The 72089-nt window shown below is 36.1% G+C and overlaps 2 protein-coding genes and 1 non-coding gene across 3 annotated transcripts; 2 read left to right on the forward strand and 1 right to left on the reverse strand.

Moving 5' to 3' along the window:
• Positions 1-19664: 19664 nt before the first annotated feature.
• Positions 19665-19771, reverse strand: LOC124896365. The gene has a single exon (XR_007052726.1). It is a non-coding gene; the product is annotated as a small nucleolar RNA R71 (small nucleolar RNA).
• A 592-nt stretch (positions 19772-20363) lies between these two features.
• Positions 20364-21393, forward strand: LOC124896140. Its single transcript, XM_047407680.1, has 3 exons — positions 20364-20652; positions 20715-20914; positions 21013-21393. The coding sequence occupies exons 1-3, from the start codon at positions 20364-20366 to the stop codon at positions 21391-21393; spliced, it is 870 nt and encodes a 289-aa protein (XP_047263636.1).
• Positions 21394-26325: 4932 nt separating this feature from the next.
• Positions 26326-28850, forward strand: LOC124896141. The gene is made up of 4 exons (XM_047407681.1): positions 26326-26425; positions 26525-26855; positions 27332-27381; positions 28684-28850. Exons 1-4 carry the CDS (start codon positions 26326-26328, stop codon positions 28848-28850), a joined length of 648 nt encoding a protein of 215 aa, XP_047263637.1.
• Positions 28851-72089: the final 43239 nt, after the last annotated feature.

Genomic DNA, 72089 nt, shown 5'->3' on the forward strand with positions numbered 1-72089 from the left:
TGTACCACCCGTACCCTAGGTCGTGATTTCCAAGTGAACCATGTAAGGGAGTCGTACCTCTGCATAAGTGTACTTTCCAAATTTTTATTAAGATCTTTTTGGTCATTTTCCTTGCCTAAAACCCTAAGTCCTTGCACTATATAAGTCATGGCAGCCTCCTAAGTCTTCATTTATAATACTTAAACATTCCAAATACTATAAAAATCTTCTTGGAGCAAGATTGGAGGCTAGGGCTTGGAGGGTGATCATCTAGTGGCAAGAAGGAGTCATGATTATTGGTATGTCATCTTGATTAAGGCATCTATCTCTTCTCCTTTTAAATAACTCTAAACCCATGTATTTCACACTTGAATTAGTAAGTTTACATGGTGGTTTTGAATCAAACAAAAAGGGTTTTACTACCTAACAATGAATAATGATGATTCTTGTTTATACTTGTGTTGATATATGTTATTGATGGTAGATTGCATATATGGAAGCTTGTTGTATGTTTTTTAACATGAGGATCTTGATTAATCCTAGTCTTGATGATATATACCATGAAAATGACCTAAATATAAGTATGCACAAAAGGTGTTTCTAAAAATATCTAAGTGAAACACCTAGTTATATGTGGGTGATGTATTGAATAAGGACAATGGTCTAATGAGAATGAATGATTGGTAAATGGTAAGTTTAAGTTATTGTGAACCATGTATTGTGTATTTTGTGGTATTGTTGGATCGATGACTAATAAGTGATTGAAACCCTAGACCTAAAAATAAACTTATTATGTGTGTTGAGCCTAAATGCGGTAAGAAGGTAGTGAAAACTTGTTATGAATTGTGAATGGTTATATGGGTCTTGGTGACCATAAATGTAATTAATGATGTGTTAAATCAAGGAAAATGGCCTCTTAAAATGATCAATGGTTAAATAGTTGTGTGAAGGTCAAATGTGCATCTAGTGAATTAGCCTAGTGGACATGAATGAGTCATGATAATGCCTAGATGAATGTGAATACTTGTGGATGGTTGGTAAAGTCCTTGTTGTCCATGTATTGAGCTATCTTTATAGTGATTGCTTTGAAAATAGTTGCCATAATCCTTGTTAATCATGTAATGAATTAGCCTACGACTTTAAAAGGTGTGATGGCCCTATAAGTATGAATGGTTGATGATTGAGGTTGTGTTAATGTTAATGGCCATGTAATTTGTTTAACTATGACCATGTTGGTTTGATGACTAAAAAGAGGGTTCAATTCCCTAAGTTTGAACTTGAATTAGTTATGGAACCAAGTGTGGCAAAATTTGATATAATGTTATTAATGATATATGAATGTCTTGTATGGGTCTTGAGTACCACAAATCAAATTGTATGATAAATTGAATGAACGCATCGGCCTATTGAAATAGTTGAGAAATGAAGGCTCACATGGGGACCATGAGGTCATGTATAATGTTGAATTGGCTAAGTGAGCCAAATCCTTTAAATTCGATATAAATTATATGAAGGAACATCTATGAACTAATAGGTCAACAGTTCAAATGTCGACTAATGATGGCTTATGGCTAGAGTCCTTTACCTTATAAAATGACTTGTGGGTAATATCCTCTCATCCAAGGACTTTTGGGTAATGTCCTCTCGTCCAATGGCTTATAGGTAATGTCTCCTTGTCCAATGACTTATGGGTAACGCCCTCTTGTCTAATGACATGTACTCAAATTCCCTCATCTAATAGCTTATGGTTGGATTTCCTTGCTTAAAGAAATCTCTTGAGGTTAAAATAGCTCAATGAATGTGTAAGCTTGCGATTAGAGTTCCATTCCCATTTGAATATGTAGGCATGCGATTAGAGTTCCATGACCACTTAAATGTGTAAACACGTGATTAGAGTTCCATGCATACTTGAATGTGTATGCATGCAATTAGAGTTCCATGCCTGATTAAATATGCGATTATGCGATTAAAGTTCCATGTCCGATTAAATATGTGATTAGATTTCCATGCTCAGTTAATTAAGTGATTATGTGATTAGAGTTCTATACCTATGTAAATGTGTGAGCATGTGATTAGAGTCCCATGCCTAGCTGAATATGTGATTATGTGATTATAGTTCCATACCTAAGTGATTGTGGTATATTGGTAGAGACCTTGTTCAATAGATAACTTTGTGTTTGTAGTCCCATGCTTGATGAAGTGTAACCATTGATGAAGTACCTTGTCTAATGATATGGGAATATGGTTAAAGTCTTATGCCTAATAAGGATTGTATGAATATAAATATGGAATGTTGTAGTCCCCCACTTTGTGTCATATGATAAAGTATTTGAGAATGTTATTAAGTCTTGATAATTTGATTGGCATGTGATATATCAATGTGTAAGGATAAATGTGTGAATATGATCGAACGTGATATATTGACTTATTGAATGATGATATCATTTTATCAGTATCCTTAAGTTACATGTTAGCGCTCCAACTGCTAACCATTGCCAGATGTTACGTCTCCATGCGACATAGGTGCCAGAGAATCTCCTTCTTTTTCTACACGGTGATTAGGTATTCGAGGGGATTTGTGCATTGACCTTAAAATGGTGAGCTTCTATCCTCTGGAAGACCTATTTCATAGTTATTTTACTTTATGTCATATACTTGTATAGGTTTGGTACTTGGCTATTGTAGGGGGCATGTCTCGACATATCTTTAACTCAGTTGTTTAGAGGTTTTGTGGGTGACTGTGGACTTGGGCATATTGGCTAGACTGTTGTTATTAATAAAATGGTATATATTGTCTAGCATTGGCTATTAGACTTATATTTATGCTATTCTTATTATGTGGTTGGTATCCACCTGACCCTTGTGAATGATTATTGATGATTAGGTTGGGTTATTAGGGTGACCTCTGGTTCATGTGAGATTAAGGTGCCCATACGACATTTCTCGAAGTTCAGGGTAATTCAATTTGGTATCAGAGCCTAGGTTCATGGTCAGTTGGGAGTCCATAAAACCATGTCAAGTAGAGTCTCTTTTATGGGAGTAAAATGTGCCACACTTATACGGGAGAGGCTATGAGGCATTTAGGATTGTTTCCCTTTCTTCTATTTCAATCTCAAGCTATATAGAGTTTAAGGTCTTAGATTCCACTGATTTATGTTTTCTCATCTTTTAGATTATGTATCCAAGAAGATCTACCTTATAAGTAAGCTCTTCTATCCCAACTGTGGGCAATATAGCTGAAGCTCGTCCTACTTCTGGGATTCAAACTCGATCAAGGGTTATGATATTAGAATTACCTTGTGGGGTTCCACCTGATCCCACTAACCCCACTGTGCAAGGTGGCAATTTTTCTCTGTCTCCTTAAAATGCTGGGTTCCGTCGCTTCTTTGTGCAGCTGGCTTAGGTTTGGGGAAAGTAATGTAGAAGGAAGTATTGGGCGGGTCCTAGTTTTTACTCCACTACTAGTGCTCCCTATGTGAATTTATTGGAAGGCAGGCATCTTCGAACTGGTGATGCTTATAGGGTACAAGGTGCCCAATACCAGGCTGGTGGAGACAAATTCGTATTCACCTACCCTTCTTGTCAGTTTTGCAGTCAATCACATCATGGTTGTTGTGAGGAAGGAAAGGATCAGTGTTTCAAATATAGTCAATTGGACAGCATGCAATAGGAGTGTCCTATAGTGGCTACCGCTTGGGCAAGACAAAGGATGTCGGTTACCACTTCTCTAGCTTTTGCGCCCAGGGGTGCCGCTTCTTGCTCTGACATTGGTTAGGACTGTCTCAATGCTCTTGCTATCGCTTATGAGTCTGTGGCATCTTCTAATGCTGATACGAGTATGTTGAGACTTTTCTCTAATGATGCGTATTATTTGCTAGGTCTAGGGTCTTCTTTTCTTACGTGACCACGTATATGGTTGTGCATCTTGATGGTGGTCTTGAGAGTCTATCGGTTCCTTTTTTCTGTTTCAACCCTAGTGGGAGGCTCCTTAGTTGTTAAGAGCCATTAGGGTGTGTATGGTGTCGATTTGTGGTAGAGACACTCTTGTAGACTTGGTAGAGCAGGACATTGTCGATTTAGATGTAACCCTAGAGTTGGATCGATTGCACTCTTGCTATACGTTCTTAGATTGTCAGACCGTAGGGAAGGTCGTGTTTAAACTCCCTAATGAGCCAATCATTGTATAGAAAGGTGGTTTCTTAACGCTTAAGGGAAGATTCTTTTCTTGTCTCAAGGCCCAAAAGGTGATTTTAAGAGGGGTGTTTGTATCTTTTGGTTCAAGTTGAAGATTCTAACTCTGAAAAGACTCTTCTAGAAACCATTCTTGGGGCTAATGAGTTTCTTTCCATGTCCTTTAGGTTGACTCATGGCTCGGCAGCATTCATGGGCTTGATAGATAAGGTCTTCCATCCATTCGTGGATATGTTTGTCGCTGTCTTCATTGATGATATCTTAGTATATTCTAAGAGTGAGGTAGATCTCCTCCATGCCATGTTGCAAACCTTGAAAGATCATCATGTATGATAAGTCTTTCTAGTGCGGGTTTTGATTGGAAGTCATAGCTTTAATTATCCATATTGTCTATCTTTAGTGAAGAGATCATGGTGGGTTCCCAGAAGGTATGTAGTGGTGAGTATTTTGGGTGTCCGGACCTTTGATATGTTGTGTTAAGGTGAATCTCATTGGTGACCTAGTGGATACTATAAAGAACTCTGTATCTATGATGTCGTGTCTCCTATGAAAAGAATGATGCGAGTTGGTGAAAAAGGGAAAGCTTAATCCCTAATGTGTTAGTCCCTACTATTTGGTCTTGAAAGGGGGTCGGCAATATTGCCTATGAGTTGGAGTTGCCTCCTAGATTGAACTCTATTTACCCCGATTGTCCATGCCTTTATGTGGGAGGATATATAGTTGATTCCTTAATGGTCGTTTCCTTAGAGAATGTTGGTGTTTTAGGTACTTTGACTTGGGAAGAGATCTCGGTGAGGGTCTTAGATTGGCAAGTTTGTCGGCTGCAAATAATAGAAGTGGCTTTGATAAAGGTTCTATGAGGGAACCAATGGTCCAAGGAAGCTACTTGGGAGGTAGAAAAAGACTTGAGGTCCAAGTATCTACGACTATGTTCCTTCCAAAAACTCATGCTTGAGGTTTGTATTATTGTCCCTAATTTGGTTCATGTCCTTGATAGACGATACGTGAAATCCCCAATATGATTGGTTGATGTCTTTAATGAACAAAGGATTAGAGTTCCCAAACATTTTAGTTGCATTATATCTTTGATAGACGAAGGGATCAAGCCCTTAAACTTTAAATTGATCAGGTGTTTTTGATAAATGATGGGATGGAATCCCAAGGATATTGAAACAAAATGGTTGATTGATAATAACCATGATATGTGTTGAATTGTACCCTTGTTGTGTACCTTTTCCTCAACTATGTAAAGATTGTTCTGATGAGTGCCAATGTGTTAACTTGTGTCGGTGTTTTCCTTACCCATCATTCGCGAATGAATGATCCTAAATCGGGGAGAATGAAATACCCAAAAATGTGTCCATGCAAAATTTTTTTGTTGATTGGTAAGGATCATGATACGTGTTGTGTTGTATCCTTGTTGTGTGTAGTTTATAACTTGTGTGAAGAATTCCTTGGTGCATGTTGAGGTGTTAACTTGTATCTATACTTACCTATGAAAGTGGGAGAAGATTAAAACACCTTGACCTTACACCATTAAGAAAATAACAACTTTGGATGTCTTTGGAGAGGTCACAATTGAAGGGCTTGAGTATTACCCTTGGTCATGACTCGTAGCCTTCCTCCCCCCCCTTTCGTGCCCTAGGAAGTATATAAGGGTAGTATACTTTCTACCATTTAACAAGTGCATCCCTTGGTCGTATTCTAAGCATACGAGTCATATACTACTCAACTATATAGAGTAAAGTCTCAAACCTAGTGGACTATTTTGTTATGAGTGGTCTATATGAGTTAGGTCACGAGTCGTACCCTTTGGATATAAATCAAGGGTGTCTAGTCATACCCTAACCAGTGTGGTTGACCTAGGGAAATTCAATGGTACGAGTTAGGGTACCACTCATACTCTAGGTCACGATTGCCAAGTAAACCATATAGGGGAGTCGTACCCCTGCACAAGTGTACTTTCCAGCTTTTTATTAAGGAACTTTTGGTCATTTCCCTTGCCTAAAAACCTAAGTCTTTACCCTATATAAGGAATGGTAGCCTTCTAAGTCTTCATTTATAAGACTTAAACATTCTAAGACTTACATATTCCAAACACTCTAAAAAACTTCTTAGAGAAAGATTAGAGGCTAGGCTTTGGAGAGTGATCCTCTAGTGGCAAGAAGGAGTCAATATTATTGGTGTGTCATCTTGTTTAAGCCATTTATCTCTTCCCCACTTAAAATAACTCTAAATCCATATATTTTACACTTGAAATAGTAAATATACATGGTGGTTTTGAATCAAATGAAAAGGGTTTTACTACCTAACAATGAACAATGATAATTCTTGTTTATACTTGTGTTGATACATGTTATTGATGGTAGATTGAATATGTGGATGTGTTGTAAGTTGTTTAACATGTGGATCTTAAGTAATCCTAGTCTTGACGATATCTACCATGAAAATGACCGTGATATAACTATGCACAAAAAGTGTTTGTGAAAAGTCTAAGTGAAATGCCTTGTTACATATGGGTATTGTATTAAGTTAGGGAAATGGACTAATGAGAATGAATGATGGTAAATGGTAAGAAAAGTTATTTTGAATGATGTATTGTGTATTTGGTGATATTGTTGGATCGATGACTAATAAGGGATTGAAACCCTAGACCTGAAAATGAACTTATTATGTGTGTTAAGCTCTAAATATAGTAAGAAGGTGGTGAAAACTTGCTAATAAATTGTGAAGGGTTATATGGGTCTTGGTGACCATAAATGTAATTAATGATGTATTGAATCAAGACATGTGGCCTCTTGAATGGTCAATGGTTAAACGGTTGTATGAAGGTCAAATGTCCATCTATTGTATTGGCCTAGTTGACATGAATAAATCATGATAATGCCTAGATGAATGTGAATACTTGTGGATGGTTGGTAAAATTTTTTTTTGGCATGCATTGAGTTATCATGATTTTGATTGCTTTGTAAATGGTTGCCATAATCCTTGTTAATCATGTAATGAATTAGCCTATGGCTTTAAGTGGTGTGACGGACCTATAAGTATGAATGGTTGATGATTGAGGTTGTGCTGATGTTGTTGGCTATGTACTTTGTTTAACTATGACCATGTTGGTTTGAGGACTTAGAAGGGGGTTCAATTCCCCATGTTTGAACTTTTATTGTGTATGGAACCAAGTATGGTGAAAATTTGATATAATGTTGTTAATGACATGTGAATGGCTTGTGTGGGTCTTGAGGACCATAAATTGATGCGTATGATAAATTGAATGAAGGCATCGACCTATTGAAATTGTTAAGCAATGAAGGATCCCATGGGGACCATGTGGTCATGTATAATGTTGAATTGGCTAAGTGAGCCAAACCCCTTAAATGCGATATGAAATGTATGAGGGAACATGCATGAACTAATGGGTCAAGAGTTTAAATATTGACTAATGATGGTGATGTGATAGCTTATGGATAGAGTCCCTTGCCTTATGAAATAACTTATGGATAATGTCCTCTCGTCCAATAACTTTTAGGTAATTTTCCTCCGTCCAATGACTTGTGGGTAATGTCCCATCATTCAATGACTTATGGGTAATGTCCCCTCATCTAGTGACTTGTATTAAAGTTCCTCGTCTAATAGGTTATGGTTGGATTCCCTTACTTAAAGAGATCTCTTGAGGTTAAAATACCTCGTTGAATGTATAAGAATAAGATTAGAGTTCCATGCCCACTTGAATGTGTAAGTATGCGATTACAGTTCCATGCTCACTTGAATATGTAAGCATGTGATTAGAGTTCCATGCCCACTTGAATGTGTACGCATGTGATTAGAGTTCCATGCCCGGTTAAATATATGATTATGTGATTAGAGGTCCTTGCTCTATTAAATATATGATTATGTGATTAGAGTTCTATGATCTGTTAAATAAGTGATTATGTGAGTATGTGATTATGTTATTAGAGTTCCATGCCTAAGTGAATGTGCAAGTATGTGATTTGAGTTCCATGCCTAGTTGAATATGTGATTATGTGATTAGAGTTCCATGCCTAAGTGATTATGGTATACAGGTAGAGCTCTTGTTTCAATAGATAACTTTGTGGTTGTAGTCCCTTGCTTGATAAAGTGTAACCATTGATAAAGTACCTTGTCTAATGATATGCAAATATGGTTAAAGTCTTATGCCTAATAAGGATGGTATGAATCTAAGTATGTAACGTCGGAGTCCCTTACTTTGTGTCATATGATTGAAGTATTTGAGAACTTTATTAAGTCTTGATAATTTGATTGGTATGTGATATGTCTATGTGTAAGGATAAATGTGTGAATATCATTGGACATTATATATTGACTTATTGAATGATGATATTAATTTATCCTTATCCTTGAGTTACATACTAGCGCTTCAACCGCTAACCATCTCCGGATGCTATGTCCCCATACAACGTAGTCACCGGAGCATTTTTTTCTTCTTTTATACAATGATCAGGTGTTCGAGCAGATTCGTGATTGACCTTGAAGTGGTAAGCCTCCATCCTCCAGAAGACCTACCTTTCATAGTCATTTTAGTTTATGTCATAGACTTGTAAAGGTTTGGTACTTGGCTATATTTAGGGGCATGTCGCAACATATCTTTGACTCGGTTGTTTAGAGGTTTTGTGGGTGACTGTGGACTGGGGCATTTTGGCTAGACTGTTGTTATTAATAAAATGGTAGATATTGTATAGCATTGGCTATTAGACTTATATTTTTGCTATTCTTATTATATGGTCGAGATCTACCCGACCCTTGTGAATTATTGTCAATGATTAGGTTGCGTTATTGGGGAGAGCTTTGGTTCATGTGAGCTCGAGGTGCCTATACGACATGGCTCAAAGTTCAAGGCGTATCAAGTATGTCTCTGTTGGGTGCTCCAGTTCTTTTCGTGCATAAGAAGGATGGTTCCCTTAGGATGTGTATAGATTACCAATAATTAAATAAGGTGACTACAAAGAATAGGTATCCTCTTTCGAGGACTGATGATCTCTTTGATCAACTTTAGGGCGCTAAGTACTTCTGTAAGATTGATCTTTGGTCTGGGAACTTCAAGTTAAAGTTTATGGAGGCAGATATCTCAAAGACTACTTTCCAAACTAGTATAATCATTTTGAGTTTTTGGTAATGTCCTTTGGATTGACTAATGCCCTGACAGCATTTATGGATCTTATGTATTGGGTTTTCTATAAAATTTATGGCTTGTTTATCATTGTCTTTATTGATGATATTTTAGTGTATTCAAAGAGTGAGGTGGATCATTTTGATCACCTCCACCTTGTGTTGCAAACCTTGAAAGATCAGTAGTTGTATGCGATGTTATCTAAGTATGAGTTCTTGTTGAATATTGTGACTTATCTGGGTTATGTAGTTTCTAGTGAAGGGATCATGGTGGATCCACAGAAAGTTGTGGTGGTTGAGAAATGGCTGAGACCCACAACTCCAACCAATATTCAAAGCTTCATGGGTTTAGTTGGTTATTATAGAACGTTTGTAGAAATTTTCTTTTCTATTGCAGCCCCATTACTAAGTTGACTTAGAAGAAGGTGAAATTGTTGTGGTCTAATGCTTGTGAGGGTTGTTTTGAGAATTTGAAGGATATGTTAACTTTGGCTTCGGTATTGACACTACCTGAGGGTACTGATGTTTTTGTTGTCTATTGTGATGTGTCCCGAGTGGGATTGGGTTGTGGGTTGATGCATCATGGCAAGGTGGTTGCTTATGCTTCTAGACAGTTGAAAATTTATGAGAAGAATTACCCAACTTATGATTTGGAATTTTTAGCTGTGGTGTTTGCATTGAAGATCTGGCGATATTATTTGTATGGGGTCCATGTTGATATATATTCTGATCATAAGAGCCTAGAATACCTATTCACTTAGAAGGAGCTAAATTTTAGGCAAAGTAAATGGCTTGAGTTGCTAAAGAACAATGACATCAGTCTCCACTACCACCCAGGTAAAGCTAATATGGTTCCTGATGCTCTACACAGGCTGTCCATGGAAAACTTATCTCGTGTGGACGAGGAAAAATAGGATTTGGTGAAGGAAATTCACCATTTATCTAATCTAGGAGTTCATCTCTTGGATTCCAAAGACGTTGGTGTGATTGTTCAAGAGGTGGCAAAGTCATCTCTTGGTGCTACTGAGGTAAAAGAGAAAGAAGTCTTGGACCCTATCTTGATGCAAATCAAGAATGATGTGGGTAGGCAGAAAGTGATTGTTTTCGAGATTTGTGGTGATGGTATCTTAAGGTACCAAGGTAGATTATATGTTCCCAATGTTGATGGATTGCGGGAAATTATTTTGTTCGAAGCTTATGAGTTGCGTTATACGATTCATCTTGGTTCAACAAAAATGTATAATGATCTCAAAGAGATTTATTAGTGGAATAATATGAAATAGGTGTGGCCAATTTTGTGCACTTGAAGTTATGGTGGAGCACTTGAGACCAGGTGGGTTCACTCAAGAGATTGAGCTGTCGGTATAGAAATGGGAAATAATTAATATGGATTTTATTACCAGCTTTCCACGGTCTCGCCAACATTTTGATTCCATTTGGATCATCATGGACAGGATGACTAAGTCTGCTCATTTCATGCCAGTGAGGATGAGTTTTTCTTTAGAAAACTATGCGAAATTATATATCTAGGAGATAGTGAAGTTGCATGGTGGACCCATTTCTATCATTCTGGTCAAGTTACTTAGTTCTCATTTCACTTTTGGCGATCCTTTCATAGAGGTTTGGGGACTAAGGTGAAACTTAGTACTGCTTTCCACCTACAGACGGATGGGCAAGAATAAAGGACAATTCAGCCCTTGGCAGATATACTTTGGGTTTATTTATTTGATTATGTGGATGTTGGTTTGACCACGTACCTCTCATAAAATTTGCCTACAACAATAGCTATAACTCTAGCATTAGTATGGCTTCATTTGATGCCTTGTATGGTGGGAGGTATAGGTCTCCTATTGGGTGGTTTGAGGTTGGTGAAAATAAGTTATTTGGCCCTTATTTGGTTCACCAAGCCATGAGAAGGTAAAGGTGATTCACAAAGTCACCAAAAGTCCTATGCAGACATGAGGCAAAGGGAATTGAAATTTAATGCTGGTGATTGGGTGTTCCTGAAGGAGTATCCCATTAAGGGAGTGATACAGTTTTGAAAGATAGGGAAGCTCAGTTGTCCCCATTATGTTGGTCCAAACTTGGTTTTGAAGAGAGTTGAAAATGTTGCATATGAATTGGAGTTGCCTTCTGGTTTGAGCTCCATTCATCCAGTGTTTCATGTTTCGATGTTGAGAATATGTGTGGGTGATTATTTGATGGTTGTTCCCTTGGAAAAGGTGGGAATTTTGGATTCCTTGTCCTATGAGGAAGTCCCGATTGAGATTTTGGATCGATAAGTTCGTCGATTATGGGCTAAGGATGTGGCTTCGGTAAAGCTACTTTGGAGGAACCAAAAGGTTGAGGAAGCTACCTGGGAAGCTATAACACCCCAGATCTGGTACCTGAAATGCTACACAGTACTCATGACCCCGAAGGACCACAAGCTAACCCATAACTAATTTCTATACCTGTATACTGCATAATATACTGTATGATTGAGGAAACATGAAGTGAAAGGCCATAAGGTTCAAGACTGTAACATAATTGATAAAGATATAAATCTTAATGGGGTATGAAATACCCAAAACAAAACTGAAATAACATGATGGTCTGAACATGATAGTCTAGAAAGCCTCTAACTGACTGAACTTTCTGAATGAGGAGTTGATGGGATATGTCCCCAACTAACTCCAACTAATAAATTACTTAATAAGATAATAAATAAATGATCATGTCTCGAGAGATGACGACTCACTGCTAACTCTGACTTCTGAGATTGGAATGCTACTGATGCTCTGGAGCTCTTGCTTCTGAACCTATGGTATAAGAAACTATGGCGCAAATGCGTCAGTACTTTGAATGTACTGGTATGCATGGAAGGTAGGCTGAAGGCATGGGGTTCATATACATGAACAATACTGGCTAACTGACTAAAATGAACGTGAGAGTACATGGATGAATACATAGTAACTATATCTTAGATCGTGGTAACATGAATTTACTAATAACTAACATGACTGATAACTAAATTCTGATAACTGATATAACTAGTGACATGAGTGACTGTATCTGACAGTCCTGAATCTGATGGAACTAGCTGAGTTCTGTACTGTATCTGAGTTGACTATATCTGACAGTCCCAAATTCTGTAGAACTATCTGAGTTCTATTACAAAGACTGAATAACTGTATCTGACGGTCCTGATTCTATAACTAAAACTGTGGGAAGTAGTTATCTAACCGACGTGCCCCTAATACACCATTATGGCTGAGTTGGAAACCCTAATTGGAAGGGTGTCAATACTGTAGAACTATCTGAGTTCTATTACAAAGACTGAATGACTATATCTGACGGTCCTGATTCTATAACTAAAATTGTGGGAAATAGTTATCTAACCGACGTGCCCCTAATACGCCATTATGGCTGAGTTGGAAACCCTAATTGGAAGGGTGTCAATACTGCGCACTGGTAAGGACAAGCTGTGAGTGACCCTCATCTGACAGTGTCTCCAAATGAGAATGGTGGGGCCCTTATCTGACAGTGCTTATCTACCTCATCAATTCTCACCTGACAGTGTTGATGTCTCAACCTATGTAGGCTACATAGTTGTGGAATGCAAGGATGACTTCTATTAATCACACCCTCATCTAACAGTGTGTGTTCCCATCCTTGGGTTCACTCAGTGCTAATTCCTACTCCCAGCTGAATAGACACTGATCATAGATTACTGAACTGAAATGGACTGAATTAACTGAGTTCTGTTAACTGACGAAATAGTACTGAGATTACTGTATTACTAAGCTTTCGTGAGTCACATAACTGATTGAGTTCTATGGACCATGGCTTGACTGAGGATATCATGAAAATATGACACAGACTCTAGGCACACAACTATATTTTTTGGGTACAAGTAACCCCAGTACTCGATGGAAGGAAACTGGCAAGGCATGACATTCTTGAATACATGACTAACATCAATAATCCATAATTCAATAATTGAAGATATTTCATGGGCATTTGATTATCATAGCTTGGTACGTGAATAAGATAGCATGTATATATAGCATAATTTCATATGGCTAACTCATGAGCAATCCGACAAACAATTTCAATACATAAGAATAGCATGAAAGTCATTTTGGATCACAATTAAGCTATAGCACATAATTTCTATCCTCATTGGCATTTTATCAAACACCTTGCATGCACCCTTAGGGCACATGCCTAATAATCAAATTGACACATTATAATTAATTCAATTTATGGATTTCACTCACTTGCTACTGTAGTTTCACGAAAAACACATAAATATTCCAACTTAGGAATCATATAACAAGATAACATGGTTACAACTAACCCACAACATAAATATCATGATTTATAATTTAAAATAGGGTTCTTGAGCTTTATGGATAAAAGAAATCCATAAATCAACACAACACATACCTTAGTTCTTGATTTAGCAAAGATTGACAGAGAGACTTTCTTGAAATTGAATCCCCAATTGAAACCCTAGCTTGTTCTTAAGAGAATATTGAGAGAAACTAGTATAGTTTGGGTTCAAAATAGCTGAATCTCATGTTAAAGGGCTAAATAGGGGCAAAAAATTGACCCTTTTAACCCTGGACGCATCTTTTAATTTTAGTGAAATTTCCCCGAATTGGACCGCTGATGCGACGCGGCGCTATCACGTCGTGTTACTGGAATTTGACAACTGGGAAATTGAGGGATGGCGCGACGTGGAGCCATCATGTTGCCACTTTATTTGCAACCTTGAAGTTTGGCGTGATACGCCACTATCGCAGACCCCTAGTGGAATTTGACAATTGCTATTTTCTCCTGTAGCGTGGTGCGCCACTGACTAATATGGTGCTGTTTTACGATGGGAACTTGAAATAGTCATAACTTTTTACCCAGTTATCGGATTTAGGCAAATTTTATATCGATGGAAAGCTTATTGAATTTCTCATACGAAAAAAAGTAAAAATCTTAAAAATTCCTCATGGAATAAACATCATTCAATTTAGAAGCTAACACTTGACATTCTTGGGACAAAAATTTAGCTAGAAAACTTCGGGGTAATACCGAAGCCGAGGAGTTTTTAAAGTCTAAGTATCCATTCTTGCTCTCTGTTTTGGATAATCGTGCTTTAGGTTTATGTAATCCTTAATAATTTTATCTGACTTTGTTAAAGAAAATTGTAATTTCCTATGCATCTTTGTTTTGTATCTTTGTTAAAGGTATGTTCGCGAGTGTTTTTATGTTAAATCATGCCAATGTATGCCTTGACCCATCATTCCATGATGAATGATCCCAAGGGTGGAGAATGTAATGCCCTTGGTTTTTGGTCCTTTAAAATTTCTAAAATTTTATCCTCACTGTCCTGACTACGACTTATCCTATAAGTGGTAAGGTGTTGTGATGGGTCCTATGACCCTAGTCATAAGGTGTCCAGTGAATGGTGTTGGAGTTATTATCTAGATTATGACTTGGGGACATAAGATATAAATACCCATAACAAGTCATTGGAGTCAAATCATAACCTAAATAGTGTGTGTGTGTCAAAATTTTGGTCTGAGTATAGGTGGATCACTACGAGTCATGAGGACTCGTTACGAGTAGTGAGGAATCATTACGAGTCATTTGGTGCAAATCATAGGGTAAAAAGCATAAGGCCCAAGTGGTTCTTTCTTGGATATGACTTGGACCCTACGAGTCGAATGGTCATGATACAAATCGCATTATGTAAGTTGTAGAGTTAACAATATGGGTTCCCCCGGTTACTACCTTGGTTATGACTCATGGTGATGAGTCGTAAGGTGTTGTTATGAGTCGACATCTGACTCATTGTCACTAGCAATACTTTTTCCATCTTTTATGTTAAGGGTACTTTGGACAATTCCCACTTTAACCATTTATACCCTACGTCCATAAAACATCTTTGGGGTAGTCTTTACACACTTTAACATATTAAAGACTCTCTTTTCTCTCTCTAAATATCCTTAAGCAAAATACTTGTAGTTTTTAATATATAGGTCATCCAAGGGCTTAAGGGTTGAATTCTTTCTGTGAAACTTGATATCGCAGGCATATTACTCTTCCCTAATTGCTAATTTGTTAAAAGAATATGCTTTAAAGTGTTGTTTCGTATGGTATTGATGATGGTTTTGAATCATGAGTTGAGGGTTTTATGTGCTTATTGTTAAACATTGTCTGTCCATGGTTTACATATGATTGTTCATACTTCAATTAAGGTTTTGAATGTATGGGGTGCATGGGTATTGTGAATAAACTAGAGGATTCTGTTTTCCCCAAACTTATGACTTTTGAAGTGGTTAAGGCCTCAACCCCATATTGGTAAATTGGCTTTGAAAATGAAGAGTATGCATATTGAACTACTCTTGAATTATTGCATGATGTGAAAGGTTATTGAAGTATAATAATTTTGAATGGACCCTTATAGGTTGTTTAATTCCCCAAGCTAATGTATAATTGAACCTAGGGGATTTTGAATTCCCCCAAGTAATGATAATTGGTTTGGTATGTTAATGTTACCTTGCAAGTGTAGTTAGTATAACGATACCAACAATGTATGCGTAAATATGTATCATGGTTTAATGAATGAGAATGTGTGATAATTATTTTAATTTGGCTTTACTGAAGGTTGTGCAGCTGAGTCATGAAAGTGGACATCCCAAGGGACAAATACTGAAAACCAAGGTTTGCCGATGTATGGGTTTATATGACTAGGTGGTTCAATTCTCCCTTATTATTATCACAAGATTAGGATATTCGAGTCCCCTGTATCATATTACCTGATAGTGTGCTTGTGTCACCTTAATATGTCGGGAGGTTTGAGTCCCCTATAGAGCATATGCATATCCTCTGGTTCGTGCGGTCACATGCACTGGGTCCCTTCCAGTCGGGAGAGAGCTGGGCTGATATAGCCCATGGGTGCCTTATTATGTTATCATAGTTGAACTACACAATTAAAGCTAAAGTTTTAAAGTGCATGTTATGCCTTGTCCACTATCTCGACTTGTGATATATATGTATATGCATTTGATTATGTGCATTTTTTGAATGATTTTGAATTGTTGATCACGAAATTACGTTATCCTAATCCCTGAGTTACATACTAGTGTTCAACCTACTAACTATCTCTGGACGTTGTATCCTATGCGATGTAGGCACCGAAAATACTTCTACTTTTCCTGCATAGAGTTAGGTGGATTGGCTCGATTAATTGATTTATTGGGGTGAAGTAGTGAGCCAACCTTCTTCGAAAGGCTTAAACATTTCATCATTTCTTATCTTAGATTAGAATAGAGATTTTTTATAACCATGAATATTATCATTGTAATTGTTAGAGTTGGGGAGATATCCAGACCAAGAGTAGTTGTTAATTCTTTTGTAGAAGGATTTGTTGGGTTACTGTGGACTTGGGTGATGTTGGAATGTTGTTTGGCCGGTTATCGATTGTTGGTTATAGACATAATTTAAATATCACTAAGCTTATTCTTATACTATCTTGTTATATGTTTGGAATTCATCCAACGTTGGGGACATTGTGTTTACTTGGTTAGGTGTAGGGGTGGTCTCCAGTCTATGTGGGACTTGAGATGCCCGTCATGGCCAGGCCCTGGTTCGGGTTGTGACAAAGATGATCTAAAATGGTATCAGAGCCTAGGTTTGGTGTCATTGGGTGTCCACAAAGCCGTGTCAAGTAGAGTCTCTTTTCTGGGTATCTAGCGCGCCACACTTATAATGGAGAAGCTATGAGCCATTTATGAATGTTTCCCTTTCTTGCTATTCTATTTCGAGCTATAGAGTCTAAGCTCTTAAAATCTCCTCTAATTCCCATATGTTCACTTTTCATATCATGCCTCCTAGATGATTTGATGCTCGTAGAACCACTCTTATCCTTTCTGAGGAGAATGTGGATGGAGATCATCCTACACTATTTTCCCCTAGGAAAGCATAATCCGAAGATTATTCTTTTAATGGAATTTAACCTAAAATTGTTGCTCTCAAGTAGTGTTTTGAGTTAATTTTCTTTAAACAACATTCCCAATCCTACTCCCTGATCTTGGGCATATTTATATGTCCAAACACTGCGATTTACCCATATTTGGACTTGTTTTGAGAATAAAAATTGTGCTAATTATATTGAATTGTGAGTTAAATTGTGTTTCATGGATAACCGATGTGATTAGAGACACAGGGTAAACTTTTCATGGATTCGAAAGAAAATTGGATACACATCATGAAGATGCGAAAGACCATGTGGACCAATGTCAATAACATATGGAGATGCACGAGAGTAAGGAGAAAAGAAAAGAGCTAAGGATTGACGAAAAAAAGAAAGGAATTGGAGAAAAATTCTAATGACGCTATGCTATCTCAATGCATCACGTCTACTAGTAATATGTGTGCCTTAGCCAAAATTTGAAGAACAATTTCTAGTGCATCAATGCGATGTCAACGCATCGTGTCGATGCATAAGTTCTGTGCCTTAGAAAATTCTTCTTCTGCAACTTCCAGTGCATTGACGATGTCAACGCGTCGTGTCGATGCTTAAAGTTTTGACACAGCCAAATTTTGAGAAGCAAATTCCAGTGACACGATGAAATGTCAATGCGTCGTAGTGTGTGTTGAAGAGCTTGACTTAGTATAATTTTTAATGGTAAATTCCTATGCATCAACGCTATGTTGATGCGACACGTTGTCTTTGTTGATGCAATTATTGACACGTTGTGTCAAGGCTTCACTTCTGGTAAAATTTTTCCAAGTATAAAAGGAACACGTGAGCTCAATTCTAAAAACTTTTGGCAAGCATAGCAGCAACGGAAAAGCATAGAATTCTTCTTTAAGGGTTCTTATTATTTCTTTTGAACTTCTTTACCTCAATACTAATTTTGGGTATGATTAATAAGTTGTTTTTGATTTTTAATTCAAACATGAGTGACTAAATGCCGTTGTTCTGGGGTTGAGGTCAATAACATGATTACTTTTTGATATTCTTTATAGTCGTTTCTTTTTGGATTATGACCATGGTTGTTCTTAATTTCTTAAGCTTACTATTTTAATGCTTGGCCGCCATTAGAATAAATTTATGTTTCTATGTGAATTCGGGAGGAGAATCTTAGATTAAAATGAGGCAATTAAGGAGCAAGGTTCTTATCTTTTTATAAAATAAGGGGTTTGAATTAGCATCTAGGATAGGGATATACCTAGAAGCCTTGTTTGGTTCAATTGCAAGAAGATTACTTAGTGAATCTAGAAGAATTATTGTATCTCTATGGGATTTGTAGCTGAAATATTCAATAGATAAAAGATTTTAGGTTGGGAGATCAAGATCGTTGCCTAAACCTTGCGAACCAACAACCCGATAACCAAACAAATTACTATAATAATAGAGATTTGTATGATTGTTTGAAAAGCCTCAACCCTGGACTTCTTATCATTATTGCTTACAACCGTTGCTTGCCTTGCTTTAGTCATAAACTTTTATTTCTAATTAATTAATTTATATTTTTATTCTCAAGTTCCAAATCATCTTGATACTTTACAACACTTAATTCTCATTGTCTAAAACGAAAAGTTGGTTGAATTTCTAGTTGCTTAGTCCTCGTGAAAACAATATCTGATTGTCTAAATCACTATATTACTTGAACGATCATGTGCACTTGAATGTGCGTCTGAGTTGCAACAGGTTTTTTGCGCCGTTGCCAGGGAATAATATAAGTAGTAAATTTCTAAATTTTTGGTTTTTGATATTGAGTTTAAGTGTTAACGACTTGATCTTAGCGGCCGAATTTTTGCAGGTTGAACTGAATCCAAGACTGGCGAGAAATAAAGAATTGGTAGAGCCTTTTGCAAGACCAGAACAGATCTTTCAACAAAGGCGAAGAATGGTTAAATAAAGAAATGAATCGGCTGATCCAAATGCCAAAAATATTCTGCCTCCTTTTATTCCAAATGTTCCTTCTCAAACAACTACTAGACTATTCGTGAGGTGGCAATCCCACTCACGAACCATGTGGCGAGCATATTCTAAATCCTAAACCAGGAGGTCGATCTGAATTTAAGCAGAATACAGTGCAATTACTAAATTCAGCTGGGCAATTTCATGGCCTTTCACATGAAGATCCGTAGCAACATATATAGACCTTCTTGGAAATCAGTGATACATATATTCCTGAAGGGGTGAATCTTGATTATTACAGGTTGACATTCTTTCTCTTCTCTCTAATGGGGGAAGCAAAATGGTGGTTACATGCTGAACCCCCACTCTCTATCTCTATAGGGAAGATCTAGCTCGAAAATTCCTGATTCAATTCTTTCCATCTAGGAAGTTTGAATGCTTGAGGAGTGAGATCTTGAGTTTCTAACACAAAGAAGGAGAGAATCTCTACTAAGTTTGGGAGAGATTTAAGGGTATGCTCAGAAATTGCCCTCACTATCATCAGTCCAATGATGTTCTTGTGCATACTTTCATTAATGGATTGGAGCAAAACACTAAGATTATCTTGGATTCGACAGCTGGTGGACAGGTTCTTGAGAAGACATACAAAGAATTGTACACACTATTGAATCAGATTTCATAAAGGAACCCTGATAGGCATGAGGACTTGAGTAGTACTCCTAAAAAGGTTGCAGGGGTATTGGAGGTAGATCAGTTCATTGCATTACAGGCACAGATAGCAACCATGTAAAATCATATGATTACTCAGCTTAATAACATAAAGTTGGGTGTTGCACAACCAGCAGCCATAGCAAATGCAGTCCAAAAAGTGAATTCTTGGTGTGAGGTTTGCAAAAGTGGTGATCACACAGTAGATGCATGTTCTGTTAATCCAGATTCTGTCAACTATGTGGGAAATACAAATCGACAGGGATAACAAAATTTTGGTAACACATATAATCCCAACTGGAGGAACCATCCCAATTTCTCATGGGGTAGAAATCAGGCACAAAATTCAAATCAGTACAAGGGACAAGTGTAACCAAATTAATAGATGGCTTAGAACAATCAAGCTACTACTGCTCAAACTGGTAATATGAAGGAATTAATAAAGCAGTTTATGGCTCAACAAGGGCAATTTGCAACTAAAATTAAGACTCAACAGGCACAGTTTGCAGCTGAGTTAAAGAGTCAACAATTGCTTACGAGAAATCTAGAATTACAACAGGGCCAAATTATAGGAGCACAAAATACAAAACCTCAAGAAGCATTACCTAGCGATACAAAGATAAATCCCAAGCAGGTAAATGTGGTTACAACAAGGAGTAGGTTGCAAACTAAGGAGACAGTTCAGAAGCAAGTTAGTCTTCCAATCAATGATGAGGGTACTAAAAAAATGCAGAGAAAAAATTTAAGGAAAAAGCGATAAGTGAACATATTCATATAGAGAAGAAAACTCTTCCCTTACCATTTCTACAAAGGGCAAGGAAGCATCAAGAGGAGGCGAGTTACAAGAAGTTCTTAGATCTTCTGAAGCAGGTTCAAGTGAATCTTCCTCTTGTTGACATTCTACAAAGTGTGCCAAAATATGAAAAATACTTAAAAGACATAGTTGCGAGTAAGAATCAGTTGACCGAATATGCTACAGTTGCACTTACTCAAGAGTGTACGTCCAAGATTAAAAAAAAATTGCCCACCAAGCTTAAGGATCCAGGTAGTTTCACCTTGCAATTACCATTGGACAGACCATTTATGCACGTGGATTTTGTGACTTGGGAGCTAGCATAAATCTTATGCCCACATCGTGGTACTGGAAGGTAGGTCTTGGGAGTCCCAAACCTACCACTATTATTTTACAGTTGGGAGATCGATCACTTGCTAGGACGGATGGCATTATTGAAGATGTGTTGGTGCAAGTAGGATCTTTAATCTTTTCGGTGAATTTTGTAATTCTTGACTTTGAGGCTGATCCTGTGGTTCCATTTATTTTGGGACAATCCTTCTTAGCAATGGGAAAGTCACTAATTGATGTAGCAGTTGGGAAAATGAAAATGCGAGCGCTTGATAAAGTAGAAGTATTTGATATGTATAAGACGCTGAAACTGCCAGCTATATATGAGGAGTAGTCATCTATATCGGTTATTAACCTTGCTTTGGATTGGCAGTAGTTGTTATCTGATGATCCATAGAGCGAGCTTTGATGGGTCGTGATCTTTATGGAGATATGGAAGCATTGAAATTGGTCTAGATTATGATTTGGCAATGATTGAGATGAACAAAGTGCCTTCCGAGCCATTGAATAGGCCAATTGGTCCATCACCCAAGGCCTCAGTTGAAGAAGCTCCTAACTTGGATCTTAAGGTTCTCCCTCCTTATTTATAATATATTTTTCTTGGTGATCAAGATACTTTGCCTGTTATTTTGTCTGCAGGATTAACAGATATGTAGGTAAAATAAACTATAACAGTCTTAAAGAGGAAAAAAGAAAAGTGATTGGTTGGCAAATGTTCGATATTACATGAATTAATCCAGTATTTTGCATACACAACATCTACATGGAAGAGGATTACAGACTAAGAGTGCAACAACAAAGAAGGTTAAATCTTGTGATGAAGGAGGTGGTCAGAAAAGAAATAATCAAGTGGTTAGATAATGGTATTGTTGACCCAATTTCCAATAGCAATTAGGTGAGTGCAGTGCACAGTGTATTGAAAAACTAAGGGATGACCATGGTAACTAATGATGATAATGAGTTGATCCCCACATGCATGTTATCGGTTCGAGAATCTGTATTGACTATTGGATATTGAATGAAACTACCAATTCTTTTCATTGACCAAATACTGGATAGATTTGTGGGATAAGAGTATTATTGTTTTCTGGATGGGTACCCAGATACAATCAGATAATCATAGCACCAGAAGACCAGGAGAATACCACTTTCACATGTCCATATGGTACCTACTCATTTAGACGCATGTATTTTGGCCTATGTAATGCACCTGCTATATTTCAGAGATGTACGATGGCAATATTCTCTGACATGGTTGAAGACTTTGTAGAGGTATTCATGGATGATTATCTTTGTACAATAATTATTTTGAAAAGTGCTTACAAAATCTTGACAGAGTTCTAGCTCTATGCGAAGAGTAAAATTTGGTGCTAAATTGGGAAAAGTACCACTTTATGGTTAAGGAAGGAATTGTCCAAGGATATAAAGTGTCATGTAAATGACTTGAAGTAGATAAGGCGAAGGTTGAAGTAATTGAAAAGTTGCCACATCTAGTCATAGTCAAAAGAGTGCAAAACTTTCTGGATGCAGGTTCCTATAGGCGGTTCATTTAAGATTTCTCAAAGATTGCAAGCCCCATATGCAAATTATTGGAGAAATGTAATACCCTGAACTTTCTTTAAGTCAGATATGGCCTCTAGAAGAGTTAGTAATGACTTCCTAAATGATTAATGTTTAAATCAGATAGAATTTACCCAATTTCAACTTTTTATCATGTGGGAAATTAAATTAGCTTTCCAACGATACCAATTTCATCTAAATTCGGTATCAGAATAAAAAGTTATGGACGTTTTATAGAGAACTATAAGAACTGCCCAAGTGCGATGGTCTGGACTGACGGACCATCGAGCTAGAGACGGACCATTGCCTAAGCTATCATGACTAAGGCAGTGAACCCAACTTCTGGTTAAGTGCGACGGCCTGGGCAGATGGACTGTCGATCTAGCGATGGACCATCGCCTAAACCATCGCAGATGAGGTCATAAGGTTCAGGTGCTATCCAAGTACGATGGTCAGGACCCAAGAACCATCGAGCCAGAGATAGACCATCACCCAAACCATCTCCACTTCCAATCAGCAATTTTAAGCCATTTTTTAAAAGGTATTTGGGCCTTTTCCCACCTATTTCAATCCCTAGTTATACCAGACCAGAGCTTATAACTTCATTATTCATCTATAACACCAAGTTAGGGTTTGTCTTAAAGATTAAACCCCAAGAACAAGAAACCCTAGGTGTCTAATCCCAAGGTAATAATTCAAGCTTTCCTCCACCAATCTTTAAGAAATCATCTACCTAGGTATGTCAAGTGTTGATTCATGGGTTCCTTTCACCCATGAAGCTCAACAAATCCTATTTGAAATATAAACTTTGAATTCCATGGTATGAATTGAATTATATCTACGTTTATGTTATTGTTTGATTTCCAAGTTGAAGTCTTTAATGACTATCATGAAAATATGTTAGTATGTGGTTGAAATTCTTGCATTGGACATGTAAAATATTGCTATGAAGTATTATTTTAATATTCATGCCTAAGCTTAAAGATATGCATGCAAGGTATTTGATAAAAAGCCTAAGAGAATAGGAATTATGCCTTATGACTCATTTGCCAAAATTGATGAATCCATGTTTCTCTCTTATGTTTGATATGACTCCCACGTTATTGTTATGCTTTGTAATAGATTGACATAATGCTCATGAGATTAGGCTTATGAAATTATGATATATTTACATGCATTCCTATTCACATGTAAGCTTATAGGATGAAAATACTTCATGAAAATCCCCAATGATTGTACTATGAATTATTGACTATGGTCATGTGTCCAGAAGTGACTTGTCTTGTCAGTTTCACGATATCGAGTCCTAGGGGTACTTGTACCTGACAATTTAGCTATGTGCCTAGAGCAAGTGTCATATTTTCCAGATACTCTCAGTCAAACCATGATTCTAGAACTCAGTCAGTCATGTGACTCAGGAAAACTCATTAAACTCAGTAATCTCAGAAATCTCAAAAAATTCAGTAATCTCAGTAGTGTTCTGTCAGTCAACGAAACTCAATGAACACAATTTAGTTCAGGTCAGTTAATCATGTTTAGTGTCTATTCAGATGGGAGTAGGATTCAGCACCGAGTGAGCCCAAGGATGGGAACTCACCTGTTATTAGAGGGTGTAATTCTTAGAAGCAATCCTTGCACTCTAGAACTACGTAGCCAGTGTAGGTTGAGACATCAAACCTACTAGTTAAGGGTAGATGAGGTGGATTAACTTATTATATGAGGGTCCCACCATTCTTCTTAGAGTACCTATTAGATGAGGGATTACTCACAGCTTGTCCTTACCAGTGGCGTGGTATTGATACCCTTCTAATTAGGGTTACAAATTAGACCCTAACTCAATTGTATTATCTCATTTGGGGCATGTTGGTTAGATGACTACTTCCCACAGTTATAGTCTTAGATTCAGTAATAGAACTCAAATAGTTTGACAGAATTTAGGACTGTCAAATACAGTCACCCAGTTCGGTGCGGAACTCAGCTAGTTCTATCAGAAATAGGACTATCAGACATAGTTATTCATATAATAGTATATCAGTTATACAAAACTTATGTTATCAGTATTCAGATTCAGTGATGTCATGATCTCAGTTATAGTTCACGTATTCATTCATGTATTCTCATGTTCATGTTATTCAGTCAGTTAGTATTGTTCATGCATATAAACCCCTTGCATTCAGCCTACCTTACTTGCATACCAGTACATTCAAACGTACTGACGTATTTGCGCTATGGTGTTTTATACCATAAGTTCAGAAGCACAAGCTCCAGAGCAATCTTAGTAGATCAGACGTTTAGCAGCTAGACTAGCAGTGAGTCCTCATCATTCGAGGATAGCATGATTATTTTATTAATTTGTTATTTCAGTATACCAGAGTTAGTTAGGGACATATCCCATCAACTCCATGGTTTTTAGACAGTTTTGAGGCTTTTAGACTAGCATGTTCAGACAATTAATTTAGTTTTGGTGTGGTGATACCATATTATTCAGATGTTATATTTTATCAAATATTTGAACCTTATGGCCTTTTAATATTTTTCCACATTTATACAGTATATTATGCAGTGCCTAGTTATAGATATCAGTCATAGGTTAGCTTGTGGTCCTTCGGAGTCATGAGTACCGTGTGGCATTTCGAGTACCAAATTCGGGTCGTTACAAGAAAGAGGCAAAGTTTAAGTTTGGGGATAATTGTCGAGTAGCTTTTGGAAAACTAAAGAAGAAGTTAATTGAAGCACCTATTCTGATTGCACTAGATTGGGAGTTACCGTTTGAGCTGATGTATGACACTAGTGATGTTGATGTGGAAGCGAATTTGGGTTAGAAAAAGGACAAGGTATTTTGTTCAATCTACTATGCTAGCAAAGTGTTGAACGATGCTCAAGTTAATTATACGATTATAGAGAAAGAGATGTTTATAGTGGTATATGCATTCGACAAGTTTAGATCTTATTTAGTTGGCACTAATGTCATTGTTCATACTGACCATGATATTATTAAGTATCTTGTAAACAAGAAGGATTCAAAACCTAGACTGATTAGGTGGATTCTGCTACTACAAGAATTTGATCTTGAGGTTCGAGATCGGAAGGGAGATAAAAATCAAGTTTCTGACCACTTATCACGGTTGGAAAGTCAACCATATTGTTGATGACTCTCTTAGTATTAAAGAAGAGTTTCTTGATGAAAATTTCTTGTGTTTAGATGAAGTTGAGTTCCCATGGTATGCTGATATTGTAAATTTGATAGCTTTTGAGGTGTACCCTCCTAATTCCACCACACAACAAAAGAAGAAATTGCTCCATGAGTCACGTGCCTATATTTGGGACAAACTGTATCTCTTTAAATAGGGTCCAGATAGAGTCATTCTTAGGTGTATCCTAGAGGCTGAATTTTCAAAGGTTCTTGAAGATTGCCACTCATCTCCTTATGTTGGACACCATGAGGGTAAGAGGACTGCTAGAAAAGTGCTGCAATCAGGTTTTTTCTGGCCTACGTTATTTAGGGATGGGATTGCTTTTATGAAAAATTATTATCAATGTCAAAGGTTAGTAATATATCTAGGCATCATGAGATGCTTCTCAACAATATTTTAGAAGTTGAAGTCTTTGATGTTTGGGGGATCGATTTCATAGGACCATTCCCACCTCAAAAGAAAATCTATACATTCTTGTAGCAGTTGACTACGTCTCTAAATGGGTGGAAGCTATGGCCAGTCTGACTAATGATGGAAGGTTGGTGCTGAAATTTGTGAAGAAGAACATATTTTCTAGATTTAGTACACCTAGAGAGATAATTAGTGATGAAGGTACGCACTTTATCAACACTTGGTTCAAAAATCTTCTTGCTAAATATGGTATTGGGCACAAGTTTGCTATTATGTACCATCCACAAACTAGTGGATAAGTTGATGTGTCCAACCGAGAGATTAAGCAGCTACTTCAAAAGACCGTGAGTAGGCAGAGAAAAGATTGGGCTGAGAAGTTAGATGATGCACTTTGGGCTTACAGAACTACATACAAAACGCCCATTGGGACATCCCCATATCGCTTTGTTCATGGTAAAGCAAGCCATTTTCCTGTGGAGCTGGAACATCAAGCATATTGGGTTGTGAAAAAGCTGACACTTGAGATGATTGCCGCTGGGGAGAAACGGTTACTGCAGCTGAATGAGCTTGACAAGTTTAGGTTTCACGCCAATGAAAATGCCAAACTATACAAGGAGAAGACCAAGAGATGGCATGATAAAAAATTCAAGAGAGAGTATTTGAACCCAAACAACTTGTTTTGTTGTTCAATTCATGGCTTAAGTTGTTCCCAAGGTAAATTACGATCAAAATCATCTGGACCTTTTGAGGTGGTGCGAATGACACCTCATGGAGCTTTAGAGTTATGGAATAGAGAGAAGACAGAGAATTTCCTGGTGAATGGATAGCGTGTAAAACATTATTGGGCTGATCATCCAGATAAGCACAAGGAGTCTATCACCTTTGTTGAGAGGTAGAGTTGAGATAAGTCGTGCCACAACATAAAATAAGGTCTTGTGTGAAAGGAAACCCTCAAATATAATGTAATAGGTAGTTTAATTTTTAGTAGTTGAAGAACAAAAAGAAAAATATAAAAAGATGAGTCGTGCCACGACAAAAAATAAGGCAGTTAGTGGGAGGCAACCCACTTTTACTTACATGATTTTATTGTTTTTGATTGATGTGCAGGAACGAGAACCTTGATGGAGAAAGGAAAGATTGGAAGATGATGAACATGGGTCTTTAAGTAAGTAAATAGGTGATATATGGTAAGAAAAAGGTAAGGGGTAAGAAAAAGTGTATTAAAATATGGGAAATTTAGCCTTAGAAATTTTTTTAGGTGCAATTTCCAGTGAATCGATGCTATCTTGGCACGTCGCATCGAAGTGCATAAATTCCACACGTAAAAAAATTTTCTAAAGCTATTTCTAGTGAACTAATGCGATTAAGATATGTCGTGTCAGTCCTATCAACGCGGTAAGCCTCACATCGCATCGGCTGGCATGCAAGCAACACATACTAATTTTTTATGCTACTTCCAGAGAAGCGACACGAACAAGATGCATCACGTCAATTATCCAACGTGATATATGACGCGTAGCGTTGACCATTCAATTCTTGGTGCCCTCTATATAAATGAACTTAACTCATTCCATATTTCACCCTAACCTTAGTGCTGCCGCCGCCCCTAAATTCCTTTAATTTAAAAATTGATTTTTATTCTTGTGGTGCATAATTTATCCTTTATTTTCTCTTCATCAAGTCAAAGGTAATTCTTGTACCCTTTATATACTCAAAGTTAATTTATATGGTAAATAATGATTAGGATGCTAAATAGTTAGTAATGAAGGGCATGAATTTGTTTAGATTTATGGACTTAAGATGATAAATGGCATGTTTAGGTGAATTAGTAACAATAATTGTATAGGTTGAGTGTTTAATTTGAACTTATTTTGTTAATCTTGAATGGTGAGTTATTGAATTTTTTTTAACTACCCTTACTTCTTGTGGTGAATTTTCATGAATGACTTTAAGTTATGGAGAGATTGGTTTGTTTATGTGCTTATTGAATTGATTAATTGCACTTTCAATTTGACTTAGTTTCTGAATAAATAAGTTGTTTTACCGAATCATGGGAAAATTTCAAGAATATTAGACTGATGATGTTCAATATATGATGGAATCTAAGTTTGGGATGAATACCTATGTCACAATACCTTAGTGGTAGCTATGAGGGACTAAAGTTAGTGTGGTTAAAAGAGGTCATGTAGTCATAAATGGAGGTGTTTATGTAAAAAAATTATTCATTCATTAGTCCTTGAGCTGAGATTGTGAATTATCCCAACTTGGAAATGTCTTTATGTGTTTATGCTGAATAACCGATGCTTGGACTTGTAAAATAAAAAAGGGAAGTCTGAGTACCCTAGAGCATTTATATACAAAACTGTGCTAGCAACTAAGTATGGGTAAGTTTCACACTTAGTGGTGGCTAGATTTGAAGGTGCTTATTTAATATGTTTGTGGGTTGTGATGTTTAATAGGTACAATGTCGAGTAGCCACCAACAAAGAAGAAAAGGGAAAAATAAAGCTGGACCATCTGAGCCCAAGCATAAGTGGACTCGTGAAGCTGATCGGGTGCCTGCAGCCCCACATATTCCTAAGGGTCAAAAGAGGTTTGGAGCTAAGGTTGTGGTTGCGGCAGGATGAAAGTGGTACTCTCAGCATAAAGAGTCAAAATATTTAGTCAATCAATTTATCAATAAGGTGAGTTTGATAAAGGAATATCCCTCTATGGTGAGAAAGATAGGGACCCAACACATGAGTTTTCTCTTTGAGCAGCTGCGTGTATGCAACTTGAACCTGGTGCGGGAATTTTATGCAAACTAGAACCCAAAAGATTCTGAGTTTGAGGTACGTGGTTATGTGATAACTTTCACTGCAAATACTATTAATGATCTATTAGGTATGTAGATCTAGATCCATTGAAAAAAATAATCATTGAGCCACCTTATTAACATATCCTTTATCTCTTGTGTGGAACTCGATCTATGGCGAGGTGGATTCGCCACAAAGAGGGAGGTACACATGTTTCACTTCCATTTACTCACTTGAATAGGGAGGCATGTTTATGGGCCAGAATTATTTATGCCCGTGTTGTTCATGGGACACATATGATGGAGGTGACTCGTGATAGGGTGTGTCTTATTTATGCTTTGATGCATGATAATGTGGATGTGAATGTGGGTGCCATTATATTTTTGGCGATGATGAAGGCGCGATTCTTAAGGGGTCGGAGATATGGGTTTGGTGGGCTGCTTACCAAATTTTTGAGGCAACAAGGTGTGCCAGAGGAGGAGACAGATTATTTGCCGTCTATTGGTGACAGACCACTTGATATTTCTCGCACTAAAGGACCAGCTCCTCATGGTGTGAATTTGACTAAGATCGAGCGTAATACTCGCATTGGATGAGATATCAGCCCGCATTTATGGGCTAACTATGCTGCAATTGAGGACTGGGGGGCGTCCAGCCACCCAACAGGAGATTTGTGCGGTGGAGTTTGACTACCCACTAGGACCTCATTCTCAGAATTTACTGTGCATTGGGCCTAACTTTGATGAGACCATTGATGATGGCGTCCCCCTATTTAAGAAGAGGTGCATGGCTTATTCCGATGATGAGTTCGAGGAAGAGGAGCAGTCTGATGATGGTGACTCAGGTGACAATTTTGGTGATAATAGTGGTGCTGATGTTAATAACGTGATGGCTATGGTGACATTTGACTGAGAAAGGAGTACGAAACCACCCTACCTTATGCTTATAGTTAGCTCTGGGACAGTGCTCTATTTAAGTGTGGGGTGGTTGGTCGTTAATCTTCTTCAACTTTATCTCTTTCATTTTTAATACCTGAACAGTGTTGGTTTTTTGTTGTGTAGGATGAATAATTTATATTTCTGTTTTTATGTTTGGTGGGTTGTATGTTGACAATATTTCCCTTTTTGGCAAGATGATTTCCCTCTTTGGAAAATTTAGTTTAAAAGTATTTTCTTTATTTACAGTATTTTATTTTCACCCTTTGAGGTAAATTTTTATATTATGAGTATTATGTATGCCCTTTTTGGAAATTTTCTTTATGCAACGTCATAGCTAAGTTCTTTCCCTTATGATAGATGGATTACGACTGTCTTAAGGGGAGTGCGTATTTAAAAGCTAAGAAAATAATAGGACCCTGATCGCTATATTTGAAGAATGCGGTGTGTTGGAAAAAATGTTTTAATTTGTTTATAAATGAAATAGTGTTGAAACAAAATGAGATATTATTAAATGTAAGTCCCAAAAAGTGTAGTTTGGTTTGATTGGCTAATTGTTGAATTTGATAAAGTACAATATCAAAAACCGCAAGGATCCGACTTGATTCTAAGCATGCACAGAGTGGATAAGTATTCGTTTCTATTCTACATGTATAGGAATGACTAGAACTTGCCTGGTGTGTTTACAAAGTGAAATAAATGGTGTTAGGTGTAGGAAGTGATTTAGGCATTTCTTTGTTAACCAAACTGTAAAAACTTTATTTACCTACCCTAATGCATGACCTAGTTAAGCCCCGTTGAGCCTATAACCTAATTTCTTTGGTAGCCTCATATGTAGCCGAATCCTTACTTTGATACACCTTAATTTGATCCATAGTTCCTAAGCGCTTTAATACAAATAATGGAATAAGGGGGAATGTGAAGTACAAAGAAAGAAAAAGGTAAAAGTGAAGTTCTAGAGAAGTAATTTGTGCATAATTGTGATGGTTAGGAGTTAGAAAATAATATGTGATGAAAATTTCAGTTATTGTTACCCGATTATTGCATTACAATGAACCTATTTTAGCCCTGATCTGTTAAGGACAATGTGCACCTCAACTAAGGCAAATTGCTTAGGTTGAGGTTTGCTACTATAGGGGTACGTATCAAGAATTGGGATTTGAAGAAAAGCTGAAATTTGAATTATGTTTCAAAAAGAAAAATACTTCTACCTTAGTGTGTTAATATGCTTAGAAATATTGGGGTGAAACAATGGATATGTAGAGCTAATGAAATGAAAAGTTGGGTTGACAAAATGTGATTTTGACTGAATATGGATATGTATTAAAGTGCTTAGGGAGATTAGTCAGTATTTCCTAAATAGTTCCTACCTGTCCCTTAGCCTGCATTATAACCATAAAAAGACCTATTGATCCTCCACTTCAACATCCAACTATTAGTGGATTAATACACTAAGGGCAAGCCTATGGTTCATTACCTATTATGTATGAATTCTTTGTAAGAGAAAGTGATTGAAAATTGATATTCCCCTCATGATAAAGAGTGAATGTTGTGATAGATATGGGGAAAACTTTCTTGTTGTGAGGGTGCATGTGGATGAAAGTTTGAATTACTTATTCAGTTGCCTGATTACGTGCTTATATTAAGTTTACCAATGAATTGAATGTCACTATGAAGACGACAAAGTGTGAAATAAAGTGTTTATGTGCCCAACACTACCATAACTCTTAATTTGTGATTAGAATGTTTGATGATGGTGCTGCTTGAAGTTGTTCAAGGATGAACAAGGTTTTAAGTGTGGGGTGGTGATCTTGGCCGTATTTATATGTCCAAACACTGCTATTTACCCATATTTGAACTTGTTTTGAGAATTAAAATTGTGCTAATTATATTGAATTGTGAGTTAAATTATGTTTTGTGGCTAACCGATGTGATTAGAGATACATCGTAAATTTTTCATGGATTCGGAAGAAAATTGGATACACATCATGAAGATGTGAAAGACCATGTGGATCAAAGTCAAAAACATATGGAGATGCATGAGAGTAAAGAGAAAAGAAAAGAGCTGAGGATTGACAAAAATAAAGAAATGAATTAGAGAAAAATTCCAATGATGCGATGCTATCTCAACACATCGCGTCGACTAGCAATATGTGTGCCTTAGCCAAAATTTGAAGATCAATTTCCAGTGAATCGAGGTGATTTCAACGCGTCGCGTTGATGCATAAGTTCTGTTCCTTAGAAAATTCTTCTTCTACAACTTCCAGTGCATCGACGCGATGTCAACGCGTCGCGTTGATGCTTAACATTTTGACACTTAGCCAAATTTTGAGGAGTAAATTATAGTGACACAATACGATGTCAATGAATCACGTTGTATGTTGAAGAATTTGACTTAGTATGATTTTAAAAGGTAAATTCCAGTGCATCATTGCGATGTTGATACGACGCATTGGCTTTGTTGATGTGATTATTGACGCATCACGTCAAGGCTTCACATCTAGTAAAATTTTTCCAAGTATTAAAGGAACACGTGAGCACAATTCCAAACACTTTTGGAAAGCAATGCAGCAGTGGAAAAGCATACAATTCTTCCTTTTAGGGTTCTTATTATTTATTTTGAACTTCTTTACCTCAATACTAATTTTAGGAATGATTAATTACTTGTTTTTGATGTTTAATTCAAACATGAGTGGCTAAATGCCCTTGTTCTGGTGTTGAGGTCAAGAACATGATTACTCTTTGATATTCTTTGTAATAGTTTATTTTTGGATTATCACCTGTGTTGTTCTTAATTTCTTGAGCTTACTATTTTAATGCTTGGCTGCCATTAGAATAAATTTATATTTCTATGTGAATCTGGGAGGAGAATCATAGATTAGAACGAGGAAATTAAGGAGTAAAGTTCTTATCTTTTTATAAAATAAGGGGTTTGAATTAGCATCTAGGATAGGGATATACCTAGAAGCCTTGCTTAGTTCAGTTTCAAGAAGATTACTTAATGAATCTAGAAGAATTGTTGTTTCTCGGTGAGAGTTGTAGCTGGAATATTCAGTAGATAAAAGATTTTAGGTCGGGAGATCAAGATCGTTGCCTAAACCTTGTGAACCAACAACCCGATAACCAAAAAAATTAATATAAGAATCGAGATTTGTATGATTGTTCGAAAAGCCTCAACCCTGGACTTCTTATCATTATTGTTTACAACCGTTGCTTGCCTTGCTTTAGTCATAAAATTTTATTTCTAATTAATTAATTAATTTTTTTATTCTCAAGTTCCAAATCATCTTGATACTTTACAAAACTTAATACTCATTGTCTAAAACTAAAAGTTGGTTAAATTTCTAGTTGCTTGGTCCTTGTAGGAACGATATCTGATTGTCTAAATCACTATATTACTTGAACGTTCACGTGCACTTGCGTGTGCGTCTGAGTTACAACAAACCCCTATTTAATTCATGTCTTGTTTTAAGTATACATTATGAGTCAACACTTAGTAACTTTCAACCTACATTGGATTCGAAAACTAGTCACACTCCTCGTGGATTCGACCCCAACTCAAGTTGGGTTATTATATTGGCAACGATCGTCTTACCCCAAAATAATGGAGTAAGTTGGTCATGATCACACTGCTTTAGAGATAATTGGGCATTAAATCACACCCCTGGCAAATGGCCAGTGCTGCTAAAGTGGCCCAAGGGTTCTAAAGCCACCCAATAGGCGCTTAAGTGGTCCTATCATGTGCCAGGCCATAAATTTTTACCAAATTCAGAATGACTTGGATCGGGTGCTCAGGATTCGTTTAGAATCTCATAAGTGCAAACAAAATATGCTACCATACCAAATTCGATGTTCTAGACTTAATGAAACTATCAAAACTTTCATTCGAGATCGTTTCAACTAAATGTGTTGCCTACACCTATAGTTTCATTTTTCACATAATCAGCCTAATAGCCCAAAGTGAGTTTGAAAGCCTCGAGACCTAAACCAAGGGTTCCACTAGCCTAAAACCAACATTTTAAAGATGATGTCATTGTTAAAATTCTCATCCAGCTAACCCCAAATAAGCCACCCAACCACAAACATCACCAACAATTATAGGTAAGTCCCATGATTGTGGAAAGGTCTCATACGTCCCTTCTAGTAGCTTTTTAGTTATGTTTTATAATGGGAATTCTAGTATTTGACCACTTCTTAAAAACCCTAAAATACATAATTTTGGATACTTCAAAGCTAGTTATTAAGCATCAATTAACCTAATTCCTTATTGACAAAATATCAGGCGACCTTAGCAAAATATAAAGAAAATAGGTGATTTTCTCTACTCCAAAGCAAGAACTAGGATTCATCATTTTCAAGCTCCAAATAAAAATATTTCACCAAACTATTTACTCTCAAGTATGTGGGATTTCATCAGTGGGTATCCTTTAACCTATTGAGTTTAAAATACATTAGTTCCTTAATAATTTCATGATCTCAAAATGTTGATTTTTATTACAACCATGATTCTTCTTTTACATTAGTTCCCCATAACCAGTGAACTACAAATACATGTTTCTCCATAAAATTTAGTACATTGACAGTATCATGACCATGAACCCTAAGATAATGACAGTTCCATGATTTTTGGGCTTGTATTATTTATTTTCATATTCAATTCATATCATAGAATCTATTATAAAAAGTTGCATTCTTTAGAGATGGAGGGTTTTGAATATCCAATGACCTAGAATCCCATTAATTGTTAGTAAAACACATGTTCCTTCAAGTTTACCTATTTTAGGACACCTTAAGATAGACGTTTTGTTACTCAAGATCAATTTACTCATACGATCAGTGTTACTAAACTACGTGGTATTTTTAGATAAATTATATTCCATACTATGTTTTCAGATAAATTCACCAAATTAGACTATTAGTAGTTTTATAAGTCAAGATTCAAGTTCAAGTACAACCTTGTATTTTTTTTCCAAAACTCAATTATCTTATGTTTTTTGATTCTTTTAATCCAACCATCTCATGTCCTCAATAAATATATATGTGGTTTAATTCAGAAATTTATATGTACTCATGTCAAAGTCAAGATCTTTAACTCATATTAGTAAGAAGGGTGACATGCATGACATCCAGATATTCCATCAATGCTCCTCAACATTTTTCCCAAAAATAAGGTTCCCAATTAATAGGTAGTGAAAATGCAATCAATGATCTTGGATTAGTTTTTCTTATAAAAGTAAGGTTCAATAATAGTATGACAATCAGGTATGGCATCCATGATTATGGAAGGTTGATGTCCATATATGCTATCTCATCGAGTTTTTAATTATGTTTATTTTTTTATTAGTACTTAGAACTGAGTAGACGAGGGGCTGAAGGATTACCAACCAGCTTGGATGAGACATTTAGCAGCAGTCCCTAAGTCATAGAACTATGTACCACTATAGATTTATTTGTACCATTAGATCAACTCGGCCTTTACATGCTACAAAGGTATATAGTTCCATTTTTTATGGGTATTATACATCAAATTCCATGTTTAGATCACATGGTTATATGTCGGTTTATAGTATCTCCCCTCGTCTAACGCATTGGTATTTGCATGTCCCAGCAACTCATCTTAGTAAATTCTTTTAGACAGATAGTAGATGTTCAACTTTACGTTATGTTTCTTGATTTTTGTTTGTTTTAAATGATGAAATTTGGTTTCAATTAGTCATATATAAATTTATACTTATCTTCTGCACAATGTTATTCAATTTTATTAGTATTCATAGCGTCATACAAGGCCATGGGTTAGATTGGGGTCACTTATGAGTCTAAGCACCGGGTTATATCTTAGGGTAGTGTTGGTTCTTGAGAAATTGGATATCAGAGCACCAGGTTTAAAGTGTCCTAGAGTGTTTAAAATTTGCGTTAATTAGAGTCTTATCCATGGGTACGAAGCATGCTACATTTATTAATATGAGGCTATGAAATATTTTTGAAAAGGCACACTTTTTCATAATCATATTTCATGATGGAGTTAAAATCTATTCATCTTTTTAACTTATGCCTTATGTGTTTTAGAATATGTCTTCTCAAAAAGAGATCGGTCAAAAAAGTTATAAAAATGGTAACCCTTTTGCACCAGTTGATCAATCTACAGGTGTCGATTTTGTAATGTAGAGTTTTCCGATGCCATCCAATTATTAGCTTGAGCTATGATTGCTTAATTGAATCAATAGGTAAAAAACCTGCAAATTCTATTGGTAAGAGGAGAAGAAGGTAAATAATGAGGGTTATACCAGGGAATAGTTACTTAAATTGCTTGAAGATTTTAATCTTATTTTCATCAAAGATCATCAGAGTTGACCCTCACAATATTTAATACTTTGTGTCTATTCCTAAGCCTTATTATTATTAGAAGGGAGAGAAATGAGCTCTCATCATAAGAATATTTTTAAGGGAAAAATCCCACCCTACTTGTAAAAAGTGTGTTATGCACCACATAATAAAATGTATAGTTGGCCATGAAAATTGTTTTAGCAGTGGCAAAACCAGGGAACAGGTTGAGAGATTGTCCTATAGCTTCGATAAAAGGTAGGGAGTTTTGCCAGAATGCTCAGCTTACTTTCTCAACAACCTCTCTTGGTTACCCAAATCAAAAGGGTACCCCTCCTATAGTAGGTTGTGGTCAACACTTAATTTAATCCCATTTATATTCATCCTTCCATATTATAATAGTTCTACTAAGGATGAGTCAGGTATTTAGAATGCCATCAATGATCATGGATCAGTTTTATTTGACCTCCTTCATGCATTTATAGTCCTTAATTCCTTATTCACTTATAATGGTTAATAGTTATAGTTTAGAACAAAGTTATGATGGTGTAGAGTAGTAGTAAGGTGGATAATAGAAAGAGATATATTCTTAGATTATATAAGAAAATGCATAATCAGAACGGATCCTAAAGTGGTATGTCTTGATCTTTGAGTAAGCCTAGTTAGAAAGTAGTGAAAAAGAAAATTTGCAAACTTAGTTGGTGATAGCAATATAAGAGGGAGATGTTAGAGTATGGAACAAGTCATTTTTTAGAGAATAAAGTAGTAGTTTTAGTAGGTTCTAGAATAAAGATATATAGAGATCGATACCCATTCTTATCTTATCCTATTTAGTACACTTATGTCACTACAGCCATTATTCTTGACTTGCAATCTTTCGATGTGCATACTTCATTCAGATATATGTCTACTCTCAGTTCCTATTATAGGGAATAATAGTCTTGCTCCAAAATCCAAATCATGCTCTATGAACACATGAATATTAGTCTCACACCATAAAGTTCATGACTCATGCACCTATTATTTCCCATCACGCTCAGTCTAGCATACTCATGATACATTCTCTTTTATTAGTGAAATCACAATATATTGGGCATATTCTTATGAAAAAATATTTCGACAAGATTTTTCATATTATATTATACTCCTAAGACCTCGATTGAGTGTTAAGGGTTATGAGAGTTTCTAAGTCACTATTCTACAGTACCCTTCTTACTCTAGATCTTCCTAGTAGAGTCCCTCTGTGACTTTTAGTATACTTCGGTAGTGAGGTTACTGATAGAATAAGATACAAGTTAACAATTATTTTTCTAAAAGAGTAGTACTCCTATCATTCCTTTCGCCCTCGGATACTCATTCTTCATGCTATAAAAATATAGAGTAAAGGTGACACATGATTAAATCGATATCATTCTGTTTTCCTATTTACTCAAATCAGTGGACTAGGATCCTCAAAACATGTCAAAATTTCCCCATTCAGATGTATCACTTAAATCATGTCCATGATTTCTTCCCCTAATTGCAACTAGAATTTCCAACAAAAGGTGTTGTAAGAAATAAAGTTGTTTCCTCAATGACTATCAAAAATTTCATATTATTAGTCATTGTCTCATAGTTCCATGTGTGTTGTTTAGTCATGAATACATCAGTTTGGTATGAATTCTCAATATGCATTAGTCCACATAGCCGATGGTTCAGTTCAAAGATCAAGATAATAATACTAGTGACTTGCTCTCTTTTCTCCTAGTTGTATCTGCTAAGTCAATGCCCATGTGAGCTCTTATGTGCATTATGATGTATGTAAATATAGTTGAGTCTTATTCCCAGCCTAAAATTAGTTCAAAGTAATATTTACCTTCTTATTACCCCTTTCAGTATCATGTCTCTTAATAAATCCCATATCCTAGAATGCCTTCATGAGTCCAGTTCATTCCATGCCCCAATACAAAATTAACGATCATACTAGTATTTAGATCCAACCAACTTAGTGTTAGGATGGTATCCATTTCCCTATTCTCTCAACTTAGCATTGTTTATTTAGGGATTAATGATCCCAAGGGAAGGTATTATAACACCCAAAATATCCAAGTTGAGATTAGAACCATGCTTCAAGTACTTGAAGAACCAAAGTTCATGTTTTGGTAGTATGGGAAGTAAATTAAATGTGCATTTAGGATACAAGTAAACTCCTAGCCTATCACCATGTTGAAACCTTCCTTACAGATTGATTTCTTGTGAAGAATCTTTCTATAGTCAACTTAGAATGAGAATAAATTGTAGATTATGAAGTATTTTTTAGCTCAAGACCGACCAAATTAAAGTTCTTTGAGTAATCTTTCCATTGAATCTAGTTTTGCATTAATTAGATTCCAAAACTAAGAGTTATGGCCATTTTAGTAAAGCATTGTCCAAAAGTGACCTAGTAAGAACAGAAACCATGATCGTAGTTAGAAACCACGACCTCTCACAATGGTCTCATCTTAGAGAAATAGCCCAAACACCAAAACATTGACAAAAATACCTCCAAACCTTGATAGGTAAACATAACTTTGGCTTTAAACCATGATCTTAGTTGTGTGTCCAAAAGGGATTCGATTTAAACATACAACCTACAAACCAGGGTACGATCATAGGTTGGACAAATTATGGTATCAAGTCTCTTCTTATGGATTTTGGAGATCCCCAAATTATACACCCAATCATGAACACCTCCTACGATCATAGGTAGGTGTTATTATTGAGATAACGTCTTGTATGTCCCTTCCAATAGCATTTTCAATTACGTTTATGAGGGGCAATCCAGTCTTATCACAATTTTAAAAACCCTTAAACTAAATCAGTTTGGATACTTCAAGGTTGGTTATTAAGCCTCAGTTACCTCACTTTCTCATTAACAAAATATCTAGTGGCACTTAGCAAAATACAACGAGAACAAGCAATTTTATCTCATCTAGAGAAAGAACTAGGGTTCACCATCTTCAAGCTCCAAATCATTAGACTTCACCAAAGTTTTCACTCTCAGGTATTGAGATTTCATCAGTAGATATCCTTTCTCCTATTGGGTCCCGAAATATATTCAATTCCTCAATAAATTCATGATCTTGAAATTATGGTTTTTGTTGCAGCCATGATCCTTCTTGTACTTCAGTTTCCATAACTAGTACACTATAAATACATTTTCCTACATGAAATTCAGTACATTGATAGTATCATTTCCATAAACCCCAAGTATAATGATATTTCAATTATTTCTAGGCTTGTATTACGTAATTTCATATTCCATTCACATCATAGAATTTTTTGTGAATAGTTGTGTTCTTCTGAGATGGCGGGTTATGATCACCCGATGATCTAGGATCCCATGCATTATTAATTAAACGCCTGTTCCATTTAGTTTTAGGACATTTTTAGATAGAGGTTTTGTTACTGAGTCTTATGTTATCCGTATGTTCAATGTTACTAACCTACAGATCATTTTTTAGATAATGTATATTCTAAATGGTATATTTGAATAAGTTCACCGTATTAGACTTATTAGTAATTTCATGAGTTGGGATTCAGGTTCAAACCTTATATATTTTTTTTCCAAATCTTAGTTCTTATATCTTTCTTTAAAGCATTTACTCCAGCCATCTCATATAACTCATAAATATACAAGTCCGTAATTTTGAAGTACATGATATATATATATATATATATATATATATATATATATGTACTCATATCATAGTCAAGAACTTCAGCTCATATAAGTAAGACACGTGACATGCATGACATCCAGATATGCCATCAATGCTCTTGAATATTTTTCCAGAAAGTAAGGTTCCCAATTAGTAAGGTATTTAGAATGCCATCAATGGTCATGGATCAGTTTTATTATAAAAGTAAAGTTTACTAGTACTATGGAAACCAGGTATGACATTCATGATAATGGACAGGTTGAAATCTATATATGTCATCTCAAGTTTACATCCAGATTGCCATCTCATAGAGCTATTATTTATGTTCAGTTGGGAGTAGTACTTAGAACCTAGTGTATGGAGATGAAGGTTCACCCACCTACTAGGTTGATACCTTTAGTAGAAATCCCTAAGTCACAACTCTACTTGCCATCATAGGTTTATTTATACCATTAGATCAATTTCACCTTTTGTTAAAGATTGAGAAGAAAGTCCCACATTAGTGGTTACTGAAATGGGTGGTCTCTTTATAAGGCTTGGTCAATCCTTCTCCTCACGAGCTAGCTTTTGGGGTGTGAGTTAGGCCCAAGACCCATTTTTAGATGCTATCGGAGAAGGGGCTATTCTCACCCAATGTTAGGCCCCCAATTTAGATTCGTGGAGATTGTCCATGCCCAGTTAACTAGGCCTGGGCGTGAGGTGGGGTGTTAAAGATTAAGAAGAAAGTCCATATTGGTGGTTATGAGATGGGTGGTCTCTTTATATGGCTTGGACAATCCTCTTTCTCATGACCTAGCTTTTGGAGTGTGAGTTAGGCCCAAGACCAATTTTAAGACCTTTATACCCTGGCAAGGTATATTAGCCCTTTCCAATGGTAGATTATATAACAAACTCTATGTTTATCTCACATGGATATACATTGGTAAGTATTATCTGACATTACCCGAACCAGGGCCTTGTCATAATGGGCAATCCCAAGCCTAACCCAGACCGAGAACCACCCCAATTACCCAACCCAACCACCAAAGGCATACCTTGAGTTTACTGAAGTTCGAACATATACAACATAACATATCCAACCATGTGGTGACTCTAGGATAAGTCTATATCCCAGACCAACCCAACCAAGTCTAACCACCTAATGACCAACTAAAACAATGCCAGAACCAATAAAGCAAAAATAGTTATAATAATCTGATACATGTATATATATATATGAACATAACCAATCCATACCATACCCAAGTCCACAGTTGTCCATACAAAGCCTCTAGACCAACCAAAGAGTACCTAGTTAGTACATGCCCTAGACCATATCCAAAAACCATAGTCGATAGAAGACAAAAGATATGTAAAGTAAACCATGACATGAAATAAATGCCTTCTAAGCTATGGAAGCTCACCACTTTAATCGAACATCGACTGTCCCCGAATTTGATCACTAAGCAGGAGAAATAGAATGGCCGGTCCATGTATAGCTTGGGTATACAACCGCTCGAAGATGGGTTGGTGGGTGAACACTAGCATGGACTTAGGATATGGATAACATAATCCTATTTATAAAACAAAGTAAAACCATCCATAAATGCGTACAACCATATATATATATATATAACCATGCCAGGAAAGGGAACCGGGTTTAGCATGTCATTAAAACCTTTACCTGGGGTGTATAGCTTTGCCATCCTAAACCACTCATGGGCTATATGGGTTCAGATCCCCCGGTTGAAAGTACCCCAGTATGTGAAGCCTCACGACCAGGGAATAAGAACCTGGGATGACTAGTACATCCCCCAAATATAAAGTGTGACATTATGCACACGATTACCAAGACCAACCCTCACATAGGCATTTATGAGTTTCCAATTTTTATCCCCCTAAGACCTTAACCTTCCACGGATTTTCTACACGCCCTACAATTATTGCCCGATTAAAACCATTATCAAGCGACCAAAACATCCATTAACCATTTATTAACCAAAGCCATTAGTAGTGGTATCGTCATACTGACTACACTTGCAAGTTTTGTGCATAGCCAAACATATATAGGTTTAAGGGATTCCATGTACCCTTCTTTTAAAATATTAAACCACTTGTGGGATTACCCTATACCATATAAGAATAACCAATTTCATAGCCACCAAGGCTTTGCCATTTATTTTTTCCAAACCATGTATACCATTTATACCATTTAAAACCATTCTAAACCATTTATTACCATGCCAAACAGTTAAAGCATTTGTATCATTTAAACCATTTAAACCATGCAAAACCACCTAAATCCATTTAGGGTTCCATTACCAAACCATACCATGTAAGAGTTCCATTAAAAGTTCAACAATAGAGTTAAAACATTCTTTTAGGCATTTTATCAAACATGTTGAGGGCATACATTTACCAAGACCAACACCAAAGTATAAACCACCATAATTAGGGTTAATCAAGACCCATTTGTTAAACCATAACCAATAAGTACCAACATATGCAGACCATTACCAAAAATATGTAAAAAGATAGTTTAAACTAATACCAAACCTTATGCATCAAGACCCTCAACATATATTTCAAAAACCACCATTGATGATTCATATATCAATGTTTAAAACACAATACACATGCTTTTATTTGGAACTAACAATGAGGGAAGGAGTACATGCCTAAAGATTCCAAAGAGAAACATGACTCTTGAGCTCTTTGAAGAACCCATGAAGAAACCCTAGCCTCCAATCTTCAAAAATAAGTTTGAGAGAGTATTTGGAGTGTTTCCATCTTTTAATAAGTGTTATAAGAGGTCACCAAGGGTTATAAAATGTGAGAACATAAGGGCTTTGAAGTAGGAGATGTTCAAACTACCCTTGAATTAAAATAAAAAACAATCCACATCTAGGGATACAACTCACCTATACCATCCGTATCCTAAGGTACAAGTGGTTCCCCAACTCATACCTAAGACTTTACCAAGACCCTACTTACTAGTTTCTATATGACTAGCACCTCCTTAACTCATACCCAAGGGTATGAGTGGTACAGCAAATCGTACCCACCAACCGTACCTTGGGAATATTCCACAAGACAACCCAAACAAGCATCATACAACTTGCCTTGCACCACTCGTATGTTCCTATATGAGTCATACCAAGATGAGTCATATCTTCGGAAATAGCTTCCCCAAACACACTACCTAGTGTATGAGTGAACCACCAAGCTATCCTAAAAGTCTTATTCAAGGGTACGATTAGTACCCTTGTGTCATACAAGTCCATTAAGTCCTAAACTAAGGGAATTTTGCGAGGGTCCAAGACATGGGGTGTTTCAGTCTCCCTCATTAGGATCCTTCATACTCGAATAAAGAGTAAGGGTAAGAATAAGAATGAGATATCAAACTAATGCACATCAAGATTTCCCTCAATGAAAAATAGAAAACAAGTACATAGACCAAGACGAGAAGATCATCACATAACCCAAACACGATTTACACCCTAACACCTTTATTTTGACCTCTAACTAAGTTAGAAAACAAAGATGCAAGAGGAACCATTCCTAACCTTTAACCAAGTTAGAAACCAAGATATGATAAAAAACATATACCCTATGCATGAGCTTTTAAAAGAACCAATATGGATACTTGGACTCCAAGTTCCCTTCAATTTCCCAAATGGCTTTCTCAAACCTTTGGTTCCACCATGGAACCTTTACTGAAACCACATCTTTTGTTCGCAACCGGCGAACTTACTATTCCATGATCCTCATTGGGACCCCTTTATAGAATAAGGAATCCGAGGTACCAATACCACCAAAAGGAACCAACCAACCAAAGGAACCAACCAACCAGCGACCATCTAGATCTTACCCCAACCCAAACTCATAGAATGCGGACTGAATGGACTCATGCAAGGGCAAGTCCAATTCAACTTACAATTTACCAAGACACACCACTATGAGAGCTTGAGTCTAACTATATACTATTACTTCCCTGTTCAAGCCTAACCAATGTTAAAGGGAGTTAACTTAGGCCACGGATCTCTAGTCCTTAATTCTATCTCGAAACACCACCTGCATCCATCACCATTATAATATGGAAACCATGAGTAAAGGACATGGACAAACAATATTCAACCACTATAATAAAAAACCCCAACCTATAATTGAACATATAAAACCATACACTACTATTCCATGAAAACAATTCATAAAACCATGACCTATAAGACCTATGAGGTACCCAACACAACTATTGGTATATCTACCAATCACAACATTCAAGCCTACGACATATATACCCGCAGTATGATTACCCATCAAAAGATCTGGCACCTTTTACAACCTTCACAAGGTTTTCACCACCCATTCCTTTCCTAACTATTTCCCATGAAAACAACCTTACCCTACCTTCCAAAACCTCAACTCTGGTAGTCACCCTAGACTCTCCCCTACTTGGGGACTTCTACATTCCCTATTTCAAAATATCACCATACTTCCCAAACCACTACCATCCTAACATAAAAAGGGTCATTTAAGAAACCAAATTATATGAGTTATCCATGCCTCTCAAGGCAAGATCCCACAGATAAGACATGACATTATAGGCATGAAGTACTTCACAACAACCATCTAGACCATAATGAATAAACATCTTGACCAAACCATGCTATAAGAGGAGTCCTTAAGATTGGACACCAAAAGAAATACAACAACATATACCATGACTAACTTAACACAAGGTCAAGGATCATATCCAGGGAACAAGGAGAATGCAAAACATGAACCTTAGTCATAAGTGCTATAAGAATGCATGTAACATTGGTAGAGTAATCTCCTTACTGAGAGAGAAGGGTATCACTAGAATATGCAACCCGACCTTCCCTTGAAATCCACTGCTAGAAAGGAATTTAAGATTAACCACCACCCTCATCTGATCACATCTACGAACATAATTTTTCATTCTAATGGGTATCACCAAAGACGTACACCAGGGATACTTCATTCTCCTAAACCCAAAACCTCATTCAACCAAATGTTACCTAGAGCCCAATGTAGACATGCAAAAACCATGAGACCAAATTGACTCCAAGGTTTCCAATTAAACTAAAAGCATTTAAAATCAAACCATGGCCACCAAGGCCTTTCAAAGTCATTTGAATCCAACCAAAACCAATTTATGTTCCTTTAACCTCTTATGAAATGCAAAGATTTAAGCATAGTCAAACCATATGATAGTATTATATTCAATGGAAATTTCACAAACAATTTTGAGGGCATATAATTTCCAAGACCAATACCAAGTAATTGTGGAATCCATATTACCCCAAAATCCATATAACATTCCCATGCATCCCATAATATTCATAAACATAAGTAAAGCGTGAATAATGCATCATAATCCATGGAAAATCAAATAAAGAAGTAATCATGTCAAAGACCTCAATTGTGCCAAAACCTACATTTAAAACTATGAATTTAATAATAAATTTCATGGAAACAATAAAATGTAACTTAGGGACAAAGATACGTGCAATCTCAACAATCTAACCTATCCAATGACTAGACCCCTGACCTACCAAATTACCCCCCACAATTCATGTGTTGCTATTCCTGAGCTAATATACTCCCTTTACTAAGATCAAGCATCTAGGTTCAAGCCTAGGATCTACCAACCACCATACAATACTATCAAAATACCCCATATAGAATGGAACATATATATACGGTCCTCTCAACAATAAGGACACTCCAAATTCTTTATCCACCAACAAAAAACCTATCCATTTCTGGGGAAACCATTCCCCTTATGCATACAAGAACAAACCACCCCATGGAGAAACACTAATATGAAGAGAACCTTTATCTAATAGATCCCTAAATTGCTTCTTTAAGCTCATTTAACCCCACCAAAACCATTCTATAAAGAAAGAATAGAAATTGTATACGTGTCCAAAATAAGACCAATCCCAAACCAACCTCTCAATTAAAAAGACACATGAGGGTCATTAAGAAAACCTCAGGAAATTTATCCACCACCGAAACCAAACAAAAGAAGGACCTTTCGAGTTAAGATCTTTAACCCAGACCAAGTAATATAGACAACCCTTTGAAGACCAATCTCTAAGTTCTAAGATATAAACTTTCCCTTAAAAACTAGGGACCCAAACAAAACCATTCTCCCATTCCATAACTAACTTACTAGGAAGCCTAACAAGTTTGACAATTTAGTAATGAAAAGCACGAGTGCAACTAATCTATCCCCCAAATGACATTGAAATACAACACATCCATGTCAAACAAACACTAAGACTCTTTTATTACCAACAGATACCGTATACCCCATAGACTCTTTTGGTAATTGTAGAGTTCTGGGGTAGAAATAGAACAAGAAAAGAGTCTAAAATAACCTTAGTACTGAAACCAAAATACATCTCCACAAATGGGCCATAAGAGAGAGAGAAACCCAAACCATGTAAACCATACACACCATAAGGAAAAGAGTTTTCAATATACAAATGTCGACAATAGAAGATGCCCCAAACTCCTGAGGAATAGTAACAACATTGAGACAATCCCGACTAATGTTGGAACCAAAAGTAGCACCCCTCGATGTAAGAGCTAGAGAATTAGAAATTGATATCTTATTTTCTCCGAGCAAAAACCTTTATGGGACATCCCCATCATACGAGACCTAACTAAACATAAACAAAATACTTATTCCTTTCTCCTTGCAATAACCATGATACGACAAACCATAGAATTTATAAGGAAAATTAGACGATGCAGAATGGGCCCCATTGGCTCGAGATTGAACACCTTGTGCCTTAAAAGAATTTACCAATCTAAAAATACCTACCTCCCAATTAAATCTATGTAGGGCACACAAGACATAGAATAGGAGTTACGACTCACCAAACTCTTTCTTTTTGGATCTTTTACTGCCATACCATTGAACTCCCCTTTATTCAGAAGATCGAGACCCCTTTAACTTTCCTATTTACCAACATTACCTTATACTTCTCTGTACCAATAGGATAGGACTAGAATGAAAGAGTTTTCACTCTTTAGGCTAATAGATTATTCGGATGATAAAACTCAGCTTTGGTAACTTCTCCTTGAGGTTACCGAGTATGAGTATCACCTACTAAGATAAGGTTAGCAGAGACTAGAAAGACTCCATGGGGAAAACTAGAAGCTACGATAGACAAATTTCAAAGAATCTTTAGATCATTGAGAGGACATGATCCAAAGAGTGAATCAAGAAAGATTTAGAGAAGTGTTCCAGACCATAGACTCCATAGTCTAAAAGTAGAATAACTAAGAAAATAAAACATTACAAAATGCCTCGTAGCCTCCTGATTATAAGTGTGGTGTACGACACACCCATACATAAGACGCTACTCGACACGGCTTTGTGGACACCCTATGACACTAAACCTAAAGCTCTCATACAAACTTAACACTATACAAACCAAGGCCTTGTTGTAATGGGCAATCTTAAGCCCAACCTAGATCGAGAACCACCCCCGTTACACAACCCAACCACCAAATGTATACCTTGAGTCAGTTGAAGTTCAAACATACAACAAGATAGCATATTCAACCATGTGGTGACTCTGGGATAAGTCATATCTGAGGCCAATCCAACCAAGTCCAACCACCCAATGACCAACCAAACCAATTCCAGAAATCATACACAAAAACCAATTATAATAATCTGATGCATGTAGATATATATATATGTGTGTGTGTGTGTGTGTATATATATATGAAACATAACCAATCCATACTAGACCCAAGTCCATATTTGTGCATAAAAGCCTCTAGACCAACTAAAGAGTACCTAGTCAGGACATCCCCTGACCATAGCCAAAAACCAAAGTCTATGAAAGACATAAGATATGTAAAGTAAACCATAACATGAAATAGATTTATTCTAAATTATGGAAGCTCATCAATTCAATCCAGCATCAACTGTCCCTGAATCCAATCACTAGGTAGGAGAAATAGAATGGTTGATCCCTGCATAGTATGGGTATACAGCTACCTGAAGATGGGTTAGTGGGTGAATACTAGTATGTAATCAGGATAAGGATAACATAATGCCATTTATGAAACCAAGAAAACCATTCTTAAATGCATACAACCATACATATATATATTATGCTGAGAAAGGGATTTGGGTTTAGCATGCCATTAAAAACTTTACCTGGGTTGTGTAGCTTTGCCATCCTAAACCACTCACGGGCAATATGGGTTCAGCTCCCTCTTTTGAAAGGACCCAGTGCATGAAGCCGCACCAGGGAGTAAAAACCTAGGATGACTAGTACATCCTCCAAATATAAAGTGTGACATCATGTACATGGTCACCAAGAAAAAACCTCACATCGGCAAATATAAGTTTCCAGTTTGGTCCACCCGGTACCTCCAGCTTCCACGACTTTGCTACATACCTCATCATTATTTCCCAACTAAACCATTATACAGTAAACAAATCTATTAACCATTTATTAACCAAGGCCATTAGTAGTGGTATCGTCATACCGACTATACTTGAAAGTTTTGACCATAGTAAACCATATATAGATTTAAGGAATTACATGTACCCTTCATTAACCATATTAAACCACTGGGAGGATTCCTACATACCCCAAAAGAATAACCAATTTAATATCCACCAAGGCTTTACCATTTAATCCTTCCAAACCATGTACACTATTTAAAACCATTACAAACCATTTATGACCATGCCAAACATTTAAACCATTTATATCATATAAACCATGCAAAACTATTCAATTCCATTTAGGGTTCCATTATCAAACCAAACTATGCAAGAGTTCCAATGAAAGTTCCATAATAGAGTAAAAATATTCATTTAGGCATTTTATCAAACATGTTAAGGGCATACCTTTACCAAGACCAAAACCAAAGGATAAACCAACATAATTAGGTTTACTCAAGACACATTTGTTAAACCCTAACCTACAAGTACCAACATATGCAAACAATTACCAAAAATATGTAAAAACATAGTCTAAACTAATACCAAACCGTATGCATCAAGACCCTAAACATTTATTTCAAAAACCACCATTCATGATTCATAAAGCAATGTTTAAAACACAATAAAAATGCCTTTAGTTATAACTAAAAATGAGGGAAGGAGAATATGCCTTATACTAGATGATTCAAATGAGAAACATGACTCTTGTGCCCTTTAAGAACACATGAAGAAACCTTAGACTCCAAACTTTAAGAGTAAGTTTGAGAGAGTATTTTTAGTGTTTCCATTCTTTAATAAGTGTTATAAGAGGTCACCAAGGGTTATATAATGTGAAAAAATAAAGGCTTTGAATTAGGAAATATTTGGACTACCTTTGACTTAAAATTAAAAACAAGCCACGTAGAGGGGTATGACTCCCTTATACCATCCGTATCTTAGGGTACGAGTGGTACCCCAATTCGTACCCAAGACTTTGCCAAGACCCTAATTACTAGTTTCTATATGACTCACACCTACCTAAATCGTACCCAAGGGTATAAGTGTTACCCCAAATCATACCCACCAACCATACCTTGAGCAGATTCCACAAGACAACCCAAACAAGCACCATACAACTTGCCTTGGACCACTCGTATGTTCCTATCCAACTTGTACCAAGATAAGTCATATTTTTGGGAGTAGATACCTGAAACACACTGCCTAGGGTAAGAGTGAACTACCAAGCCATCCCACAAGTCATATTCAAAGGTACGATTAGTACCCTTGAGTCTTACCAAGTTTAGTAAGTCCTAAAACAAGGGAATTTTTCAACGGTCCAAAACTTAGGGTGTTCAAATATCTCCCACAGTCTAACACTTTCATATTTGCATGGCCTATAGTTCAGTCTAGTTCATAGTATTTTAGTTATAACAAAACATGTATACTATTAGTATTTGTGTGTATCTAGATGGGTCTTTGCATCATAATATACATCAATGATATGTTATTGATTTAAATATTCTATCATTAGTACGTTGGTTTGCATATCTCTTTATGATATTTAGAATGTCCTTCTACTCATATAGTTTGAACTTAGATACTGCATAACTTTGTACTTAGTTTATTCAGCATATTATTATTATTCAGTTACATGTTTATTCACTTGGACATTACATTAGTTTATGTTGCTCACTTCATGTTTAGTTTAATTTCTCATGTTCAGCATATAAAGTATGGTACATATCTTACATTCTCAGTACATTCAAAGTACTGACTGCATACTTTCTTTTGCATTATATTTTCTTATAATATAGGTTCTGACATTCAGCCTCTGGACCACACATAGTACGATCTCCTATTATATAAAAATAGTACTTGAGTGAGCCATTATCATTTGAGGACTAGTTATTAGTATTTATCATTTATACCATAAGATTTCAGGCAGTTGGAGTCATATGAGGGCTTGTGCTAGTAAGTTATTAATAGAGGTTTTTAGAAAGACAGTAAATGCTCAGCTTTATGTTATGTTGCTTGATTTTCATTTGTTTTAAATTGTGACATTTGATTTTGATTATTCATATATCATTCAGACTTTAGCTTCTACACAGTGTTATTCAATTTTATACAATATTCGTAGTGTCATGCCAGATTATAGGTTAGTATCGGGTCACTTGTGACTCTAAGCACCATGTCATGACTAGGGGTTAGTCTTGGGTCATGCATGACAATACTAATAGATAAGTTAAATGCAAGTAAGAAGCAATCAAGGCATAACTAATTAATTAGATGACAACTAATTGTGCATTCATAAACACTTCAACTCATAAACAATCAATAAATTTCTACATATCAATCTGTGTTCAAGTTATATTGGTACCTTATTTATACTTAGACAGAGAGTCAGCAATAATCAATGAAAATCAAGCAAATATAATAATGATTGTAGGCATTTAAAAGAACCTAAGCTATGAGTTGTAAGAGGCGACATATCACTCAATCCGAATAAGAATATTGGTGTGATACCCAAGCCAAATACAGTCACTGTTGGCATGAAACTTGATCCCAATATCATCTCACTAAATAATCTCAACACTATTTGCAATTCATGATAACAACTAACAATCACAAGAATTCATATAGGCTAATTATTGACATACAACTAAAATATAAGCAAAGAGTTAAATCAAGTCTATAACTATATTTAAGTCATAACATACCTCATGTCCTAATCCAAAAGCACTACTTGTCCAAGGCCTTGCCGTTTCTGTAAATTTATATTTGTTCTTGATCTCTAAACAAAAAATAAGCCGAAACCAATATAATAGTCTCCACTTCTAGGCATTACAAACTAAACCCTATCAATTTCAATTTATGAGCTTAACCAACTTCAATAGTTTTCTACCCTTTAATCTCCTTGAATTCTCCATATTCATGATTAAAAGGACGAATTCTACAATAGCAAGTGTTTTCTTACAACCTAAGATAAAAAATAATGAAAGTTAAGTCATTCCCCAACAATTTCTATTAGTTCATAAACCTAGGGCTAAACCTAATTTCAAATATGGTTATGATCCTTACAATTTTGGTAATCTACGGGAGTAATCATAAGTTTAAATAGTAAAGAAATCTTACTTAAAGATGAAAACCCCCAAGAATGGTGTAAATTTCCCTCTCTCATCCCTTAACCAAAAACTAAAATAATGGAGATAAAAAATGCAATTTTATCTATTTTAACAGACACTCATTACTTTTTTGTTTCCGTAAGAATGGCTTCATCACTACAACATCATTTCTACAATTATGAATCTACTGCTGCAATGATGCTCTGGCTAAAAGAACCCATCATCGTGTTGACACTTTTGTTAATGTGTTAATATTTTGTTGTAGGAATGGTTAGATAGTAGCTCATAATCCCTTACTAGTTCTACTTGTTTCATAACAAACAACTCAAATTTCAACATCACGAAGTGACCCTTTTCATGGTATTCACTAGAGTTGAAGTTATAATAACCTATTTTATGTATTAGAAGTTTCTATGACTTTGTAAGATCATCATCTAACATTATCAACTCAAATCCACCAATCACGATAATAATACCCATCAATTTTTGTAAGCCAACTCCATATTCAAAAATCGCCTAAAAGTAGGTTGGTCTAAAATTTCATAAAATTGGCCTAAGGAATGGTTAAGTTAAGGTTTCACTCTCTATTTTAACATACAATGTTTTGGTTCATTACATTTGGTACCAATTTACCACTCGTTCATCCTGAAGGACTATAAAAAAATAAAATATGAACAAAATAAGCAAGAAGTACCTAACTTATCAAATAAGTAAGGGTAGAGCTTAAACATATATTTATTAGTCTCCCACATGACCTCTCCAATAGGATGGCTCCTCCCTTGGACTTTTAAGAAATTAAGTTATATCATAAATTTCACATATTTCTATCTAGTATAATAATTAGCTTCTCTTTATAAGAGAGGTCCTTGCTAAACAACACCAAATCTTAATGGATGATATAATACAAATCTTGATGATACTTCTTAAGCATTGAAAAATAAAATATTGGATATACTCTTGACAAACTAGGAGGTAGAGCCAACCTATAAGCCACAGACCCTAATCCATTCAATTTCTAAAATGGATTGATATACCTTGGACACAACTTACCTTTCTTCTTTAACAACATTACACCCTTCATTGGTGATACTTTGAAAAACTTTCTCCTCCTTCTAAAATTGAACATCCTTTATCTTGTTGTCTGTATATTTATTTTGTTTATTTTGGGTTGCCACCAGTTTTTCTTGGATGAAACTAGATTTTGTCATTTACTTCTTCAACATATTAGTGCCTCAAGGTCTCACCTTAATGGCGTCAAACCACATAATAGGCAATCCATACCTTCTCTAATATAAGGATTTAAAATGATACATAGCAATACTTGAGTAGTAGATATTATTGTATGCAATTTCTCTCAATGGAAAAAATTGGTCCCATTGACCACCAAATACATTAACATGCCAGTAGAATATCCTCTAGTACTTGGATTATTTATTTTGACTGCCCGTCATTTTGTGGATGAAAAGTTGTACTTAGGCCCAACACTTCTTAAAACTGTTCCTAAAAGTTAGAGGTGAACTTCATACCTTAATCTAACATGATGGATAAAAGAACCCCCATGAATTCTAACCTCTTACACATAAATCTTAAATAACTTAGATGTATTATAGTCCACCCACACTTGAATAAATTTTCAGACCTGTTTAATCGATCAACAATTACCTATATTGATTTATATTTTCTTAAGTCTTAGGAGGACCAACAACAAAATCCATAGTTATTCTTTCCCACTTATATTTTGGAATGGGAATCCTCTAAGAAGTGCCGCTAGGTTTTTGATGCTTATATTTTATGTTTTGACAGTTTTGATACTTCGTTAAAAACTCAACAATATGTCACTTTATCCTTTACCACCAATATTGCTTCCTTCGATCTATATATATTTTGGTTACACTCGAATGTATGGAGTACTTGGATGTCATGATTTAGGCCTACACACTAGACATAACACGATACTTAAACTCCTAAGTGATCTCAAGCTAACCCATGGCCTCACATAATACTAAAAATACTGAAGTAACTAATATAGTAATGTCGAAGCTATCTGAATATAAGAATGATTTATCTAATACAAACATAATAATGAATAATAATTAAAATAAAACATATTTCTAACACAAGATATAAAGCAAAAAAAACATCTACAGACTGACTAAAAGCCTCTACTAATTGAGGAGTTATTGGGACAAGTTTCTAGCTAACTCTAATTGTTTGAAACTTAAATAACTAGTAAAATAAATAAAATTAAAAGATAGTCCTATAATGATGAGGACTCACCACTATAATGTATTAAGTTTAAAGGTAATTCTGAGTATCCAAACTTATATCATAAGATGATACAATGAAAAAGAAAGTATGCAATCAATACTTTAAAGGTAATGAGAATGTGAGCTATATAACTAAAAATACTAAGCATGTTGACAAATAACAATATACAAAATTTACATGAAAGTATGAATGCATAAGTGAAACTAAATACATTTACCCTATTATAAATTCTTATAAACTGATTTGGACGGATAAATTTAAAAATCATAGTTAAAGGTGATAAACTGAACACAGGGTCATGTATAAATGCTAAGCCTAAATTTATGACAATGGGAGAGACTATTAATAGAAATATTTTATTTGAGCTAAATGAGGTCCAACTATAACCCTGGTTGTAGGGCGTTTCATACTTTTCTATGGTATTGAACCTAACCAATGTGAATCCACTAACTGATGTCCATATGTTCTAAGGTATTAGCCTCAACTAGTAGTTGACCATCAATAACCTATACTGGCAATGTGGTTTTGTCACTTCGAGTCTATTATCAAAGGTGTCAACCTGTAATTATAGGTGAACCTTCATACCTGCATCTTCACGGTTCTAAGCACTATTCAGAAACTAATTAATTGATAGCTCATAGAACTAATATACTGAAACTGAATAATATATACTTCATCTAAAAGCATTTTCTATGTCTGGATAATTGAAGATATATGAGGCTATTAATTGAATCTAGTCATATTTGTTCTTACTAAAATCAATAATAACTGGTATCGTGTATTCATAATATGCCAACTTACTAAAAATAGAGTTAATTCTTGTACAAATTTTAAATGCCAAACCAAATATTAATTCATGATTTATAATTCTTATTAGATATCAAATCATGGGAAGAATACATAATTATGCTATATAAATCATACAAGAACTGAATGTAATAGGGAAATCATAAACTGAATAAAAACCTTAATCTTTGATATGTAAGGAACAATGATATTTCTGAGTTATTTGGAACTCAATGAGTGAAAGCATACCCAATTGATAAGATCCCACATACATGGAGTGAAGATTTTCCCTATTAGAAACTTGTTTCTTGGCTTGAAAGGGAGAGCCCTAATTAGCTATTAAGAGGTAAGAAATCGCCTTTTCAATTCTGTTTTCTAAGTATTAAGAGAGAATAGGGAGAATTAATTGATTAATACACTTCAATACCACTTGTTTTAGCCTTAAACAAAATAATATGCATATTAAAAATATGGCAAAAGAATAATCGGTACCTGTGAAAACTGTAAATAAAATTGTTGACCGATAATGGATTAGTCTCAAAATGACTAATCATTACTGATAACTATTCATCTTCTAAGTTCTTATGAGGGGAATAGTTTTGGGAAACCTAACAATGGGTGGTCACAACAGCTTATCATGACACTCATCAACCAATCATCGAAGGTAGTCATTATTAGAAATGGTTTTTCTCTTTCAAAACTTTCATAGGATTTCTTGGGATCGTTGATAACTTCCAAACTATGCATTCTCTCAGATAATTATATGGTCACTGTTAAAATATAGTAATCCAACTGAGGTTGGGGTCGAATCCCAAGGGAACACGTGAAAGTGTAGATCTCCGCAGTTGTAGTTTGAAAGTAGAAGAAGGAAAGTAAAGGGGGTTCTTTATGTAGTAATATCGAGCAAGTAACTATACTAACTTTAGTTTTAATCATTCGTAGGTAAACACTAGCATTGTGTTTCCCCTATCTTCTCAACTCCGTAGGATTATCGTTCTTTGTTGAACCAACCCGATACTTTACTTGTAGAATAGATAATTCATGTACATTTAGCATTCTTTTGGACGAGAAAATGTCTTTCACCCTTTACCTTTTTAGTTTTGGGATGTCGCCTTACTAACTCGTATCTTGATCCCAATTAAGTATTACCTTTTGAGTCTCTAGTTATTAGATAAAACCTAACCATCTTAAAAGGATAGAACCTACAAGCATGGATCGACAGTTAAACTCAAAATTACTATTGTCTTTATCTTTTCCTAGTCACTACTCCTATTTTAGAGTAAGCAACAATATCTAGGTAGGATCCTAATGTGTGAACCTATTAAGAAAACTATCATAACAAAGATAAAGCAAAGCATGCATGGGTATTAGTTTAGAACAACGAAAGCTCATCCCCTACTTTGTAAATCTGCAAGGGTTTCCACAATCCTAGCTATGGGTTTTAGCCACTCACGCTTGTGAAGAAATCACTAACATTCATATTCAAAACTTAGATGAAATCACAATGATAAGAAGTAATAAAACCCACAACTGTAACTGAATTAATGAACCAAAGTCAATAAAAGAGAATCCCAAGATCAAAATCAGATCATGGAATCAAAATATATTTGTGAATATCAAAAGTGTGTCACTTCTACTAAAAAACACATAAAGGGTATTTATAGTACATGCGGAAACCCTAAAACTAAAGCTCGAACAAAATAGGAGAAAATAGGGTCGGTGGCCACATGTGGTCCGTAACCATAGTCTAGCACCGAGCGCAGGTAGAACCTATTATCTTGACCCTGGGGGCAAGTACAAATCATAAGTACCGAAAGAAAAATTCCTTCAATTTTAGCTCTCAGGATTTTGGACTTCTGGCATTTTGTTTGCCTACCTGCGTTCCGTAGGTCCTACATTTGGTCCATAAGTTGACTTAGTAGGTACTGGGAGTCATCTTTTCAGCTCTTCTTTGATTCTCAAACATTTTTTGATCATGAACAAGGCGAAAAGTATCCTGAATATCCATAATTGCTCCAAAAATAGCCAAAACATAGTTTTTCATGAACTTATTATCCAAACCATGATTTCCTGCAAAACATACCCTAAAAGCATTATATCTAACAAAATAACCTCATAAACTTGCATCTTTCCCTTATTTTAACCATCGATAGTGCTATATTTCAATAGCATATCAACACTCTCAACTTAGAGCGTTTGCATGTTCTTAGGCAAAAAACATAACAAAAACAAAAATTATGCTTAACTAGGAGAAACTAAGCTATTCAAGACAGTCAATCAACACTAAACCTCATAACATAACATCCAATCATATTTTTCAAAACCAACTGCATATGAACATGATACATAACAATGTGACATAATGGGATCAAGGTATGACAATTACATTAGCAATATACAACCACTCATATATATAAGTTACACCATCCAAAACAAGCAAATATCTAGAAATATGACTCAAGTGCCCTCACAACAAGGATGTACCACTCACTTATATAAAATCATGCATGTCAATGTAGGTACAGTAAAGAGACACTCACACTCAGAAGAGAAGTTTCAATCAATGCATGTCAAATACCATAGGATTGCCCTTATTTTCTTTACCTTAGTATTCAGATAGTCAAGTTAGGATCACTATAAAACTTTTGTCAGCTTATAATGTAGGTTTGGAAGGCTACTATGGTACATATGGACATATCAAGTGACTAAGCCTCCTTGGAACTACACTAACCTTACGGTCTCGCGTACTAGCCAATTTTTTTACACCCTTATTTCTCCTATTTTATTCTATATTGCACATTCAGTTGGGTGTGGTTTTTTTTTTTTTTTTTTTTTCTCTTTTTCTCAATTTTTCTTTTCTTTTACTTTTTTCTTTTCTTTTTTTACCACACCCCTACTAACTTTTTTCTCTTATTTTACCCTTTTTCATACCCATTTTACACTATACACCCCTATGATAGACAATCTTAACTTAGGCATTTTATGTAATAGCCCATATTATTCTTAGCTTAGTTCAACATCTAGTTGTATACATAAGGGGCTTAAGGCCTAAAAACTTCACCAAGGGTTGGAGACTTAGTCACTTATAAGGACTCTTAAGTTCAAGGATTTTTAAATTGGTCTTACCGACTCCGAGGTGTTGGTTTTTGAGTTAGCTCATATTCAAGGGTGTAAGAAGCATACCTTGGAGAAGTTTCAGATTTATTGGATGAGGTTTGGGTCATGTATGGATCAAGAATCCAGAAAATCACTGCAATAAGCCTGCATCGTGGTAATAGTCCCATTCTTATGTTCCCGATATAGCAGTGAGGGAATTTAACAACCACGATAAGCCCATATCACGGTAAAATTGATACGCCTAGTTTTTTTTTATTTAAATGGTTGAGGGGCAATTGGATCTTTTCCCCTTAACCCAACTCATCCATAACAAAAATTGGGAGATCATTTAGGGAATTATTTGCCCCTTTTCTCCAAATCCTCTCTAAAAAACCCTCTCATTTTTCCCAAGATCACAAATTCAATTCTTGTCTCCCCAAGAAATCAAGAATTCAAGTTCCCCAAGTTCAAGAACCTTTAAGAAAATATCAAGATTGGTCTTTCTCTTTCAAGTTATAGATTTAAGGTATGTGTGATGTACATCCATGGGTTCCTTTCACCCATGGATTCCAAGAAGCCCTTTTTGGTTTTAAATCACGAGTTTTCATGTTTAAGTTGAAATATCTCCATGAATCTATTGTTAATTTAATTACAAGTTACGTTTATGAGTGTTTTCAAGTGGAATGAACCATTACATGTTTTAAATATTGAAAGCTTCACGTTAAATCTCCAAGTTATTATTTTAGTCTTGTAATTATGTTATTCTCACATAATTTACCCATTCCCATGCTTAAGTTCATGACTCTCACGTGTTTGAAGAAATGCCTAAGTGTTGGGTTTTGAACAATGATCCCCTATATGGTTTTAAAGTTTTTATATGACACTATGGTTATTTTATTTAGTATTGGTAGGTTATGAACGACCAATACCTATGTGATTCACATGAATTCAACTTTTCAAGTGCTCAGATAGTTAATCCATGAATCTTATCATTATACTCAGACATTCATATTCATGATGAGCATTATCAGTTATATAACAACATTAAATTGAGTTTAGTTCAGTTCAGTACCAGTATCAGTTTAGTTGGGAGTAGCATTTAGCACTGAGCTAACCTAGTGATGTGGTCTCAACCGCCAGTTAGGACTGGGTCCTTATTAATAGTCCCTAAGTTTAAGTACTATGTAGCCAGCATAGGATTATAAGATGTCACCCATTAGTTTAGGACTGACACTCTCTTAGGGGTCAACCGCCAGTTTAGGATAGACTTCCTAGTCCTTCAGGACATCAGCTTAGTAGATCAACACAACAAGTGTTAGTACCCGTGGAATAGTACTGACACCCTTCTAACTGGGGTTACAGGTTGGACCTCAAATAGCTCAGATTGGGGCATGTCGATTAGATGATATCTCCCATAGTTTTAATATAATATTTTAGTCCCCAAACCTTTATGAAAGATCACCAAATTGAGATGAGAACTGATTACCTCGATAAAAAAATGATAGAAACGGGTGCAATATGCAACTTCACCAGCTCCTACATATACAATTTAGCATAGTCCTCAATAGAAAAATTTGTCTTCACTAGAAAGAAATGAGCGAAATTAGTCATCCTATCCACGATGACCCAAATAGAATAAAACTATTGGCAAGATCGCAGAAGACTGGTAACAAAATCCACATTCACTATTTCTCATTTCCATACGGCAGCTCAATATCTTAAGTTAACCGACCAGTCTCAAGTGCTCCTCCTTTACTAGCTAACTCACCATCCACTTAGCCATAAAATTGGCCATATCTTGCTTCATATTATTTTACCAATAAATCTTTTTGAGATCCGGATATATTTTTGTTGAACCAGGATGAACCGTATATCACGACTCATAAGTTTCGGCCAAAATTCTTTCCTGCAACCCATCAATATCGGGAACACATAATCTACCTTAGTAACTCAAGATACCATCACCACCAATCTCGAAAACCATCACTTCCTGCCTACCCACATTATTCCTAATTTGCATCAAGATAGGGTCCAACACTTGCTCCTCTTTCACCTTGGCAAAGGAGATAATTTCGCAACCTCTTGAACAATTACACCATTATCTTCAAAATCAAAGAAATGGATTCCTAGATTATCTAATCAGTGAATATCCTTTACCAAATCCCACTTCTTCTCGTCCACATGAGATAAGCTTTCTGCGGACCGTCTGCTAAGATCATCATCAACTATGTTAACTTTACCTAGGTGGTATTGTAGGCTTTTATGATCAGAATAAATATCAACACAGACAACATACAAATAATGTCGTTAGATCTTTAATACAAACATCACAGCTAGCAATTCGAAATCATGAGTCGGGTAATTCTTCTCCCAAACTTTCAACTGTCTAAAAGCATAAGCAACCACATTGCCATGCTTTATCATCACACAAACCAGTCCCACCCGGGATGAATCAGAATAGACAATAAAACCATCAGTACCCTCAGGTAGTGTCAAGGCCGAAGCCAAAGTTAACTTATCTTTCAAATTTTCAAAAATACTCTCACAAGCATTAAACTATAAGAACTTCTCCTTTTTCTGAGCCAACTTAGTCAATGGGGAAAAAGTAGAAGAAAGACTTCCCATAAACCTTCTATAATAACAGGATAAACCCAAGAAGCTTCAAATGGTTGGAGTCATGGGTTTATGCCACTTCTTAAGCACCATAACTTTGTGTGGATTCACCATGGTCCCTTCACTAGAAAGTACATGACCCAGATAAGTCACAACATTCAACCAGAACTTACACTTATAGAAATTCATATACAACCCCTAATCTTTTATTGTATGCAAAAAAGGTGGAGGTGATCAGAATGATCAACCTCACTCTTTGAATACACCAAAATATCATTAATAAAGACAATGACAAACGACTTATGAAACTTATGGAAAACCTAATTCATAAGATCCATAAATGTAGCCAAGGCCTTAGTAAATCCAAAAGATATTATCAAAAACTCAAAATGATCGTACCGGGTTCAGAAAGCAGTCATAAGGATATCCTCCTCCCTAATATTAACCTAACTATACCAAGATCTAAGATCAATCTTAGAAAAGTACTTAGCACCCTGAAAATGATCAAAGAGATCATCAATCCTCAACTGGGTATACTTATTATTTATAGTCACCTTACTTAATTGACGGTAATCTATACACATCCAAGGGAACCATCCTTCTTACGCACGAAGAGAACCGGAGCACCCTATGGATATACACTAGGGCGGATAAAACCCTTATCCAAAAGATCTTTCAATTGCTTTTTGATTTCCTTCAACTCAATCGGATCTATTCTATGGGGAGGGATATAAATAAGATGAGTGTCTAGAAGAAGATCAATCCCAAAATCAATTTCCCTATCAGGAGGAATACAAGGAAGACCACCAGGGACCACCTTGGAAAATTCACAGACCACAGGAATAACCTGCAAAAAAGGACTTTTGGATCTAGAGTCCTTAACATGAAATTAGTGAAAGAGGCACCCTTTAGAAACCAATTTTTGGGATCTAATATATGAAATGAACCTTCCCTTAGGAACCATAGAACTACCTTCTCACTCTATCACCGACTCATTAGGGAAGTGGAAAATGACTCTTTGGTTCTGACTATCAAGAGATGCGTAATACGAATACAAACAATCCATCCTCAAAAGCACATCAAAGTTTAACATGTCAAACTCTATCAGACCCACCAAGGTCTCCCAACCATAGTCTGACATAACACAACCCCTATAAACTCTTTTATCCGTAATTAAGTCACCCACTGGGGTGGACATAGAAAAGCAATTCAAGATACACTCAAGATCCAAACCAAAATGAATAGCCATATAAGTGGTTACATAAGAGAGGGTACACCCCAGATTAAGTAAATAATATACATGACAAAAGAATACTTTGAGCATACCAATAATAATATCAGGGACATTTCAAAATCTTGGTAGGTGGAAAGAGCATACAAAAGGTTCTATCTAGTGGCGTAGCCAGAAGTAGAAATAGCACCTTTTGGTACAGGAGCTGATGAAGTTTTAACAAGAATCTTATTTTCCCCAAAAGTAGACCTAGAAGGACAGTCGCTCGGTATATGACAAATCTGTCCAAATTTAAAATATTTGCTCCTCCCTTCTTCAAAAATACCATGATGCATCTGACCATAAAATCTACAAGAGGGATATAATAGAGCATACTGAGCCCTACTAACCTGTGGTTAGGCTCCTAGGTCTCTAAACCACTATTATACAAAGAATGATGATCATCCAACGACTTTGGATAAGGAGCACTACCCGTAGAGTAGGAACCAGAATTGCCCACTTCTTTTTAGACCATTTTCTACCATTTCTACTGCTCTGTTGCAGACCTCTACCTTGATCAGAATACCAAAAATTCTTACTCCGTCTTTCATTGATCTCCTCTTACTTTATGTTTTCCTCTTCCACTTATTGCATGTACACCACAAGTCTAGAGATGTCTATGTCCTTATTTAATAAGATAGCCTTGCTCTCTAAGATTAACTCACGTGACAACCCAGAGGCAAACTTCCTCATTCCAGCTATCATAATGGAAACTAATTTTAGAGCATAATGCGACAACTTATGAAACTTCAAGGCATACTTATTTTTGTCATCTTGCCTTGCTTCAAATTCATGAAATCCTCAGTCTTTGCCTCCCTCAACTCTTGAGAAAAGAAGCAATTAGGAAAAATACTAGACAAGTTATCCCATTAGGAAGACTTAGCACCATAACCCCTAGAATGGTTCACAGTCCACAGTAATCCAATAAAGACTTCTACAGAAGAATCAAAAACCAGTCTTGGTCGGGACATGTCCCTGACTCTGACAATGACAATAATAATGAAAACTCTAAATTCTAATCTAAGATAAGAATTGATGAAATATCTAAGCCTTCCTGATAATGGAGGACAAGCACTTCCCCACAACGAATAGATGAATCGAGCTGATCCACCTAACTATTTATAGAAATAGTAAAAGTATCTCGGTGCCTGCATCACGTGGGGATACAACATCCATAGAAGGTTAGTGGGGGTGAACACTAGTAAGTAACTCAGGGATAAGTATAACATAATGCCTTGATCGGCATTTCAAAATCAATGCACATAATCAAATGCCTATATATATATATATTAAATACTGGGATAGGGGACAAGTCTTAAAATATACTTTAAAACTTTAGTCTTGATTGTCTTACTCAAATGTCATAACATAAGAAGGCACCCACATGCTATATGGGTCCAGCTCTCTACCAGCTAAAAGGTCCCCAATGCATGTAATTGCATGAACCAGGGGATATACATATGTTCTCTAAATGACTCAAATCTCCTAACGAATCAAGGTGACACAAAAACCCTATTGGTAATATAATATAGGGGACTCAAACCTCCTAATAATGTGATAATAATAAGGGGGAGTTGTACCACCCGATCATATAGTCCCCTACATCGGCAACCATGATTTTTGGTGTTGGTTTCTTAGGACCTTCACATTCACAACTCAGCTAGATAACCTTAATTAATGCCCAATTAAAGCAATTATCACATAGTTTTATTTATTGAACAATGATACACATTTAGGCATACATTGTTGGTATCATCATACTAACTACACTTGCAAGGTAGCATTAACATTCCAAACCAATTATCATCACTTAGGGAAATTCAAAACCCCTTTGGTTCAATTATACAATATCTTGGGGAATTACACAACCTATAAGGTTTAATTCAAAATCATTATGCTTTAATAACCTTTCACATCATGCAATAATTTAAGAGTAGTTAAATATGCGTACTTTAAATTCAAAACCAATTTCATAATATAAGGTTGAGATCATAACCACTTTAAAAGTCACATGTTTAGGAAATCACAATCCCCTTATTTATTCACCATACCCATGCACCCCACGTATTCAAAACCATAATTAAAGAATGAAAATCATATGTAAACAGTGGAAAGACATTGCTTAACAACAAACTTTCAAAACCCTCAACCCATGTTTCAAAAACCATCATTAATACCATACGGATCAACACTTTAAACATATGATTTTAATAAATTAGCAATTAGGGAAGAGTAACATACCTGAGATACCAAGTTTCACAGAAAGAATTCAACCATTGAGCCCTTGGGTGGCCTACTTCTTGAAAACCTTACATATTTTTCTTGAGGAGATTTAGAGAGAATCAAAAAAGTCTTTAATCTGTTAAAGTGTAGAAAGAATACCCCTAATATGTTTTATGGACTTGGGGTCTAAGTGGTTAAAGTGGGAAATATCCATAGTGACCTCAACTCAAAAGCTAGAAGTAGTGTAGCCACTGACTATGGGTCACATGTCAACTCGCTACAACACCTTACAACTTATCAGCATGAGTCATAAACAAGGCAGTGTTAGGGTGAACCTATACTATTAACCATAGGACTTATATTTTTTTAACTCGCATCATGACCATACGACTCACAGGATCTAAGTTATATACAAGATAGAACCACTTGGGGCTTACACTGGTTACCCTATGATTTGCACCAAATGACTCATAACGAGTCCTCATAACTTGTATTGAGAAACTCATACTCAGAGCAAAGCTTAGCCACATACACATTGTTTAGGTCACGATTTGAGTCCAATGACCTATAATGGGTCTTTATGGATCATGTCCCCAAGTCATACTCAGGATAACAACTCCTACACTATTTACTAGACACCTTGTGACTAGTGTCATAGGACCCATCATGACACCCTACGACTCATACAGTGAGTCATAGTCAAGATAGTGAGGATAAAATTTTAGAATTTTACAAGGACCAAAATCTAAAGGGATTACATGTGGATGTGAAAGAAAGGTTTGAAGTCTCAAAATGGGTGATTAGGGATACTATTCTATGTACGGGTAGGCTCTTTAGGCTAAAGGGGTTCCTATGTTCATAGAGAAGGCCTAAGATCATTTCACCAGCCAAGCATAATCACAGTTAGCCTTGAGAAACTAACGGGGAAAGTTTTAGATGATACAAGTAAGCATAAAAATTAAACAACTAGACTCACTGCACATGACATGCAAGCTTTTCAAGGAAGCTAGATTGATTTTCCTAATAATGACAAAAGGAGCATTTGACATATAATACCAAGAAGTAAAAAAGCATTGTTACGACATTGTTCACGTCCATGCCCTTGGTTTTCAAAAAAAATTTGTATGGGGGGGTTCTTGCTTTGAATTTAAACCATGCAAAATTTGCTATTGATGGCATCAAACCAAGATGTTATCTTACATTTTGGCTCTCATGATAGGAAACCATATAGCTAGTCTGACTTCACCATAGGTGCAAAGGTAATCACAAAAGTTAAATGCCATGGGTGGTTAGACTTACCCTACATTTGTAGTTCCCAACCTAAACACGATGATTTTCCCATAAGAATGTCGTTACTCAATATATCATAGGGAAAGGTTTGTTTGACATCATAATGAACAAATTAAGAATAAAATAAAAATCTAAAAATGAAACAAATAACTAATCCATAAAATATAGGCACCATTAGGGTGCATAAATATTACAACCCAAAATAAAAATAAAATTATCCAAAAATAAGACGAAAGTAACCAATAAATATCCAAATAGTACAAATTAATCAAATAACCATGGCTAATAAGGATATGGACATCCCCAACTCAAAGCTTGTAGTGACCTCACTACATAATCATAAAAGTATAGAAAAGGTAAAAGGGTACTCCCTATAACCGTACTCTCGATCTCAGCATCATCCGTAGCATCATCTGAGTCTGACTATGCAACTTGAATCTCATCATTACTTTCAACCCTGGGAGAAGGAAGTCTCTCTTTTGGTTTTAGGACCTTTCAAAGGCCCTTCACCCCCTTTCATATTTTCTTGAAGAATTTATCTCTCTTCTTCTCCCTATTTTTTATCTTCTCATGAAAATCCTTGAGCTCTCTATGTGAATGTGCTAAGGAAGGATAGTCTCTCTCAATCCTAGAAATAGTGGCCCCCTTCTTCTTCTAGTCCTCCAGGTATTTCTCATAGTTAAGCTGAAAAATATAGAAGTGATGAGTGGTGGAAGGCTCTCCCAGCCCCTGAGGTAGCTTGGACATAAGATCTCATATCATCCTTATCTAAACTAAGATCTTATCAAATGGCCCTTTAGTGGATGGCCTACATGAATCTAGATCACCCTCTACCGACCTCCCCAAGTCAACCTTTCTCTTTTTGCTAATCATTAGGTAAATTGGAGTCTTGGAAGTGATCCAACTATCTTCCCAATACTCATAAACACCACCTCGCCTATATAAATCTATGATTTTGTATAGGAACATGAGCATAGGACCATCTTTTGTTTATGTAATGCCAAATCTCTATGTGCACAAAGCAGCCAACATTCAAAAAAATATTGTCGAAGAGGCAGTCCACCATCTGAGCACGCATAGTGGGGATATTTTTTATGTTGGTGGTGGGAGAGACCCTGCTGAAAATAACGGCTATCTAGATCCTAACTTCAATAGTAAAGTCACTTATTAGAATCCTAGACTTATTGGTAGCCTATGGGACCTCCCTTCCATCAACTCCTAGGAGAATAATCCTTGGAATTTTAGTCCCTCATGTCCATATTTTGTAACCCATAAACTCCATTAATCCACTCATTCCTAAAATAAATTTTTTTGCCCCTAATTATTATCATTAGGTTAGAGAGATATACTATGCTGAGATTCGCATAGAATTCCTTCAGCCTATGCTCAGTTTCTCGGCATAGTTTTGGGGAAAAGTATATCCATGTTGTGGCCTCTAGCCTTCCATAGAAATCCAAGATTTTCTCGGGCACATTCTATACTGAAATCCCCCTCTCAGGAAGTAACTACTTTCTTATGAGGTTCTCATAATATTTAGTCTTATATCCTAGGGCCATGATGCAGTTTATGTCATAGCCTACAATTTAGTACTCGGGATCCCCACGTAAAGCATTATTACTTAAGGTAAATATGTATAAAAAGTTCTATTTAACTTGATTGAGATAAAGGGGTGACTCATGGGACATGGATAGGCGTAAAAATACAAGGTTTGAGATTTGGACTAGTATATTAGACCGGTCTTAGTTATTGTGATCTTGGTCTTCTTGGATCACGATTATAATTCTTGAAACCGGTTATAATTATTCTCTCAGTTATAATGATTGTGATAATAGGTTTACGATCACAATGATGTGATCCCGACCCTCAGATTGCGATAACGGTAATTGAGGCATGTTTGATCAAATTTCTCAGAATCCACAACTTCCAATTTCAATGCCAAGTTATGTTTCAAATAAAATTTACATTATGAACAAGAAACATAGTCCCTAGATACTCAATCATGCCCTTAGGATGTGGGAAAACTAGCAAGGAATTCATTCGGGCATTTAATCAAATACTTAGTGTACACATGCTATTTCTATTAATTTTTTATAATTTTGGGTACTCAAGACTTCACTAATTCTGTGCACACTAATAAAAATAGCTAACCTTACTAAACACACAGAATTGAACAAGGATTTAGCATGCAAATAACAATTTGAGGTCATTCCTAAGACATAAGTTCTAAGGCCCACACACCAGGTATATTGTAACACCCCAATTCGCTGAACTAGAATGCTACATGGTGTTCATGACCCCGAGGGACCACAAGCTAACCCATGACTGATATCTGTACCTGTATACTGTAAATCATGATATAATAATGCAGAATACATGGAACTATAAGGCCATAAGGTTCAACTGAATACAATCATGTGGCTGAAAATACCTAAAACAACTCAATGTAAACTTAAATATGAAAGTAGATCTGAAAGCCTCTAAACTGTCTGAATAAGGAGTTAAAGGAACATGTATCCAACTAACTCCATAAAACTGAACTGAAGAAATAAATAAATGTATCAAATCATATTGTCCTCAAATCAATGAGGACTCATTGTGTCTCTGCGACTGGAATACTACTGCTATTGCTGGGCTGGAGCTTATGTCTCGGAACCTATGGTGTAACATGAAAAGAAAGTACCATAGTGCAACTGCATCAGTAAAACTAGAGTACTGAGTATACGAGGAAGGTAGGCTGAACATAAAGGATTCCATGCATGAACAACACTGACTGACTAATATGAATATGGGAGTGCAAATACACATATATAGAAACTGGGATGTAAATACGTGATAGCATGACCTATAAGCTAATACATGGTTTACTGATAACTGTCATGACTGATACTGAAACTGATAACATGGATGACTGTATCTGACAATCCTGTATATACTAAAATCTGAAGAACTATCTGAGTTCTTTTATTGAGACTGTTACTAAAACTGTGGGAGGTAGTGTTTAACCGACGTGCCCCATGTATGCCATTATGGCTAAGCTAGGGTCCAATCTCTGCCTTCAATTGAGGGGTGTTAATACCGCGCCACTGGTAATGACAGCTATGAGTGACCCTTATCTGGCGGGTACTCAATGAGAACGGTGGGAACCCTAAACTGACGGGTTAAGTCAGCTCATCAACCCTAAGCTGACGGGTTAACATGTCTCAACCTACGCTGGCTGCGTAGTTCTAGAACACAAGGATTTATACTAAGAATCACACCCTGAACTGGCGGGTGAGTTCCCATCCTTGGGTTCACTCGGTGCTAACCTCTACTCCCATCTGGAGGGACTGGACATGAATAACTAACAGTGTATGACTTAATCTTACTGAATTCTGTTGACTGATGGAATATTACTGATATCTGACAATTGACTAAGATCATGAGGTTTTCCTAAGTCACATGACTGACTGAAGTCTATGAAATCATAGCTTGAGTTCGGATATCATGAAACATGACATGGATCTAGGCACCCAGCTATAGTTTTTGGGTACAAGTACCCCCAGGACTCGATGGAAGGAAACTGACACACATGACTGACTTAATCATAAGAGTAGAGTCCATAATTTATAATATCATAAGTAGGGATCTCATACTAAGCATGGTTATCAACAATATATTGAATGGAACGGATCTCATATCACATGGAAGTACTTGCACAATCTTAATATCATGTTCGTTTCATAATTATATTGACAACACATACTAATAGCATGGAAGTCATGTGGATTGCATGGTTATCATGCATGTTGTTCGTAAGTAGGATTTGCAAGTAAACATAGCATAATCTTATAAGAATATTTCATGGGTATTCCAACAACATTTACATGGCACATTAACAACATAGAAGTCATTGGAACGTAAGGGTATATCATAAATCCTTCACTTAGTCATAATTTAGCTATATTGCATGGTTTCTAGTTCCTTAGGAATTTTATCAAACACCTTACATGCACATCTTAAGCATAGGTGAAACCATCAAATTATACATTATGAACAACCAAATTTACATGTTTCCAACTCATATGATATCATGAATTCACAAAAACATATAAAGATTCCATCTTGGGAATCACCCAATATCAATAACATGATCATCAACACCCAACAATATAAAAATCATACTTTATAATGAAAAAGAGGAAAACAATCAAGCATCAACATGGGTATGATCATATCACCACAATCAACCAAGCTTTTGTACTTTAAAGATTGATTCTTGAACTCCACGGATGAAAGGAATCCGTGGATGAACATTACACATACCTTAGAAGGAAGATTCTTGATGATTGACGGAGGAATTTCCTTAAAATTGGAACTTCAAGCTTAATTATGCAACCCTAGTTGTTTTCCTCCTTTAGTGGTCTTGGATGATGAGCTTTGAGATGAAAATAGGGTTGTAATATGTTAGGAGCTATATATTTCGTAGGGTTAAGTTTAGGGACGTGTTAGGTGATGATAGGCGAAATTACGCGCCTATATCAATATATTTTGCCCATATTTTAGCCTAGTTTCGAGAACTAATTATCTATTTCGTACACTTTTAGTCCTTTTTCCTGTAAATGAGCTAACAAATGTGATTAGGAAAGTTTCAGGTATAAATGATGCAAAATACAGCAATTTATGGCTTACTTGACGCAAAAGAAAGCTCACAAACGAGATGGAAAGGAGCTGGACGCATAAAGGACTAAATCTGCTGCATGGAAAATCTGTCCCGGGCTAAAACAGCATTTCTGAAGACTTTGGGACTTACAGACACAAAGCTGGATTTTTGCCATAATACATTAACCTAGTGCAATTAGGTTATGTGTTTCATCATTCTATTTGGATTATAATTTTGTAACCTTACCCTAGTACAATTGGGTCAAGGATTTCATTAGTATATTAGGATTTGGTTATTTATTTTATTAGTTTAGTAGGAGTAGGATAGGAGTATTATAAATACCCTATCATGTTAGAGATTTTAAAGAGAAGAAGGGAGACATTCTGACAATTCATTCATCTCCTTACAATTAAGACATCTTCCTACAACCCATTCTCAATTCTTCATTCTTCTACTCTTAAATTCCACAACAAGAGAATCGTTACTTGCTACGGAATCACTAAAACCACACGCCAAACACCTACTATTCACGCCATCCACCATGCAAAACGTGATATCCTTCGCATTCATGGGTAACTAAATCTCTTAGTTGGGGTTATGGAAGCCGAATGAGTTACTATCTATAGCTATGAGTTTGTGAGTTCAAGACAAGTATATTGCTTATATCATTATTCTCTTCATCTTAAATCTACATTCTTTGCGGTTCAAACACAAGAACACGCCATTCTAACATCTAACCTGTTCGAGAGAAAGGTTATTTGTCTAGAAAAGAAGACGCATAGACCAACGCCAGTCTAACATCTGACTTGTTCGAGAGAAAAGTTATTTGTCTGGAAAAGAGATAATGTCAAGGTAGTAGGACACCCTTTCCTATTAAAAAGCTAGTGCCGTACCTGGACTAACTTCTTGGAGAATTCGTACCGTTAGTCACGCTTTAAGCTCGAGAGAGTTAAAGTGAAATAGTCCTTGTTTAGGTCGAGAGACGCTTGGATTTACCATCGACTACAATTCTCTATAAGCAATTACATGTCAAGACTCTACACACTCATAGCCAATAGAGACGTATACCTCAGAAGGTGGACATAACCCCAACGCCTCAATTCTCATTGTTTACAACACACGTGACAATCTCTCTTTATTTTGCTATTTTCAGTTCTTACATTCTTGTTTTGGTTACATACTACAATCCCCCCTTTCCTACGAGACTTGCACTAAAAGTCTAGTAATTTCTCTTGCTTGTTGGCCAAGCTATTCTCTGTGGGATCGATACCCAACCCAGGTTGGGTTCTATATTTGCTAACGACCGCTTTACACTCCCACGAGAGCTGTAGATTGAGCGTTATCATTAGGAGTATTTAAAGACTTAAGTACCTTTAAAATGACTCAAAACGGAGTAGTTTTGACACTTGGAATTGACTTAGGTGGCGCCCAAGTGATTGCCTATGCTTGGGTTGGGCGGCGCCTAACCAATCGCCTATGCTTGGGTTAGGCGGGGCTATGCTTACTGTCTCTCACAAAAATGGGCATAACTTTTCACTCGGGTATTGGATTAAGGCAAAATTGGTATCGTTGGAAAGATAATTCGATTCTATACAATTTGGTGGGTCTAAATAAGCGAAAATACCATATTAACATCGAGTTATTCTCGTTCAAAGATGAACCTTGCAAAATCAAACACTAAGACTTGATGGATTCAAAAACTCATAGCTTGTATTACCTTAAGTGACTCGTATGAACATGCTTAATGCATCATAAGCTATCCTATCACTAGGATATTTATTTTAAGTCATGTACTCAAGTATGAATCATAGGATAGGAGATTTCATACGTAGGAATACTTATTCACTTCCTAGCTTAGAAACATGCAGGGTATTATCACATCTCCCTCTTGGGAACATTCATCCTCAAATGAGAATTTACTGAGAAGGGATACAAGACAATAGAACCTGAAATAAACATGAAGAACTGAAACTTGATCTCATGAATGACATGCTAAATATACTGAACTCGTGCATATCTGATGCACGGACAACTGACACATGAATGCCTGACTGAGTATGAAACGGTTAATAGGTACCAAGTTTATACTGGAAACATGAATGTGAAACTTAATAAGCTTAAGGAGAACTGTTACCTTGAGCTTGATCTGAATTGGCGGGGAAGAGGTGAGGATACTTGGTACGCATATCTGCTTCTTCTTCCCAAGTAGCTCCCTCATGAGACTGATTTTACCAAAGAACCTTGACTAGAGGGACTTATTTGTTCCTCAATCTAAGAGTCTGATAATCTAAGATTTTGACTGGAATCTCTTTATAAGAGAGGCTGTTCTAAATATCGATACTCTGAATAGGGACAACAACT

Source organism: Capsicum annuum, chromosome 2, assembly GCF_002878395.1.
Source record: "Capsicum annuum cultivar UCD-10X-F1 chromosome 2, UCD10Xv1.1, whole genome shotgun sequence".
In the NCBI taxonomy this organism is placed as follows: Eukaryota; Viridiplantae; Streptophyta; class Magnoliopsida; order Solanales; family Solanaceae; genus Capsicum; species Capsicum annuum.

Coding starts and splice junctions, on each gene's coding strand:
- LOC124896140 (XM_047407680.1), top strand. CDS start 20,364: ATGAAGGAATTAATAAAGCAGTTTATGGCTCAACAAGGGCAATTTGCA. Junction 20,653..20,714: donor TCTTCCAATCAATGATGAGG/GTACTAAAAAAA, acceptor ATATTCATATAG/AGAAGAAAACTCTTCCCTTA. Junction 20,915..21,012: donor AGTTGACCGAATATGCTACA/GTTGCACTTACT, acceptor ACCATTGGACAG/ACCATTTATGCACGTGGATT.
- LOC124896141 (XM_047407681.1), top strand. CDS start 26,326: ATGGCCAGTCTGACTAATGATGGAAGGTTGGTGCTGAAATTTGTGAAG. Junction 26,856..27,331: donor AAGGAGAAGACCAAGAGATG/GCATGATAAAAA, acceptor ATTGATGTGCAG/GAACGAGAACCTTGATGGAG. Junction 27,382..28,683: donor TTGGAAGATGATGAACATGG/GTCTTTAAGTAA, acceptor GATGTTTAATAG/GTACAATGTCGAGTAGCCAC.